The 58,478-nt window shown below is 30.3% G+C and overlaps 3 protein-coding genes and 5 pseudogenes across 4 annotated transcripts; 4 read left to right on the top strand and 4 right to left on the bottom strand.

The window, feature by feature from the left end:
• Positions 1–8,297: 8,297 nt before the first annotated feature.
• On the top strand, positions 8,298–10,114 carry LOC114186616 (berberine bridge enzyme-like 21 pseudogene; annotated as a pseudogene).
• Positions 10,115–13,650: 3,536 nt separating this feature from the next.
• LOC114189122 (berberine bridge enzyme-like 21 pseudogene) lies at positions 13,651–15,475 on the top strand (annotated as a pseudogene).
• A 221-nt stretch (positions 15,476–15,696) lies between these two features.
• On the bottom strand, positions 15,697–17,307 carry LOC114188565 (berberine bridge enzyme-like 21 pseudogene; annotated as a pseudogene).
• A 791-nt stretch (positions 17,308–18,098) lies between these two features.
• On the bottom strand, positions 18,099–19,960 carry LOC114189005 (berberine bridge enzyme-like 21 pseudogene; annotated as a pseudogene).
• A 4,520-nt stretch (positions 19,961–24,480) lies between these two features.
• Positions 24,481–26,295, bottom strand: LOC114187936 (berberine bridge enzyme-like 21). The gene has a single exon (XM_028076364.2). The coding sequence runs from the start codon at positions 26,258–26,260 to the stop codon at positions 24,632–24,634; it is 1,629 nt and encodes a 542-aa protein (XP_027932165.1). The 5' UTR covers positions 26,261–26,295; the 3' UTR covers positions 24,481–24,631.
• A 9,286-nt stretch (positions 26,296–35,581) lies between these two features.
• On the top strand, positions 35,582–38,075 carry LOC146885896 (uncharacterized; annotated as a pseudogene).
• Positions 38,076–42,465: 4,390 nt separating this feature from the next.
• Positions 42,466–44,375, top strand: LOC114189164 (monolignol oxidoreductase AtBBE-like 13). The gene has a single exon (XM_028077870.2). It carries the CDS (start codon positions 42,551–42,553, stop codon positions 44,180–44,182), a length of 1,632 nt encoding a protein of 543 aa, XP_027933671.2. The 5' UTR covers positions 42,466–42,550; the 3' UTR covers positions 44,183–44,375.
• A 1,144-nt stretch (positions 44,376–45,519) lies between these two features.
• LOC114187828 (dihydroceramide fatty acyl 2-hydroxylase FAH1-like) lies at positions 45,520–52,202 on the bottom strand. 2 transcript variants are annotated; one of them, XM_028076206.2, is made up of 7 exons: positions 52,031–52,202; positions 51,005–51,062; positions 50,754–50,846; positions 47,056–47,252; positions 46,791–46,896; positions 45,963–46,109; positions 45,520–45,864 (listed from the first exon to the last, which is right to left on the bottom strand). In XM_028076206.2, the coding sequence occupies exons 2-7, from the start codon at positions 51,053–51,055 to the stop codon at positions 45,745–45,747; spliced, it is 714 nt and encodes a 237-aa protein (XP_027932007.2). In that variant the 5' UTR covers positions 51,056–51,062; positions 52,031–52,202; the 3' UTR covers positions 45,520–45,744. The 2 variants fall into 2 exon arrangements, with proteins under 2 accessions (XP_027932007.2, XP_027932006.2); XM_028076205.2 differs by lacking the exon at positions 52,031–52,202 and adding an exon at positions 51,217–51,237.
• Positions 52,203–58,478: the final 6,276 nt, after the last annotated feature.

Here is a 58,478-nt window from a genome sequence, read left to right on the forward strand (position 1 = left end):
TATTAATATATTATCAAACAATAATACTCATTTATTAGCGCAATTGACTAAGGAAAAATAAATATCCAAAAGATTTTAGCAATACAGTGAACTTGTAATTGTTGGTATATAATTACATATATATTCAACATTGATGCACTACTTCTCTTGTCACCATTTGAATTTGAATCATTTAATTCCTCATCTCCGTCTAAAAACTGATCATTTCCACTTTATTCATCATCATTGATATGAAAATTGATCAACAATTGTAATTTTCATTGACTCAGGGCATTTGTACTAACATAAATGTTTCATCTTTCGGAGTGACACATGGTTCCAAAAATTAATTCTAAAACTTTTGTTCTAAAAATCATGTTTCAAAATTTCTGAAAACAAGGTTCCAAAATTATTGCACAGGTAATCCATGAGCTTTTTTATGAAAGGTAAAATGGCTATTATAAAATTAAGGAGGTGAAGCTAGAAATTATGGGGTGCAGGAATAAAAAGGCTGTTTTGCTTTATTTGGGGAGCATTGCAGAGCCTCTGGGTGAAGTTGAATTATTGTAGTGGGCCTTTGTTGTATGATATGGGCCTTTTGTTTATTAATTAGGAATGTGGTAAATTAAATTTAGGTATAGTGAGATCCGTAAGACATAAATGTGAGGTAGGGAGAATTTTTGAGTAGATTCCTAAAAAATGCAGAAATATAAAAAAAGATGAATGAGAGAAAGGTGAGTGAATAAGGCATATGCGAGGAAGATCCTTTACTCCACTTTGCCTATGACCTACAAAACCCACTAACATCTTTACCTCACTTCACCTTTTTGCTACCATTCTTCTCTTCCACTTCAACATGAATCCCAAGTTTCCATGGCATCAACGGAACAAAAGGAACAAGGATGTTCTTCATGTTCATTAGTTCTTCTAAGCCTTCACCTTCAAGGGCAACCAACGATCCTTTGGCAATGTTTTCTGTTTTTTTTCTCTTATGTTGTTTATTGCTCTGTACATGTTTCTCAGTAACATGTTTTCACTGCTAATGCTCAAAACTTCTTCCTCTTAAACTCTGCCGTTGCTGTCTAGTCCTTTTACTTTTATAATTGCTTGTTTAGTCTGACTATGCAAAAGTTCTAACTTCATGGATTCCTGGCTAAATACTTTACGGATTAAGTAATTAGTGTTCACTGAGAAATTGTTTTAGTTTAAACCATTCATTATTTTAATCCTAATTTTTCTAAGTATTTTGAATTTTAAATCAATTATCATAAATGGACTGCATAACCCGCACTTACTTTTTAAGTGCGAAGAACTAATCCTATGAATTATGATAAAACTCAACACAATATCACATAATTTAATAATTCAGAGAAAGAAAGGATTTAATCTTCACGTGCTACAAAGCTCTTCCTTCAGCGGAGAGGAAAATTAAATTAACCAATAATTAACAATTTTAATTTATCACAAAAGCTACACAGTTATCCATTACAATCAAAATTTATGATGATAATGATGACGTCAATTTGATTATAAATATTGCAATTCAATGCAGTCGACTAATTAATAAATGTATTTGTATTTATATTAAATGTAAAAACTTTTATTATTTTACTCAAACTAGGATGATAAAATATTCGAACGGTGAATATTTTGCTTTTAAAATACATAGATAATTATTGATTTTAAAATTTTAAAATATATTAGAAATATCTTTAAAATATTAAAGTAATATATTTTTAATACTTAATCTAGGACGGTACAAAAAATTCAACGGAGAAGAAACTCGGGAGTATTTAACTAATTTTTCAACTATGGTATGAGTTTTCTTACTCGCATATTAAAGAACGAATATCATTGTACACGCGCATGTATGGGTTATTCACACAAATTATGTTAATATTTTATATTAAAATAACTATCATTTTTAATTAAAAATTTATATCAATAAAATATTTTGAATGAACTCACTTTCTCTTTTAAGGTTTTCAAAATTAAAAGAAGAATATTAAATTTTTAAAAAGGAAAATATTACTATTTTTTATTTTTGTTTTAATTGATGTAGTTCACTTGTTTGTTTTTTTATTATGTTTTAAATAGAAAAAATTAGTCAGGTTTATGTTATTTAAATTAAATGAGCTAATTTATATTTTATTATATGTTGATTAAAATGATTCTTGTGGTTCTTTTAATACTCATACATGTATGTGAATATCAACAATTTTTTTTTTAATTTTTAAGTGTCAAAGAAAATATGATTATAAATAGAAAAATTATATTTTAATAAAATTTTAATAATGTTCACGTGGCGGCATCTCTGGATAAAAGAAAAGTTTTGTGTAACTTAAAAAAAATAAAAATTTAATATGAATTGAAAAAAAGAGTTTGTCAAATAAAAAAAATTGTCAAATTATCATTATTCAATTATAAGGATGTGTTTTATACAAACAATTCATAAGAGCATCTATGTCTCACACAAGTCACTTAACTTAAGTAATAATAGATGGAAAATTGGAGAGTAATAAAAAAATGTATTAAAATGTAAAACATACAATAGAATAAGAAAATAAAATAAATTTCAAATTAAAAATTAGTTTAAATAGTTTGTAACATATAAGCTAAAACTTTTTTAAAATAAGTTTTTTTTAAAGTATCTTACTAAACCTTTTTGTATTGATGAAGTCCGAATAAGCTAGTTAAATAAGTATTTAATTATTTTATTACTCTTATCAAAGACATTATAAGTTTGATAACATGGTACAAATTTTACTAAGATATTTTATAGATTTTTTTGTATTAAGGGATTATTTATACAATAAAATTTAATTTAAAATGTAAAAAATTATAAAAGTAAGATTTTTAAAGAGAAATGAAGGCCCATTTTTATTAGTGTACGTGTCAAACATATTTTCTTGATCCCCCGAACTGTTTATAAATTTAAAATTACAAACAACTATCAGTAATTTAATTCGGAATTAATTCTTTTTTTATAAACAATTTATAATCAATACTTTTTTATAAATAAACGATATCATTTAAACTTTGATTAACACATATTTCTTAATCTAATATACTAATTAATTAAATATTAGTTAACTACGTTAGTTGTATTCATTTTTTTCATTTTAATTCTATTGTTTTTAACCTCCTTAATTGTATTCATTTTTGCTTTTAAAGAACTATCCTTACATTTAATTATATTGTATTTAATTGCCTTAATTGTATCGGTTTTTGCTTTTAAGTTATTATTTTTACGCTAACGGACTTTTTTTAAATAATAATATAATTCTTATTATATTTATCTAAATAAATATAAAAATTATTTATTTAACCATTAAAAATAATATAAATTATTAAGTTTTTTAAAATTTAAAATTTAAAATTTATTTAACAAAAATATTTAGTAAAATAACATTTTTATAATTAAAAAAATACTTATAATAATAACACCACAATCAATAATAATCTAGAACTATATATAAAGACGATTCTCTCTTTTGTCCACATTTTATAATTCCAATTTTACTCTTTATAATATAATTATTTGTTAAATTTTTAAAAATTATCACATGTTTTCTATAAAACAATCTATCTTCTTTTCTTTTTTTATTTTATTCACCAACAATTATTTTCTCATAGTTTCTCCATTTATTTTACATTATTTTTAATAATTATAAATTTATTTTGTATACTAACTTAATAACATTACAATATTATCACATACTAATATAATATTATGTAGATTTAAAAAATGAGTACACACATGCGTGCGATAGTGCCAATATATCACATAGTATTAATGTCAATGTTAATTCTAATGCTAATATTAACAATAATAATCTATAACTATATATAAATATATACATCGACAATAAAACAAATAAAAATGCAAGTAATTGAAATAAGATCTTGTAGTAAATAAAAATTAAATATGTGTCTAACTATTATAATAATAATAATAATAATAATAATAATAATAATACCACTATAATAATAATATCCTATAGTGATAAAAATAGTAATAACAATAATACAACAATTACGTGTATAAAGTTATATGCATTTTTTGTGTTCTCTTTTCTTTTTATAATTTTATCCTCTTAATTATTATTTTTAAATTTAAGTAATTATTCAAAATAAAAAATTATTTTTTAGTTTTATTATTTTACTAATTTTAGTAAATACTTTTTTGAATTTAAATAATTATTCAAATGTAAAGACAAATCAATAACAAAACAAATAAAAAAGTAATTGAAACATGATGATATGTAGTAAGTACAGTAGACATTCACTTAAGTTCGAACTCATTTAAGTCGGCATCCCGCATAAATCCACATTTGAAAAGGGAAAATTTTCACATTAATAATTTTGTGACTTTATTTAAAAAAAATCACATTAAATCATTTGACGACTATTTTTGATTTATTCACTTGATTGACCATTTTGTAAAATTAGATGAAGGGTAAAGAACTCACCCTTAACTTGATTTAATTGATGATAAATAATAGAAATATTTCAACTTATTACTCATGCTGACACCAAGGTTGATAACACTTTCTAATTATTTGAAGGTAACATTGCCTTAGTCAATTTCAACTTTGTGTAGACCAATTACTTATATTTTATATTCTATTACATTTTGTTGTATATAATGAGAGTATATAAATAAAATAAAATAATAAGTTCTTCCTATAATATATCTCTTATATCTCTTATATCTTTCATATTTTCACAATCTCTAAAAACTTCAAACACCCATAATATTTCATATTGTACTTATGTGACCTGTAATATTTCATATTATAATATGACTCTTCAAATTTCATACGTCCGCATCCCAATTAAGTCCACATCAAACTCTCAAGATCAAAATGCGAACTTAAGTAAATGTTTACTGTGAAAGTAAAATATGTATCTAACCATAATAATAATAATAATAATAATAATACAACTACAATAATATTCTGTAATGATAATAATAATAATAATAATAATAATAATAATACAACTACATATATAGAGAAACACAACATTGGTCTCCTCTTACAATTTTATCCTCTTGATTATTATTTTTTAAATTTAAATAATTATTCACAATAAAAAAATATTTTTCAGTTTTCTTATTTTACTAATTTCAGTACATAAAAATTAAAAAAATTAGTCATGTGTAAAGATAAATCAACAAAAAAAAAGACAAGTAATTGAAATATGATCTCCTAGTAAATAAAATTAAAATATGTGTCTAAATATAATAATAATAATAATAATAATAATAATAATAATAATAATAATAATAATAATAATAATAATAATAATACAACGACTACATATATAAAGATATACACAACTTTGGTATCCTCTTTTGTTTTTACATCCTCGTTTGTTTTTACAATTTCATCCTCTTAATTATTATATTTTAAATTTAAATAATTATTCATAATGAAAAATATAATTTTTCACTTTTATCATTTTACTAAGTTTAGTAACTATTTTCTTTTTTATTTCAAGTAATTACCGATATATATATATATATATATATATATATATATATATATATATATATATATATATATATATATATATATATATATATATATATATATATATATAAAAGATAAATCAACAACAAAACTAATAAAAAGTACAAATAATTAAAATATGCTATCGAATTAAATAGAAGTGAAATGCGTGTTTAACTACTATAATAATAATAATAACAACACTATAATGATATAATAATATTAATTATAAATACAATAAATTATTAATAATGTTAATAATATTAGTAATAATAATAATACTAATAATATAATAATAGTAATACTGCTAATAATTTTATTAATACTAATAAAAATTATTAAAATATTATCTCATAATAAATAAAAATAAAATGAAGTTACGAAAATAAAATTAAATAATAATAAAAATAATTAAAACGTTACAATAATAATAATTGTAGTTGTTAATAATTATTATTATTATTATAATTGATAATAATAATAAGGCTTAAATACCTTTTTGGTACTCATTTTCGTAGTATTTGTTGCGGATGGTCCTCATTTGAACAGAATGTTTAAAATGGTCATCATGTTTACCGAATGTTTAAAATAGTCCTCATTTTTGCAATTTGTGTTTTATTTGATCCTTGTCTGTAATGCCGTTTAAATCATTAACGAAGCATTGTACAAGTGGCACGGTTTGTATTAGAGTGTGTTGCCTAATTAACGTTAATTTCTCAATTTAGGGGAAATTTCTTCATCTTCGTCTTTCTTGAGCTCGGATTTGCATAGGAAGCAGCTAATACTGCAACTGCAATCCAATGATGAAATGGCAAGTATTAGCTGCTTCCTCTGCAAATCCGAGCTCAAGAAAGATGAAGATGAAGAAATTTCCCTAATTGCAAAATTTTCCCTAAATTAAAAAAATTAACGTTAATTAGCCATATGTATAGTACACGTAACACACTCTAATAATGCTCCGTTAATGAATTGAACACGGCGTTACAGAAAAGGACCAAATAAAACGAATTGCGAAAATGAGGACCATTTTAAACATTGGATAAAAATGTGGACCATTTTAAACATTCGATCAAAATGTGGACCATTTTAAACGTTATGTCAAAATGAGGACCATCCGCAAGAAACACTACGAAAATGAGGATTAAAAAGGTATTTAAGCCTAATAATAATAATAATGACAGTGAATAGTAATAGTTATTATTATAATCAACTATTATTATAATAATAATCTATAACAATATATAAAAGGGATTCCTCTTTTGGTATCTACTTTTCATTTTCCAATTTTACCCTTAATTATTATTTTAAAAATTAATTATTTTATAATTATTTTTTTAACCATTTTTTAAATCTTTTTTATTTTGACCGTTATTTTAAAAACCTTTTTTAAACAGTTATTTTATTTAAGAATTATTTTAATATTTATTATATATTTTTTAAAAATAAATATTATTGTTCTTATAAAAATTAAAATGCGGATACACAAACGCTATCGTCTGTGTTCGCTAATAATAATAATAATAATAATAATAATAATAATAATAATAATAATAATAATATATTGCTATCGCCCGTGTGTTCGCTAATAATAATAATAATAATAATGATAATAATATATTAAAAGTAGTTATAATAATAATAAATTCATAAAAATAATTATAGTTGATAATAATAATAATAATTATTATTATAATTATAATTAGTAATACAATAAAAAAATTATAATTAATAATAATTATAGTTAATAATAATGATAATAATAATTATTATTATAGTTAATAATAATTGATAATGATGTAATTATAGTTTATAATAATAGAAGTTGATAATAACAGTAATCGTTATAGTTACAATAATTATATAGTTCTTAATAATTATAATTATAATAATTATAGTGGTTAATAGTATAATATTTTTGAAACGATAATTTTATAAATTAAATATGATAGTAGAAATATTTTACAAGTGGCATTTTTGTAAATTAATAAAGTTGATAGGCAAAATGATAGAAAAACTAATAGAATAGACATGTATCAATCGAATTAGATGAGCAATTTTGATATTTCAAGTTTTTTTAAAATATGTTTGTATGAAAAATCCTTTTAGAAACATAAAATAAAATCTTATATTATATATTTTTCATAATCAGTTTTTTATCATAACTTATTTACGGTGAATTTCATTTTTTGATAATAACGTTTCAGTTATAATTCAATTAATAAGTTCAAAAATTTTAACTATTGATGTACATTTTTATATTCACAAATTAGTTTTTTCTTTAAATATGTTTGATATTTTGTATAGTTATAATTACATTAAATTAATGTATTTATTTTATTACATTAATAACAATAATATATATATATATATATATATATATATATATATATATTATGTTACTTTTTCAAAATTATTCCTTAAGCATGTCATTGATAATATGAAAAACATGTTGATTATTTTGTAAGAAAATAATAAAAATTATTAAAGGAAAAGAAAAAAAAGAAAAGAAAAACCGTTCAACAATCTTTGTTTAAAGGAAAGTATAAAACTATAATTTTTCTTTTATTACCTTTGTTAACTTCCTTAAGCATTTTCCTTATTTATAAATTTATATATCTTTGACCTTGTAGGGAAATTGACCAGAATATTTATTATTTTTTTAATTGTATGACATGTGATACAGAATATTTATAATAATATGTCTCATATTATTATAATAGTTGAAAAAATTATTTGACACACTTTTATAGTTATTTGAAAGAGATAATTTTCAGTTCTTGTACTATATAAATTAAACTCTCCGTCGTCACGAAATCACAAACCCTAACAATGGCGAAAACTTGTTTGGTTTATCTGAGTGCTGCTTTTCTTCTCCTAACGCTATCCACTTCGTTGGCAGCACCATCGTCAAACCCCTCACTCTATGACAATTTCCTTCGCTGCCTCACACAACAAACAAAATCCTCAACTTCACTCTCCAACATAGTCTTCGCCCAAAACAACCCAGCCTTCCCCACCGTCCTCCAAAACTACATCCGAAACGCACGTTTCAACAACTCCCAAACACTAAAGCCGTTACTCATCGTCACTCCCCTCCAAGAATCGCACGTCCAGGGCGCTGTAATATGCGCCAAAGCCGCAAACGTTCAACTCAAAATCAGGAGTGGAGGCCATGATTACGAGGGTATCTCCTATATCTCCGACAAACCCTTTATCATTCTCGACATGTTCAATCTTCGTGCAATTAAGGTGGACATAGCAAACCAGGTCGCTGTGGTCCAAGTTGGCGCCACGTTGGGAGAACTTTATTATGGGATCTGGAAGAATAGTAAAGTCCATGGCTTCCCTGCGGGGGTGTGTCCCACAGTTGGTGTCGGCGGCACTGTCAGTGGAGGAGGGTACGGTAACATGTTGAGAAAATATGGCTTATCTGTCGACAATATTATTGACGCTCAAATTGTGGATGTCAAAGGGAATCTTCTGAACAGAAAATCCATGGGGGAGGATCTGTTTTGGGCGATTAGAGGGGGTGGAGGAGCGAGTTTTGGTGTGGTGGTGTCGTATACGGCTAAGCTAGTTCCTGTGCCGGAAACTGTTACCGTTTTCCGCGTTGCGAAGACTTTGGAAACGAATGTGACTTCCACAGACCTTGTGGTGCAGTGGCAGCAGGTGGCTCCAACCACTGATGACCGGCTTTTCATGAGGCTCTTATTGCAGCCAGTGAGTTCCGATGTGGTGAAGGGAGCAAAGACGGTTAGAGCGACGGTTGTGGCTTTGTTCCTGGGAGGCGCGGAGGAGGTTGTGTCGATTTTGGGGAAGGAGTTTCCGCTTCTTGAACTGAAGAAGGAGGATTGTATGGAGGTGAGATGGATTGATTCTGTTCTGTGGTGGGACGATGATGAGAGTTTGAAAAACGGTGAGAAACCTGAAGCCCTACTGAATCGGGATGTGAACTCTGCTAGTTTTCTGAAAAGAAAATCTGACTATGTTGAGAAAGCGATTTCAAGAGAGGGGTTGGTGTCGATATTCAAGAAGATGATTGAGTTGGGAAAGGTGGGGCTTGTCTTCAACCCTTACGGAGGGAAAATGGGTGAGATTCCGTCTGATGCGACACCGTTTCCCAACCGTAAAGGGAACCTGTTCAAGATTCAGTATTCTGTGAGCTGGAAGGATCCTTCGGCCGGTGCGGCTGAGAATTTCACGAAACAGGCTAAGATGCTTTACAGTTACATGACCCCTTTTGTGTCTACGAATCCCCGAAGGGCTTATCTGAATTATAGAGACCTTGATATTGGAGTGAACCACTTTGGTAAGAATAGCTTTGAAGAAGGAGAGGTTTATGGGAGGAAGTTCTTCAATCAAAATTTTGATAGGCTGGTGAACATTAAGACCAAAGTGGATCCTGAAAACTTTTTCGGGAATGAACAGAGTATTCCGGTACATTCAACCAAACCATAGAAATCACAATCTGAAGAATATTGCTTTACTTAGGGCATCTCTTCAGAATGTCATATATGTATTTTTTTTTTTTTTTTTTTATAGACAACAGAACAGAAGCTTATGATATTTTGTTCAAAATAAAGACAAGAGGTGTTGTGTTTATTACACACATATTTTGTTCGCTGTATTATGTCATTTTTGTATTTTCAGCTATAAAGAATTGCTTTTCTTCAAGTCTTAAATCTCTCATTTCTTTTTTTTTTTGGAAAAAATCCGCAATGTATCTCGTTCTTCTATATTTTCTTATTCATCTTTTAACTTAAATTTAACATATTTTACTCTAAAATAATAAATATATGGTGTATAATTTTAATTAAATAAACAGTTTAAACATTTCATCAGATTTTAATTACATTATAATAATTATAAAATTCAATTCTGACATGTAAACGAATGTTATATTCATTTTCTTTCATGTAAAGTTTATCGACGAATTTGGATTTGCTGAGTTTTTTTGTGTTATTTTTGTGTTATGTCTTCATAATACACTGATTATCAATAGAAGACCGCACAAAAAAAAACATTAGAAAATTTGGACTCTTTTATCGACTTTCTTTATCTCATAAAATCATATTCTTATATATGTTTAAGAAAAATAATTAAGGTATCAAATAAATATTTTGATTATGATAACTAAGGAAAAGAGATACTTAGTGCATTTATATTTTAAAAAAGATAGAAATTAAGGTGGGTTGAAATCCATAAGTCAATTGAGTCAATCATAGTTGAATTTGGATAAATAAATTAAAAAATTTCTTATTAACTTAAAAGAAAAATCACTTTTTAATAAATTTTTGTTGACAAACTTTTTATAATGCACACCTGACCGCATCTTAGTAAATGAAAGAAAGATGTGATGTTACTTGAATAAAGAAGGAAACAATTTAATATGTTGAAAAACAAATTTTGTCAAATTTTATAAAAAAATAAAAGTTTATCAAAGAATTATAGTCTATAAAAAGATGTGATGATCCCATAATTAAAAAAATAAAATTAAATATGAGTGGCAAGTTTATTAAATATTAGGATCATGATATTTTTGTTATTACGGCTACTCCATATCCGAGTGTGAAGTTCGAAATGTTTGACATGTTATTCAAAGATTGACCTATTATTATAAAGAGGAAAAATTAATGTTTATCTTAAAAGAAAAATGTATAAATTATTTGAAGAATATGTTAAAATAAATTTAGAATCATCAAATATAGTATTTTGAATTATCAAATTTATATCAATTAATATATATATATATATATATTATAGCACATATGTTCTTGTCAGTATATATATATTAATATGATAATATTTTCGTCATGTTTACTTCGATAATTTAAAAATTAAGTATGTTGATGAAAAAAACTAAAAAATTTTATTTTTCTTTAAATTATGTGAATCGACCCATTTAATTCATCTATACATATAATCCATCAATTCATAGTATCTTTTAAAAAGATTACTAGTTTTCAAATAAAAAAAAGAAAACTATAGATTACATTTTCTTTAAATTAAATGCAACTTACTCATATTGGATTGATTAAGATTTAATTTTTGAAAACTCACTAGTAATTAAGTCAGAATAGTAATTAAGTAAGAATAGATTAGCCTGCTAAATAACCAATGAACCACGTCAGACTACACTAATAACTCGTTTTGAAAATCCAATAAATAGTGGACAATTTGTAGTATGCTGACAAAGAATGTAAACAATTTTAGAAATATAAAAGTAATTTTTTGCATTGACAATTACAAAAACAATGTTTTTGTAGATATGAAATGTTAACTGTGATTGTATTTGATATTATAAAAAAAATTATCAATTATATAAATTTCTTGCAATTATGGTAGCTCTTTCTTATTATCTCAATTTTATAACAATTTTTTTATAAACTTGTACGATAATAACAATAATAAATTTTATATAATTTTAAATAGTAATATGTCAATAGTAAAAATATAACATAATTTAGATAATTTTCATTTATCTCAACTCTCATAGTTAATGGTGAGTTTCTTTGCAAGTTGAAAATTTTAAACTTTTTTTGCCATTAGGTAATTGTTATCCAATAAACATTTTTTTTGTCTGTCTTGTTTTTTGATATTCATATTTTTATATATGTATATTACACAAAAGGAATTTTGAACCTATTGTGTTATGGGATTTTTCTCAATTCTCAAATTTAATATCCTCGGTTTGAGGAGGTATATTGAATTTTAATTGAAATTTAAATTTGTCGTTCCTAACTACCTTGATGTGACATTATACATTCATAATTTATTTTAACCGATATTTAAATCTATTTGCATCACTTATGATCCGTCTATTTCAATATTCACAAATATTATCATAACGAAAAGGTATATTAAAATTCCAACACATTAATTAGAGATGAAATAATTTTATGATATATAAGTGCAAAACAACCTTATCTTGCTAGATCAAAACTTCAAAACTATAATATAAAATTCATATATTCATGTATGTATATAAAATAAAAGTAATTTTAAACGTATTGTTATATGTTATTGGATTTTATCTCAAACTGAATGTTCTCAATGTGAAAAAGGTATATTGAATTTTAATCAAAATTTGGATCATGTCGGACTACCTTCATAATTTATAATTTATTTTAATCAAAATTTGAATGTAAATTGATTTAAAAATATAGAAAAATGAAAAAATAGAAAATGAGAAAAATCACCTAAAAATGACAAAATTCCAGTCTGTTATAAAATTCAGTTTTTAAAAAATTATTTTCCTTATAAATATTATCATTAGGGTATGAGAAATTCCACACATAATTAAAACTAACATCAATGATATATAAGTGCAAACAAACTTTTTCTTACTAAGTCAAAACTTAATACTTAATGAGTGTAATATGTTAAAATTTTCAAAAACTATAAAATAATTTTATTTGTATTTAACTTATATATTAAGGTGAAGCTCCTTATTTTTATTGAATAATTGATAAGTGAGAGAAAATAAATCTAGAAAAGATCAGCATTATTGATGACTAGCGTAACACAGGCGCTATCGCGTCTGTGTGTATGTATTTTTTAAATATGCGTGATATTATATTAGTAGGTGATAATATTATAATGTTATTAAGTTAATATATATATATTAAAATTATATTTATTAAAAATAAAGTGAAATATATCAGAACAAATAAAAAAATAACTATTAATAAATAAAGAAGAAGAGAAGAAGTAGAGACAAGCGTTTCGTGACGGCCGTGACAAAAATTTAATAAATTGTTATATTTAAAGGATAAAATTGATATTTTGAAAAGTGAACACAAAAAGAGGAATCTCCTTTATATATTGCCATAGATGATTGATCTTGCTTACATAGGAACTTTGCACCGCAGGTTCTAAGTCCGAACTTTTTTAAGATTCCATATGCGGAGAAGGATAAAAGTCAAGCAAAGGTGAAGAAATGGTCAATTATATAGTTTACTTTTTATGGCTTACGAGGTTCCCTGCAAAGTTTCTACAAAACGTTACATAATTAGTTAAGGTTCAGATAAGCATAGTAAAATCTTTGTTCTAACTGTGAGGCTGATAGAGAGCTCATACATTTCCACCAATTCTCCTTCTATTTTTATTATTTTCTATCTTCTATTATTCTGTGTTTCTATACATACCTGGTTTGTGTAGGCATATGTCCATGACAATAAAGACAACAATGACAATGACAGTGGGAAATTGTTTTGGTAGTTATGTTCTTCTTCTAACTGTCATCACTTTGTCGGTGATAGAAGCAGCAGATCCTGCAGTTCACGACACTTTCCTCAAATGCCTCACAGAGAACACAAAAACCGCTTCAGGGGAACTCTCCAAGATAGTCTTCGCCCAAAACAACCCCTCCTTCACCACCGTCCTCCAAAAGTTCGCTCGAAACAAGCGTTTCGTGACGGCCATGACGCCAAAGCCAGTACTCATCTTCACTCCCCTCGAAGAATCACACGTGCAGGGCGCCGTAATCTGCGCCAAAACCGCCAAACTTGAAATAAGAATCCGAAGCGGTGGCCATGATTACGCGGGTATTTCCTACGTCTCCAAGCAAACCTTCATGGTCCTCGACATGTCCAAGCTTAACGCGATCACCATCGACGTTAAAAATGAGGTTGCAGTGGTCCAACCCGGAGCCACCACGGGAGAACTTTATTATAGGATCTGGGAGAAGAGTAAAGTTCATGGCTTCTCCTCGGCGGTGTGTCCCACTGTTGGGCTCGGTGGGCATATCAGCGGAGGAGGGTACGGTAACATGTTGAGAAGTTTTGGTTTAACAGTGGACAATGTGATTGACGCGAAAATTGTTGATGTGAAAGGAAATCTTCTTGATAAAAAAGGCATGGGAGAAGATCTGTTCTGGGCGATTAGAGGAGGCGGAGGAGCGAGTTTTGGAGTGGTAGTGTCGTTTACCATTAAGCTTCTTCCTGTGCCTGAAAAGGTTACAATTTTTCGCAGTGAGAGGAGTTGGGATAGTAAGACCGCTGACTTTGTGTTGGGGTGGCAGAAGGTTGCATCAGTGACCGACAAGAGACTTTTCATGAGGTTAATGTTGCTGCCAGAACAGAAAACCTTAAAAGCGACGATTGTGGCTTTGTTTCTGGGAGGGGCTGATGAGGTTGTGTCGCTTTTGGGGAAGGAGTTTCCCCTTCTGGAGTTGAAGAAGGAGAATTGCAGTGAGGTGAGTTGGATAGAATCTGTTATGTGGTGGAACGATCCCAAGAGTTTAGAAAATGGTGACAAACCTGAGACCCTATTGGATCGGAAACCGAACACCGGTATTTTCCTGAAAAGAAAATCTGATTATGTTGAGAAGGGTATTTCAAAAGAGGGTTGGGAAACGATATTCAAGAGCGTAGTTGAGTTAGGGGAAACGGGGATTCATTTCAACCCTTACGGAGGGAAAATGGACGAGATTGCTCCTGATGCGACGCCGTTTCCTCACCGTAAGGGGAACATGTTCAAGCTTCAGTACAATGTGAACTGGGTTGATCCTTCGATTGACGCTGATAAGAATTACACGAAACAGGCTAAGAAGCTGTTCAATGTGATGACACCCTATGTTTCAAAGAATCCCAGACGAGCCTTCTTCTGCTACAGGGACATTAATACAGGAGTGAACACCTTTGGTCAAAATAGTTACAAGGAAGGAGAGGTTTATGGGACCAAGTACTTCGGTTCTAATTTTGAGAGGCTCGTTAAGGTTAAGACTGCGGTTGATCCTCAAAACTTCTTCAGGAATGAACAGAGCATCCCTGTGCTTAATGCCAATGTATCCATGCACTCCTTGTATATATCTTATCACGTATAAAGTTTTTATTTATTTTTCATTTTTTTGTACTTAATATCCCACTTTCTTTTTTGTATTTTATTAAATCTCAATACAGAATGTGAAAATTCATTTTCATTTTCACATATATTAATTGTAAACGATTGTAACTAATTCGACCAATTATTTTACTACATATATATGCACTAACATCTAAATTAATGATACACTTTAACTTTCTCATACCAAATTTTGTTATTTTAAATTCTTAACGAAATTCTTTATTAATAGCAATTCTTGTGAAACCATCTATCAACATAAAACATTTTCTATTCCACATCAACTCGATTACTGCTACCAACAAACATCTGGAAAACTATAAGGTGAATGCATATTTCATCCATCTGGTTCTTCGCATCATAATTTAGGGATACTCTGTTCATTTCTGAAATAGTTTTCGGGGTCAATCTCAGTTTTAATCTTTACCAATCTATAGAAGTTGTTATGGAAATACTTAATACCATAAACCTCTCCTTCGCGGTAACTATTGTTATCATGATGATTGATACCGATGTCAAGGTCCCTGTAGTTCAGAAAAGCTCTCCTTGGATTTTTGGACACAAAGGGGGTCATATAACTGTGTAACCTTCTAATCTGTGTTGTGAAGTTCTTGTCTGAAGCGTATCCCGGTTCATTCCAATTAACAGAATATTCAATTTTGAACAGATTTCCTGCACGGTGAGGAAATGCTGTAGCATCTGCTGAAATCTCATTCATTCTTCCACCATATGGGTTGAAAACTATACTTGTTTCTCCCAATTCAATCATCCTTTTCCATACCCATTCTAACTCATCTTTGGAAATTGGAGTCGTCACATAATCAGATTTTCTTCTGAGGAACTTTGCTGAGTTGAGCTTTCTGTTAAGTAGAGCATTTGGGTGGGTGCCATTTCGAAAACTAGCCCACCAAAGTGCAGACTCAATCCAACTCATTTCGATGCAATTCTCTCTGTTTAGACCCAAACTTGAAAATTCCTTGTCCAAAAGCGACACAAGCTCATCTGCTCCTCCTAGAAACAAAGTCACAACCTGAGCTCTAATAGTTCTGTGCCTCCCTCCAACGTTGGAATTCACAGGCTGCAACTCCAGTCTCATGAAAAGCCTTTCGTCCGTGTGTGGTGCAACCTGTTGCCACTGGACAACAAGATCAGTGGCATTTTGGTCCAAAGTTTTCTCAACTCGAAAAACAGTAACAACTTCTGGCACAGGAACCAATTTAATAGTGTATGATAATATGACTCCAAAACTTGCTCCTCCACCTCCTCTAATGGCCCAGAATAGTTCTTCCCCCATAGACTCCTTGTTGAGAATCCTACCTTTGACATCAACAATCTGAGCATCGATGATGTGATCGATAGATAACCCATATTTTCTCATCATGTTGCCATACCCTCCTCCACTAAAATGACCACCAACACCAACCGTGGGACAAACACCTGCAGGAAAGCCATGAACATCACTCTCCTCCCATATCCTATAATAAACTTCTCCAAGCGTGGCACCGGCTTGGACCACAGCAACACCTTTTTCCACATCCACTGTGATGTTGCGGAAGTTGAACATGTCAAGCATGATGAAAGGTTCGTCGGAGATGTATGAGAGACCCTCAAAGTCATGGCCACCGCTTCTTGTCTTGAGTTGAATATCGATGCTTTTGGCACAAATCACTGCTGTTTGGACATGGTATTCTTGCAATGGTGTGACAATGATTAAGGGTTTTGGTGTAGAGCTGGTGTTCAACCGGGCGTTACGAATGTATGCACGGAGAAGGGAAGTATATGATGCGTTGGTTTGAGCAAACACTATACCAGAGATGTTGGTAGAGTGAATATTGTTTCTTAGACAATCAACAAAAGCTCCATATACTGAGTCTGTCAGGGAAGCACACGAGGCGTGTGAAAGCAAAAGAACAATAACAAAAGGAAGCATGGAAGCCATGGAAATAGCCAAAGGACTTGGCTTTTCCATGGTGGTGTTTCATACGTTTCTGAAGTGTAGGTGAAATGAAATAGTACAGGCTAAGTATGGCTGTATCGAAAGGGACACAAAGTTAGGATTTGGAAGGCATTAGAACAAGTTATTAAATGTTTGAATAGTTTTTCTGGCATCACTGTTTCATAATTTTTGACGATGAAATTTGGTGACCATACATTTCTGGAGGGACACTAGCGAGTGATGAAGATTCTTCTTTAAGCTTTGCCGTTTTGTTCAGCCGGCGCATACAGAACAAGCTGGTTAAAATATTCCTTAGCTGAAGTTTAACAACAACTAAAAAACACAGGGAACCTGAACGTTTATATACTGCAATCTAATACATTTTATTGGGAGCTATTGAAGTCGTTTTCTCGTATATATATATATATAACAATTTCATGCACCAAGTACACAGAACTGTCGGAATTGCTGCCAAATTCTACAAGAATATATAATAGAATGCCGAAGGAAAATATTTGAAATAGCTAGAAAATGTCCAAGTTATATTGTTGCTTACACCACTTAATAAACCTCTGCCAAATGTGCAATGTACAACAAGTTCTTGTTTATGTTATATTCTATTCATTTTACAAAATCTTTAAAAAGCAAGATTTTATTATTAATTAAGAAATGATTTGGACTTAATCAGAATAATTAGTCAGTAACACTCAATCACTTATATAGGATGTTATATTTGATTCAGGGAGAATGACATTTTCCTTTTTTAAAATAAATGAACTAAAAATAAGTAAAGAAGGCAATAGGAATTAGGCAAGGAGGCGAGATATGAAAGATTGATAATCCTCAACCAGGAAACTTTATATACATCTGAGGAATTTATTAGATATTGAAGAAAAGATAGTGTAAGGAAAAAAAGATTGTAAAAATTGTGGTTAAAATCTAAGAAAGTTGAAAGATTATAGGAAGAAGAGCGGTGGGGCATTAGAATCTAACAATGAGACTATGATTCCCTTATTCTCCGGAGGGACGTACTGGAATACTCTGCTCATTCCTGAAAAAGTTATCAGGATCAACCTTGGTCTTGATATTCACCAGCCTATCAAAATTCTTGCCGAAGAACTTGGTCCCGTAAGACTTCCCTTCTTCAAAGCTATTCTGACCAAAGTTGTTGATCCCGATATCAAAGTCTCTATAATTCAAATAAGCACCTCTGGGATTACTAGACACATAAGGGGTCATCACACTGTGCAGCTGCTTAGCAGCACCAGTGAATTCCTGAGCCGCAGTAGGCGAAGGATCGTCCCAGCTCACAGAATACTGAATCTTGAAGAGGGTCCCCTTACGCCGAGGAAAAGGCGTTGCATCTGGAGAAATCTCATCCATTTTCCCTCCATAAGGGTTGAAAACAAGCCCTATGCTCTTCAACTCAATCATCGTCTTGAATATCGTCTCCAACCCTTCTTTTGAAATTGCTTTCTCCACATAATCGGATTTTCTTTTCATAAAACTCGAAGCGTTCAGATTCCGATTCAGTAGGATCTCAGGCTTGTCACCGTTTTCCAAACTCTTACCATTGTTCCACCACAGAACAGATTGAATCCAACTCACCTCACTGCAATTCTCCTTCGTCAATCCAAGAAGCGGGAATTCCTTCCCCATAAGAGACACAACCTCATCAGCCCCTCCCAGAAACAAGGCCACGATCGAGGCTTGGCCAGTCAGCTTTCCCTTCTGAACCTCTGAATTCGCTAGCTGCAATAACACCCTCATGAAAAGCCTGTTGTCAGTGGTCGGCGCCACCTTCTGCCACTGCACCAGAAGGTCAGCGGCACTCACTTTCGTTTCCAGAGTCTTCTCAACGCGGAAAACGGTAACCTTTTCAGGCACGGGAACTAGCTTTATCGTAAACGACACTATAACACAAAAACTCCCTCCTCCACCTCCTCTGATTGCCCAGAAGAGATCCTCCCCCATGCCTTTTTTATCCAGAAGATTTCCTTTCGCATCAACAATTTTCGCGTCAACCAAATTGTCAATGGTTAAACCGTATTTTCTCACCATGCTACCATATCCTGCTCCGCTTATATGTCCGCCGGCACCAACTGTGGGACACACCCCCGCGGGGAAGCCATGAACTTTACTCTTCTCCCAGATCCTGTAATAAACCTCTCCCAACGTGGCACCGGCTTGGACCACTGCAACCTCATTTTTTACGTCCACGGTGACTTCTCTAAGGTTGAACATGTCGAGGAGGATAAAGGATTCCTTGGAGGCATAGGAGACACCCTCGTAATCATGGCCACCGCTTCGCGTTCTGATATGAACATTGGCGGTTTTGGCGCAGAGTACAGCGCCCTGAATGTGCGATTCTTTGAGAGGAGTGACTATGAGTACCGGCTTCGACGTCAGTGGGGTCCTGTAACGCTTGTTCCGGGCTAAGTTATAGAGGACGGTGGCGAAAGAGGGGTTGTTTTGGGCGAAGACTATCTTCGTGAGTTCCGCTGAAGCGATTTTTGTGTTCTCTGCGAAGCATTTAAGGAAAGTGTCGTGGATTGCAGAATCTGCGGCTTCTGCCACCGACAAAGTGAGGACAACTAGAAGAAGAACGGCAAAAGAAAGATAACCCAAACAAGGTTTCGCCATTGTCATTGTTATGTTTTTAGTATCATGAATACAGAGCAATGCAAACCCATATATCTATAGAAACACAGAGCAATAGAAAATAGAAAGCAACAAAAATAGAAAGAGAATTGGTGGAAATTATAATGTTGCTATTAGCCTCACAACTAGAACCAAAGCTTTTACATGCTTCTCTAATCCTTAACTGATTCTGTACCTCTGTGTTAAAAGACAAATAATAGAAACTATACAAAGGGAACACATAGCATCTTATCTAAACTATAATTAACCATCTCTTCACCTTTCCTTTACCTGAACCTGGCAGTGCAAAGGTATAAGCTACATTATCACCAATAATGCTGATCCTTTTTTAGATTTATGTTATCTCACTACAACATTTTAGGAAGATCTTTCATTATGCATTGTAATATTATATTGTTACTTTGTTAAACACTCATTCATTGTTTTAAAAAATATTCTGTAACCTTAGTTTTTTTTTTAAGAAAATACATAAAGTTATTTAATTATAAAATAACGTAATAAATTATGTGTTTATAATTGTATATACGAGAGAGAAATGATATTAAAATTTTTATTACTTTTTACTTTTATCCTTTAATTAGTTAGTGTAAATGATTGATTAATGTATTATTATTTTTTTTTTTAAAAAATAATGATTCACAAACAAATAAAAAAAGTTATCAAATGAAAATTATAGTATAATTTTTCATATATGAAATATAACAATGATTACATTTCAGTTGCATAATAATAAAAAAAGGCAAAATGATATTATTTTTATATTTTACGAATTTTATAAAAATTATGGCCAATGGTTTTTAAAGTATAAAATATATTTAATAGTTTTATTGTATTTATCTTTCCAGAGAAAATCACTAGTATTTAAAATTTAAATTCCATTACATTCAATAAAGTTAATAATTTAATATAAAATATGTTAAATTTGAATTATAAGTGTCCAATTTGTTGGTGTCTAAGTAGAAACGACACCAAAAACTATAGCTGATACTAAACTTAAAAAACAAATATGAACATGGTAAATTATATATAATTACTTATTTTATAAAATAGTAAATAATTTTAATGAAATAACTACCTAAAAATAATCTAAATAAGTTTTATTAGATTGATTATTTTAATTATTTATTTTATAAATACTAAATATATTACTTAAAGAAATATACACATAAAAGTTATCTAGATGCTTTAATATTTCACATTTTTTTGTTAAATCAATTACAATTAATAATAAGTACTATAAATATTGCCAAAATATCAAAGATTTACAAATAAAAAAAATAAAATAAGTCGGAATAATATTTTTAACATTTATAACATATTTAAGCAAATACATATATTGATTTTAAATTGGTGGACTAACTAACTTGATTATAATAACATTTGTTATTTTACTATTTTTATAATTTTATATAATCTTTCAACGTAAGTACATAAATAGTTTCAAACATATATTAAAAAAATATTATCTTACAAAATGAAGTTGAACTTAAAATATTCTAAATAAAAATATTATACACATAAAATAAGTAATTCAAAATCAAGATTAGAATAAATTGAAGTTGAGGTTAAAACTTTTTAGACAAAAGTATACGTAAATATAGACAACTTAGACAGTATATATTAAAAAATATTGGCATAAGGAATCAGAAAGCAACAAATAAAACGTTGACATATCATAAAACTTAATCCACATATCAAATCAAAATAATATTATGTAGATGTTAAAAAACTTTTCAACTTGCACTTAAAATTGTAAAACACATTAAATACTAACTTAATCATATTCATAAACCTTAAATAAACTCAAAACAAAATGAAAAAGTAACATGCAAAAAAAAAATCAGCTTAAAATAGGGGTGGACATGAAGTTTTAAAGATCAAATATAAATCTAAATAACTAGATTAGGTTTTGAATCTAGATCTATTTTTACTACAAAATTAATTTAATTTTTTTAAAATATAGATTCAAATATTTGGATAAAGTTTAAAATCTATAATCTATTTTTTTATAAAAGTAATTTAAATTAAATTGTGTCATCCGTCCAACCCAATTTGTCTCGATTCTTGGTTCGAGTCGGTCCATCTTAACCCTCAATCTAGACCAGATTGTCTCATTCTTCAACCCGTATCAGTTCGTCCCCACTTGTAGCCCAACTCATCTCGATCTCATGCCTATGTCAGCTACTTTCGACCTTATCTTTGACCCATACCAACATTTCAAACTTCAATCAATGTTGACTCGTTTTAACTTTCTTCATGGGTTAACCTATCTTGACAATGGGGGTTGGCCCATATCAACCCTTGACTTAGGTTAGTTACTCTCGATTTCATCTTGAGCATATCTGTCTCGACATTAGGGACAAATCGGATTATCGCGACATTTGTCTCGAACCAACACGTCCTGACTTTAAGCTTTGTCTCGACCTTAAGTCAAGGTTGGTTTGTCCCAACCTTTGGTCTTGTTAGTTTTTGACAAAATTGTACCCACTTATCACTCTCATATGTTTTCTTTTTGCTTTTGAATAAAAAACGAAGTTAGACACAAACTCATTATTTTTATTCTTATTTGTCATTTGTTCTCTTCTTTTATTGAAAAAAGAAAGGTAACCCTCTCATGTCTCACATGATAATATAATATTAGTTTAATAGTTATTATCATTATTTTTTATCTCATGAGTCTTTATATATTCATATATTCATTTTTTATAAATTTAGAAGAAAAAATTAATGTATTATGTACTTTTTTCATAATCTATTTTAATTGTGACTTGACTATAATATATTTTTCTTTTAACAATTACGTCTCCTAATTTTTTATTAAATTATAATAATTTTTTTAATATTATTTAAAAAAATAAGTATATCGATGAAGAATAAAATAATAGATTATTTTTTAAAGTGATAGAAGATAAGTTATTGGTGAAGATGAAAACAAGATAGATCTTACTTCTTCACATATTTCAAAACATTATATTAATGCTCCAATCTAATGATTTAATTCTTCATTTAGAAGAGTCATTTTTTGAAGCATTATACTAAGGGTCTTGTTAACCAGTGTTTTAAGGATATTAGTTAAGGATAATTAATATGTATTGAATTCTTGTACATAGTTAAATGTGATATTAAATAATATCTGATTTAATAACAATTAATGCAATTTTATTTTATTTGAAGGACAAAAATGTTCATAAGTATTGTATATGTTTGTTTAATATTTTATTTAATGCTCACCAATAAAAGTTTAAAAACAATTAAATAATAAAATAACTATATTTTAAGGTTGTTAAAAATTAAATATAATTAAACATAAAAAAGTTTAAATTAACAGACAAATTATTAAAAAAATAATGTCAAACATCTAAAAAATTTACAGAAAAAAAAATAAAGTATCAATTTTAGTAAAAATTTTAAAAATTTTAAAGTCTTTGTTATGTACCAGAAAGTTATTATCTAAAAATTAAAAAAGATATTCTTGTCTTTATAAAATCTATTATATATTTATATTATTTTAATTAATGTACTTAATTATTTTGGTTTTCAAAGTAAAAATGATAAACTCATTCACATTAATTATTCATTAACTGGTGAAAGGAGAAATATTTAAATTATCATTAAACTTGAGTTGAGTGATGTTAAGATTATTGCGGTGAAAGGAGAAATATTTAAATTATCATTAAACTTGAGTTGAGTGATGTTAAGATTATTGGATGTACAGAAGAACTATATATGTATTGAAGTATGAGTTATAATTATCTTGATACAAGTTCAGTCAAACCTAACCATCCAACTTAAACAAACGCGTTCTAATACGTAAAACTTGACGTTCGTGCTTTTACAAGATTTCGAAGTTTGACTTACTTCATTTGACAAACAGCGATTATAAATTGTCCGAGGGTCATATTAGAATTCAAAGGTGTAGTTGTCTAACATACATATGGTAAAATTTTAAAACAATAGAGTGTAACGCGTCTCTCATAATGACAATTTTGTTTGTTAAAAAACCATTTTTGTTTTTTTATCGTCTATATACACACCAGTTGGTAGATTCTTAGAGTTTGAGTTTGTGGTTGACGTTGTTGGAGGCTTGGTTGGCGCTGTACTACTCGCTTAAGGAATATAAATATCATTATTAATATTTGTATTAACTAAATTAATTAATTTTCCATTTCATAAAAACATTCCAAGGAAATGTCTTCATAATTTGGTATGTCTGGATTAAACTAAAAGAGGAGGAATTATAAAAATAAAATAAAAAATGGAGAAGTTAAAATTCTATTAGAGAACATCACGCATTAAAAGAAAGAGGGGACAAAAGTCACGAGAAATTTAAAGACAAAATCGACTAAGACCAAATAACCACTCAAAATGTGGTCAGCATCAAAAGGAAGAGATCCACCAGTCACGCAAAGAGTTTAGTTGGGAAAATTGAGCCAATACCAACTTCTTTACATTCACAGTGGGATATAACGGATTTTTCTAAGCTCCGACACAAGCATGTGATGCATATTAGCAAGTAGAAATGGAAAGAAGAAAGAACACAAGAAATAACGTAAATGAAAGCTCTGAAATTCAATGATGTATAATCGAATCAATTACAGGCAATATATGAGGGGCCTACATGCCAACCATTAGAATAGAACTACAGGAACAAAAATTAAAACTAAAATGTTATCGATACTCTTCACTGTATGATTCCCTATGCTCTGCTCATAAGTACAGGAACACTCTGTTCATTCCTGAAAAAGTTTTCAGGATCCACTTTGGTCTTAATGTTCACCAGCCTCTCCAAATTCTGATTGAAGTACTTGCTCCCATAAACCTGCCCTTCTTGAAAGCTATTCTCACCGAAGTTGTTCACTCCAATATCAAGGTCTCTATAATTCAAAAAAGCCCTTCTGGGATTCTTAGACACAAAAGGGGTCATGTAACTGTAAAGCCTCTTAGCCTGATTCGTGAAATTCTGAGCCGCACCAGTTGAAGGATCGTCCCAGTTCACAGAATACTGAATCTTGAAGAGATTCCCCTTGCGGTGAGGAAATGGTGTCGCATCAGAAGCAATCTCTCCCATTTTCCCTCCGTAAGGGTTGAAAACAAACCCCGTTTTTCCCAACTCGATCATCCTCTTGAATATCCATTCCAACCCGTCTCTTGAAATGGCGTTCTCAACATAATCGGATTTTCTTTTCAGAAAACCAGCAGAGTTCAGATTCCGGTCCAGTAGGGTCTTAGGTTTGTCACCGTTTTTCAAACTTTCATCATCGTTCCACCACAGAACAGAGTCAATCCAACTCACCTCGGTACAATTCTCCTTCTTCAACCCAAGAAGCGGAAACTCCTTCTCCAAAATCGACACAACCTCATCAGCCCCTCCCAGAAACAAGGCCACAACCGAGGCTCTCACAGTTCTGGTCCCCTTCACAACCTTGGAACTCACTGGCTGCAATAAGAGCCTCAGGAAAAGCCTGTCGTCGGTATTTGGCGCCACCTGCTGCCACTGCAGCACTAGGTCAGTTGCAGACACATTCGTTTCCAAAGTCTTCTCAACACGGAAAACGGTAACCGTTTGAGGCACCGGAACTAGTTTGATAGTAAAGGATAATATGACACCAAAACTCCCTCCCCCACCTCCTCTAATAGCCCAGAAAAGATCCTCCCCCATGGATTTTCTATCAAGAACATTTCCTTTCACATCAACAATCTGAGCGTCAATCACATTATCCACAGATAACCCATATTTTCTCATCATGTTACCGTACCCTCCTCCACTGAAATGGCCACCGACACCAACAGTGGGACACACCCCTGCAGGGAAGCCATGAACTTTACTCTTCTCCCAGATCCTATAGTAAACCTCTCCCAGCGTGGCACCAGCTTGGACAACTGCAACCTCGTTTTTTATGTCCACCGTGATTGCGCGAAGGCTGAACATGTCGAGGATGATAAAGGGCTCATCGGAGATGTAGGAGATACCCTCGTAATCATGACCTCCACTCCTGATTTTGAGTTGAACTTTGACGCTTTTGGCGCATATTACAGCGCCCTGGACGTGCGATTCCCGGAGGGGAGTGACGATGAGTAACGGCTTTCGCGTTTGGGAAGTGTTGAAACGCGCGTTTCGGATGTAGTTTTGGAGGACGGTGGGGAAGGAAGGGTTGGTTTGGGCGAAGACTATGTTGGAGAGTTGGGTTGAGGAATTGGTGCGTTGTGTGAGGCAGCGAAGGAAAGTGTCGTAGATTGAGGAATCGGGGGTTTGTGCCGACGACAAAGTGAAGACAAGTAGAAGAAGAAAAGCGGCAGAGAAATATGCCAAACAAGGTTTTGCCATTGTCGGTTGTGGATGTTTGAGTTAGTGACTTTGGGGAGGGTGAGTGCGGTTTTTATATACACCACAAGTGGGGAGTGTTTGGGACGTGTTGGCCTTGGTCCACCTTTGCGCCTAAGACAACGTGAGAATTTTCAAAAGCACGGGTTTTTCTTTTTTTATGGAATCTTCTTGTGATTTTCCTGTTCTCATGCATCATTTCTCCACGCTCCTTTGCATACACAAAAGTTGAAAAAAATAAATCTTTTGGGATCAGGGGTTTTCAATTATGAATCATGAACCAATCAATGCTTAATATTATTGATAAACGCCAAATTGGGGATTAATTTATCCCATAAAAATATCAAACAGAGAGCTAATTTTGTTTGGTAACTGTTGACGTCTCATAGAAATAAGTAATTTTAAATCCTTCTATTTGTAACTATTTGGTCAACAATCCTATTTTATTTGTATGTTTATATTTTTAAAATAATAAATACATTTAGTTTATATTCAATATTTTATTTATAAAATAAAAAATATATATAAGAGAACCGGTAAGAGTGTCTTACGTTACTCATTAGGACTGTATGATTGGTATGTGATCCTGCAAGAATTGTGACTTATCTTCGTTGACAAATTGCGCTTTTACACAGAAAAAGTAAAAGACGTTGGTTTTTTCTGGTACAATAGTACCAAGTTTCAACAAATAAAATAATGTCAAGGTAATATATCTATTCTTGAATAATAAAATTGTTGACTTTGTAAAAGTCTTTAAACGCAAAGTATAAGTAGCTCTCTGTTTGATATTTTTGTGGGATGACTTAATATGCCCAATTTGACGTTTATCAATAATATTAAAGCATAGTGTATCCGAAACTTCTTGCCTTAGTTTTCTCTCAATCAAGGGGCTGTGTAAAATGGTAATCCTTTAAAAAATAGTTATTATAATTAAGTTTTTTTTTTGTATATTATTCTTTATTTAAAAGCCTCCTATTCTTTATTTTAGTTTAAAAAATATTGGAATTTAAAAGTGAATTTAAAATATAAAATACTTTAAACAAATTAAAATATAAAGTCATGGTAAAAAGTTTAATGAAATGTAAAGAATTTCATAAAATATAAGTTTAAAGTGTTTTTTACTTCTTAGTCCGATAAAAGGCTTAAGATGTTCTTCACGGGAAGAAAAAATAATTTCTTTATTATTTTCAACAAATTATTTGGAGTTTTTCACCCCAGGAGTGGTTTAAAATAGTTTAATTGCCTTAGTATTAATTTAAAAAAATGAAGAGTTTCATAGAAAATAAATAAACGAATTTAACCGTAATGTTAAAAATTATAAACTAAATTCCAAAAGAAAAAAAAAAACTATTAGTAAACCTCAAATTAACGAAAACATATGGAAATATGTATGATTAAAATTCTTAAAATCCACCAAAAAGAAAGTCATAACTTTTATGATGATGTCAAATAATTATCTATACTTAATGTAATTGTTTGTTTTGTATTTGTTTGATTTGGTTTGATTTTTGTTTTAATGTTTAATTTATAAACAATGTTATGTTATTTTTTTTATAAAAATAATTAAACTTTTAGAATTTTTTAATATTAAGTTCGTAGTGTTATATATGTGACTTAATTGATAATAAGAACTCCATTCAAATATATATATATATATATATATATATATTAAATATAACAAATTTTAATTTTTTAATAAAAACTAAATTAAAAATATTTAAATTTATAAGAAATTTAAAATCAAATTACACTATCTTTATTTTTCATATAAAAAAATAAAACCAGGTATAGTTGATTGAGAAATCAAAGAAAAGAAAATGATTAAAAATATAATCAATAAAAGTATTCAATAGAAAACAAATCATAATAAAAAAAAGTCAATTAAAATATCTAAACTTATTAAAAAGTTAATGATTAATTAAAAATATTTAAATTTATCAACAGCTTTAACTTAATTAAACTTTTAAGTCTTATCTTATTATATATAGATGAGTTTAAAAACTTATACATATGTATGTATAATTAACTCTTGAATTATTTTTATTATTTTAATAATTATTACGTTAAATTTAATAAAAACATTATGACCTTTTTCAAATAAGTTTATGTTGTGTTTTTAACATATCAACCAGACTAGTACATTAAAGTCCATTAATCATTTATTATTGTATAAACTTTTATTAAATTAAAAAAAAATGAATATAAAGTATGGGAGGTAAAAGTTACATTTCAAATAACATAAATAAATTATATCTATTATTAAAAAAATTAAATAAATAAACGAAGGACCTTTTAAAATACATATTCTATTTTTATTGTAATGAAAGGGTTTCCAAAAGTAAAAGGAATATTTTATTTTCAATGTTTTTATTTTAATACAATAATATACGGATTATTAACACAAGTAAATATTCTATTATTTCTTAACCATACGTAATTTTCTTTGATTTTGAAAGAATTCATGATTGGTAATAATAAGAATCAATCATTTTGTTCAATAGAAAATGAAATTTGAGAAATTAATTAGCAAGTTATTCGGATAAATGATAATCTATTAGGAAATCTAGGAATAACTCATCATTAATGGCTATAAATGATTAATTAGTCCTGTAAATTCTTATAAACGCTACTAGTGATTAATATTATTATCCTTTAGTCATTGAAGCTATTGAGGTTTTTGCTTTGAGAGAATTAATCTTTCATTTTATATCCAGTGGGTCATATGCAGATTAAATTTTAATTTGTAAAAGTAATATATATATATATATATATATATATATATATATATATATATATATAATTTTATGGGGAGAACACTCGTATCATAAGCTGACTTCTTTTTTGTATTTTAAATTAAAGGGAGTTATTAAACCAATTGGGCTTGGTATAAGTCCAAAGTACTATGTTTGTGAGAAAAAAAAAAAACAGTCTTTTACCCCAAGTTATATTTGAATGTCCTTTACTATTTGTACTCCGTTAAATCTATTACTGGTTCTCGGCCTCAAAAAGCAACTTCTAACTTTTAAGAGTTAATGCAATGTTTAATAGTTAAAACCAGTTAACAAACATTTAAAAAAATTAACTCGTGGCCTACAACAACAAATATAGTGATTATGAAACTATTTTATTTTTCTCTTAAAAACGATAGATCGATCAGAAATCAAGAATAATTAATTTAATATTAAAAAAATATATAACTCTTCCCAAAAAGTTTTGCAAATCTTTATAATACATGGTTTTGAGCATATGATTATATGAAGCAACGTTAAGAAACATAAGAAGTAAGCTTGTCTAACAAGATCTCACAAAAATCAACGTATAAGCCAAGTTTTGTATATACATATATATATATATATATATATATATATATATATATATATATATATATATATATATATATATATATATATATATATATATATATATATTTTAAATTGATCTTATTTTTTAGGATATATTTTAAATTGATCTTATTTTTTAGGTGATGCTGATATTTTCAAATCTACCCTATAAAATATATCCACTTGACAACTCAATATAATAATATTGTGTGTGTGAGAGAGAGATAGAGACAATAACCAATCTGGTTGGAGTTTTTTTTTTTTTTAAAAAAAAAAAATCTGGTGGGAGTTTTAGTTGAGTTAGTGATTTCATGCATTTCTATGGAATTAAAAAGGTATTTATTTGGATAAGATAATTTAATGTATAACATATCTAAAATAAATTATAGTTAAAATAATAAAATTTAACATTAAATATTAGGTGACTATAGATATTTAAAAGGGAACATATAAGTGAAACAAATAACTAGTAAATTATCTCCATTTTCACGAATTTATCTCATATCAAAATCTTTAAATTCTAGACTCCATTTTTATTTACATCTCATTTTTATTTCTGACTGATAATTTTGACAAAAATAAAAAATAAAAAGAATGAAAGGTACCTAACATAGTTCCTAAGACAGAGAAGAAGTGGACTTCACATTCTTCCAATTAGATGGAAGTTCCTATGAAAGTGTACATATTCGGTTGATAGGGTCGGTGTTAGAACATAATCCACTACCGAATTGAATGGCACGTTATGATCCACTCAAAATTCAAAATTTCTAAGAATATTTTGGTTCTTCTTTGGTGGCCATGTTACAGCCCAGATAATTAATTTGCCATAGTGGTTTACTTGAAGTTGGTGCTCCATTTCCATTATGAACCAGAAGTTTTCAAAGATTGACCACTTATTAGTGGATTCTTAAGTGGTGCATCAACACATGAATGGGTGCATCTCAACTTGTCAAACAATGTTTGCCTCCCAGGTTCTGCTTTTTAATCTAAGTGTAATGTTTATGAATTTCACAGAACTTTAAAGATGATTAGTAGAATATGTGTAATTAGATTCATCAGTCACAAGTACTGTATCAAAATTGTTCAACCTCACTGTATAACAATATCAACCATATAATATAATAAGGAAAAGATAGAGAAAAGAGAGGAATCATTTTTTTTATTTTTAATAAGTCAATGATTTATTTATATGGTGAATTATGATAATAAAGATAGATGTTAAATAGTTAAAACATGTTTGAGGGTATTGTGTAATGAGCAAGATGATAGAAGCTTGGAAGCTAATATACCAGTATCTCAAAGTAAGCTAAGACAATACTTTCTTGCTTATTAAGTACTATATCGCTAATGGAAAGACAAAACTTCAATCCTAAGAATAAATTGATCTCAAAACTATTATTAAAATTAATCTTCATAACATTATAATATATATATATATAAAAAACTAATAAAATCCTTATCTTAAAATTTGAGAGTTAGAGTTTATATCAAACTTTTTAAATAAATTGACTTATTGCTTGTCATTAGATTCAAACCTTCCTCATTATTTGGTACGTTGAAAAAGTCAGAGTCATCCAACTCTTAATTCCATGTTGCAACAAATAGGTTGGGTCATATAATCACAAAAACTTTATTGTTTAATTTTAGTTTCAGAATTTCCATCTTTTCCTTGTTTCAATTTTTAAGAAAAATATATATTCGGATAAGAAAGTAACTAAAAACAGTACTATTGAAAGCTTTGAGCACGTTTAATTCATGTAAAATTAGCAAATTTTAATTTTTATTAAAAATATTTTTGTTTTAAATCTTTATAAAATATGAAATAACTATTTTTTTAGTTTACACAAAACATATATATATATATATATATATATATTATAATCATTTCTTAATTTGAAGTAACTATTGTTAGTTCCTAATATTCATTTTAAAATAGAAAAGAATATATTTTCCTTTTATATCTCTTAAGTGTTTTCCTGAAATGTTACATCATATCAAAATATTAGTTATTTGAAACTGTCGGTTTTTTTATAAGGAAAATTATTTGTTTACAAAATTTTTTTACAAACTTAAGAAATTTTTTATAAACAAAATTAAATAGATTAATTTTTTTATTTTTTAATCAAAATGAAACAATAAAATAGTACCTTTTTATCTAAAAAGATAATGTGTCCAATTTTGTTAAAATTTTGTTTTTCAAAATATCATTACTCTTTTAATAAATATGTAGTTTACAAGGAATAGAAAAACTCAATCTGTTTTTTAAATGTTTAATTACTCTTTTAATCCATTTTTTCGTTTAAAAATGTCAAATTGGTTTTCGAGTATTTTTTTTTAATTTTGTCCAAACTTTTAAAAAATTGATACAATTTTATACTTTTCATTAAATTTTTTGAAATGAGTCAAAAATATTTTATCAAAATTAAAGGTTATAATAAGAATGGTTTGATTTGTTGGTTTAATGTAAGATCATTACTTCACTACCAAAAATTTATCAAAAAAACACTAAATTACATCAATTTTTTCAAAAAAATCATGACCAAATTAAAGTTCAAACTAAAAAAAATTGTAAAACTAACTTGACATTTTTAAATAAAAATAGTGATAACAAAAAATAATTAAACATGAAAACAAATTACATATAAAGTAAATACTTTACATTGAGAAAAAAAAAAACTCAAAAGTAGGTCTATAGACATTTAATTAATTTGTACATTAAGGTAATTAGGATCGGCCAAAAACACAGGTATATTTAAACAGCGAGATTATTAGCATTTTGATATCATTTTAACCCATCCTGACTAGATCTGCGGGTTACTAACTAACCTGTTCACCAAATAAGAAGGGGACTAATAATGTATTCTAGCTAATGGTAATGTATTTTATGTATAGTAGACTGTTATTTACTATGTCTGGTTAAAGTATGAAATGATAAGTAGTTAAAATAAAAATAATATTGTAATTTTTCACACAAATTATATTTATTTACTAATATATTATAAAAATAAAATAGTAAAACATATAAACTTTTTTTCAAGCACTATTAACATCATGGTAGAAATAGACAATAAAATGTTTGAGCCTAAGATGTTTATTTAATTCATTAGTTTTCTTTATGTGGAAGCGCACTAAAATGTTCGACCTAATGTTAACCTAGGAAGGAAGAAAACCACTGTTGAACCAAGGTGTTTGGAGGTCTCGAGCGAAGTAGTACTGGACAAAACAATCAAAAGAGGACTGACGTTGAAAGAATTTAGTGGGAGTCGAAGACGTTAACAAGCGTGGATGAGACCGAAGTTCTCTTACTTCTTAGGGTTAGAAAGAATTAGAGAAGATTCTTCTTCTTTGATTCGTTCCTTCTTTTATTCGTAGTGGGCAAATTTGATACCCAATGTGCACAAAGTAGTCATTCATAAAGATAGATTTTACGGTAAGACGCTCTGAGGTAGTTTATACCTTTCTTTTCTTGAATCTACGGCTAATTGATTTTGCACGTTTCTCAATCAATTTCTATTCTGCAAATTTTCGTTTTTTTATGAATCTTGTATTTTGTTACTTCGTTTATGAAGTTCCTTTGTTGTTCTTGTGACTTTCTTATTCTTAATTTTTTCTTTTTTTTACAATTTACATTCTCGACGATCTTTATGAATTTCTAAAATTGGTTTTGATTAACTTTGATACAGTTAGTCTTCTACCAACAAGACAAAACAAAAACAATATAGAACGGGGGAAGAATGAGAGATTGGATAGCATTGAGTTCAATATTATAAGAAATGAGAGTTCAAGGAAGGGAGTGCAAAGTAACCTCTACCCAAGGGTTACGTTACCGTGTAGAGAAGCGGACCATTGTAAACATCAAAGAATGCAAAGTCACTTTGAGTGTTTTATAGTAACCTTTTATTATACAATATAATTCAATTCAGCTTTTTCTTTTCATTCTTGTTTAATTCTTGGGAATCTTTCTGCTTTCTTTCTTATTTTGTCGTCTAAATCTGTTTTAAATTTTCAATTACTCTTGTTTACAATTCTACATACTTTAATTCCCTACATTGTTTTCGTTTCCCTTGAATTTCTATAGCATGTGTATCGTGCCTTTTAGGTTCTGCTCATGCTACGTGTTCTTTTCATTTAGATTCTGAAGTCCTAATTTAATTGGAGTGTTGAATGTTAAAAGCTGCACTGTTTGGTTTTTGTTGAGACCTATAAGACCCCAAAGTGAGCTTGGATGTTGCAAGATGTCTTCTTCAGACAGTTTTTGACTCAATATGCCAATAAAAACAAGCTTTTTTTTTTTTTTTGAATTCTGGATTATGAGTTGTTTAGTTGCATTGTACCTTTAAACATACATTCCATTTTGCTATGTTTTCTTTAATGTTTGTGAGTTTGTCACTGAACTTTAGTTTGGATCAGTTTTCTGTGTAGCATTTGTTAGCATTCCATGTTTGCCAATTCTGAATTTTCCTTTGGTTGTTTCAATTCATTGTTAAATGCATTCATTGTTACGTTAATTCCTACCACAGATATGTTAAATATTGATTCAGAATTCTTCATATAGAATCTGCTTTATTACATTCTTCTTACATGTAAGGAGTTTAATTTTCGGAAAAGTGGTTCTTAAAAGTTAATAGGTCTGAAGAATTTTTACGATAATTTTTTTTTTCTATAATTTAGTGCGATTACTCAGTTTTGTGAGTATATAGTTCTCGACCAGTTTTGTAGGTGTTTATTATGTTAGCCACGCACTTTTGTTCATTTTTTTTTCATGACATTCTCTGTGTCGCCCTTTTTAATCAATAAATTATATTCTGTTTTCTATCTGAATTTTATTCAATCAAACAATTACCATTATCATTATTAAAAAACAATTGACATTTTCTCTTATCTTCTTCTTCTATTGTTTTTTTTTTTATTATTTCATGTTACCAAAATGGACAAAAGTGTTGATAAGGAGGTTTCCCTATTAAATTATTATTTGTAAAAAAAAATAACTTCATAGTTAATTTCAATTTTGAATTCTATATTTTTTAAAATCTTGGTTTTTTATTTATATAATTTATATCTTTTGGCCTTACTCAGTAATTTCTTTTTGTGTAAACTTTTATTCCTTTACCTTTGTTTTTGTTTAGATTGTTGTCTTTGTAATAAAAGATCATTAATCTTGATAGTTGTCTTAAAAAGATTGTGTGCGATGATGATATATTCCCATGATCAAGAATCAAAAAGTTAAAAGTAAAATTATAAAAGGTAAATTATAACAAAAAATTGTAAAAGTATAATACATAAAGAAAAAAGATAAAACAATTATAAGAATTAGGGTTAATTATGTTTTTCGTCCCCCAACTATTAGTGGTTTTTGGTTTTAGTCCCCCATCTAATGATTGATCTATTTCAGTCCCTGACCTTTTAAATTGTATGGAATTGGTCCCTGATTTTAAACTCCGTTAGGTAGAATTGACACCTGGCTAACGGATGGCCACGTAAGGATCCCGTTTAAGGCTTTCTCTTCAATTACAATATTATGCACGTTTTGGTTAGACTGTAATAATGCTTTCAGCTCATGTGTTAATTAATTAAAGAAGTGTTGTTATAGTAGTAATGTTTTCAGTCACGTGTTAATTAATTAAAGAAGTATGGTTAAGTTAGTAATGTTTTCAGCTAACATTTTGGGAAAGTAAGCATTAGATTTGAAATTAGAAAGGGGTTTTTGCTAAAAACCCTAAACTTGAGGTGGTGAACGACGAAGTCGAAGTGGGTTGCACTCATCGAAGGATACAGAAACTTCATTGACAAAGCGAAATCGAAGTGGTTTTGTGGTGATATTTGAACGACGAAATCAACATTGGTGAACTGAGGTAAGTTAAGTTGTATTGTTTACAAATTTTGTTTCGTTCATTGTTCGATTTACTCTGGTTTTGCTGTTATTAAAGTTCGATTGTTGTTGTTTTAGTTGGGTTTGTGCTTTATTTGAAATGTAGGGTTGCAAATGGGGTTTGCGGTGGCATTTCATCATATGGGTAGGTTTGAAAGGAATAGGGGATTGAAATATGTTGGCGGTGAAATCCACGTTGTCAAAGGGATCGATCCAGATTTTTGGTCTTTCTTTGAAGCATTAGGCATCGTGAAGGATTTTAAATACGCTGGCGATGTTAAACTATGGTGGAAGGGTTCCAAAGAGAAGCTGTTAAACAATCTAAGATTGTTGAGTGATGATAAGGAGGCATTAGCTTTGGCTAAGTATGCAGAGGAAAGGAACGAAGAGGTGGATATATATGTTCAACACATTCCTTGTCAGGCCGAAGTGGTGCATTTTATTACTGGTGCTGAATTGGATGAAGAATTCGGTCAGCCAAAAGTAGGGGGTGAACAAGATGTGGTTCCTGATGCAGCTATAGTGGATGAGGCATCTGAAGTGGTTGAGGTTGATGTTGATGGTGAGGCTGGTTTGGTGAGTGAGGCAGCTGTAGGGGTTCAGGCAGAAGTGATGGGTGAGGCAGAAGTGATGGGTCAGGGTGATGTGGTAACTGAGGTCCAAATGGAGGATGAGGCTCATGTGGATCCTGAGGCAGAATTGGGAGGGGTGGCAAAACGGGTGGTTGAGGCAGAAGTTAGGGGTGAGGAGGATGTTATATGTGAAGAGGTTGAGTCTGAAAATGATGAAGGGGCTGGTGCAGACAAACTGGATGATAGTGAAGAAGAAAGGGTGGCAGATGATGATGATGGATTTGGTGTAGATATTCAGCCACCCGTGAGAAAAGTTGGACCTGTTTTGGATAGGTGGAAAGCAATGAAACGCAATCCAAGCATAGTGAGGACTAAAAAGGATGTTGGAGAAGGTTCATTTGTCACTAATGCTGAAATTGGAGTACATGACATAAGTGAGGAGTATGATATTGATGAGTTGGAGTCTGATGTTGATAGTGAGAATGGTATGGTTCGTGATGGGCCTAAATTTTCGAAGTACAGAGCAGAAGATATGACTAAAGACTTCAAGTTCAAATTAGGAATGGAATTTCGTTCTTTGAAGGAGTTTAAACAAGCATTGATGGAGCATAGTGATTTGAATGGGAAAGAAGTACAATTTGTGAAGAATGATCAGAGGAGAGTCAGGGCTGTATGTAAAAAAAATGTGGTTTTTTAATCATGGTGAGTAAGGTTGGAGGTAGGGAAACATTTCAAGTTAAGACATTGGTTGGGCGTCACAGGTGTGGGAGGGTGTTTGGAAATAAAAATGCAAATAAGGACTGGATTGCACAGGTTCTAATAGATAGATACATGAACGTAGGTGTCATGACAGTGAGTCAAATAATTGATGAAATCAAGAAGACATATAGTGTAGGCATTACTCCATGGAGGGTTGGAAAGGCAAAACAAATTGTAATGGACTGTTTGGTGGGGGATGGACAACGTCAATATGGTAGATTACATGATTATATTGCTGAATTGGTCAGAGTCAAGGCTGGAACTGTCAAGATCAAGATCAATCAACCCCAACCAAGTCTGCCACCAAGATTTGGCTGTTTTTACATGTGCTTAGCAGGCTGTAAGACTGGTTTCTTGGCTGGGTGTAGGCCCTTCATAGGTGTTGATGGTTGCCACTTGAAAACAACATATGGTGGTCAACTTTTGGTTGCAGTTGGCAGGGACCCCAACGACCAATACTATCCATTAGCGTTTGCTGCAGTTGAGAATGAATGTAAAGAGACATGGAGATGGTTCCTAACACTATTGCTGGAGGATATTGGAGATGTTGCAGATCATCGTTGGGTATTCATCTCATACCAACAGAAGGTAATGTAGATTACATAAAATTTTCCTTTAGACAGATACAGATCATCGTAGGTATTCCTTGTAGACATGTTGTGGCTGCTATTAACTATAAGATAGAAAATCCTGAGGCATACGTGCATCCATGCTATAAAAGACAAGCTTATCATGCTTGCTATAGCCCAGAAATCACCCCTATAAATGGACAACAACTATGGCCCAGAAGCAATGAACCTGAATTGTTCCCACCATATACAAAACACCACCTGGCAGGCCAAAAAAACTTAGAAGAAGGGAAGCAGATGAAAATGTGAGTCATTCAAAACTTTCAAAGAAGAATCTGATCATGAAGTGCAGTAGATGCAAGCAAATAGGTCATAATATCAGAAGTTGTAGAAGGGGGATGAGATTCAGAAAGGTAATTGAGTCATGTTCTTTACTTCTTATTGATTTCTGTTTTGGAAATTATAGATCTGAAATTTAAAAACATACTAAATGGACAGGGTAACACACAACGCACTCCAACTGCCACTGCAGCTACCAACGTTGCTGGACCATCAAACCAAAGCTGCAGTAGAAGGACATCCACACCCATAGTTGCTGCAAACGTGAATGAAGGTGAAAGAGCACCAAGAACACAGCCAAGGAGCAGGGCAGCACAAGCATTAGGGTCTCAAGCTAGTAGTAGTACAACTTGTGCACAACCCACGTGAAAATGAATGAAGATTCCAACTTTTTCTTGCTTTTTTAAACGCATTTGTAATTCATCAAGACAGCTATAACATTGGGCATAGTGATAGTGGACCAGTATTTTGTTTTGGAGAAGTGCTATTTGAATATTGTAGTTAAAGTTATGGACCACATGCCTGCTTTGGACCACTTTTTGTATTATTGTATTCAATGAAATCAAACACTGTCCTTGTTGTTTTGGACCACTTGTCTGCCATTATTGATCAATGAAACGCGTAGGATTACTATTTATTCATTCCAAATTTATTTGTCATACTATGAGAATTGGTAAAACACGAAGTTGAAGAAAATTGGGGACACCGTTTCATACTTTCATATTCTTTTAATCAGGAAAACAGGAAAATTGAGCACTAAGCTTGGAGGAAAATTGGCTAAGGTTGCAACTTTTATTCTTTTAATCAGGAAAACAGTAAAACAGGAAAATTGTATTCATAGTGTCAAATAACATCACGCATGACAAATTGGAGTAATATTCTGATATTGTAACCACCAAGCTTAATACATTCCAAGTTTAATACACCAAACATACCTAACACAACATTAACCACCAACTTTAATAAATTCCTAATCATTGCTACAAATACCTAATAGATTCCTAATTACAATTAACCTTCAACAACACCATAATAACCACAACAACAGTTGCAACCCACGACAAAACGAATAAAAGTTGAAGAAATTTTCCAATGTTCTTCTCTTGTTGCAATTTCTTCTTCAGCTTGTCATTTTTCTTTATCAACTCCATTATCACTTTGTCCTTTTCCTCCTTTTCTAAGCAACAAACTTTGTCTTCTTCAACAGTTTTTCCTCCGCTCGATTCAAGTTCAGAGTCTTTCCCTTCAAATGTTGATTCCGACTCATTAACCCATTCAAAATAATTACAATTGGAACTCGACTGCACAAAAAAGGAAACGATTACAAAGAAAACCAAATGAAGCTCGAAGATAACTTAAGGAATTTCTCACTTACAGCCCAATTCCTACACCTCCAAAATAATTTGCCTTTGTTCTTCACAGTACTTGCCTTTAGAAGCAACAATTTCTCCCCACACCCACACACTTTCGATGCAATTTCTGAAGAGGACGCACAACTTCGCCATATTTTCGAACCACTACTCCTCTGCGTACAATCCAATCCTTTGGTTCCACTATTCATCACTGTTTTAGGGTGCAATCCGCTATTCTCCCCACACCCACACACGTTCGATGCGATTTCCAATCCTTTGCGTGCAATCCGCAATTTCTCAAATTTATCCAGTTTTAGGGTTTCATAAGATACCCCCAAACGTGCATAATATTGTAATTGAAGAGAAAGCCTTAAACGGGATTCTTACGTGGCCATCCGTTAGCCAGGTGTCAATTCAACCTAACGGAGTTTAAAATCGGAGACCAATTCCATGCAATTTAAAAGGTCAAAGACTGAAATGGATCAATCGTTAGATGGGGAACTAAAACCAAAAACCACTAATAGTTGGGGGGACGAAAAACATAATTAACCCTAAGAATTATTACATTTCTCGTAGTCACTATAACTAAGTATTTTATTTCGAAATAATAGTATATAAAATTTGAATTATGCATTAATACTCTAAGTTTAAATTAGTACCTAATGATAATATACCATATAAATTAATTTTAATTACATATGAAATAATTAAGAAATAATAATTGTAATGACTTCTTTTATTAGAGATCATTTATCATCATTTTTAATTACATCTTTCATTATGGATTAATTAGGAACTACCAATTTAATTCTTTGAACAAAATTACAAACAATCAATTTTATCATTCAATACATAAAAAAGCATAACCTTTCATCTCAAAGATAAAACTAATTGTGGTGGTACCGTAAGAATAAATAAATTAGACAATATAAGAATATGTAGAAAATGTCCACATATATATATATATATATATATATATATATATATATATATATATATATATATAGAAATTAGCTTCCGGGCCAATATGTAGAAATTAAGTGATATTTATGAAGATCAGAAAAAAAAAAGTTCATTTAATGATCAGAAAGTTTATTGAAGCAATTGGTTTACATTTTGGTCCAATTGGGAGAAAAAGAAAATTGAAAGTGACATTCTATACTTTAAATATGTTAAGTCTGGAAGCCAACGTAATTATAATTAAAATTTACTAAAAACTATACAATTATAATTGATTAGGTATCATAATTTTTGTTATTTTTAGAAGCATTAAGAAAATTATATAAAATGTTAACGTTACGCGTTTGATGAAATTGGCAATTTCTTATGCAGAATTAATGTGTTACGCATGCTACACGGATTCGTAAAGGAAGATGAACCTCTCACTTTCCCTTTCTTTGAGCCTTTATTTCTTCTTTTTCTCACCTCACTATCAAAATGGAAAAACTGCTTTTCATATATAAATATTTACCTTGTCAACATTCCACTATAATAATACTTTCCATTAACAACTAACCAAACAAATATTCCCCCACTCCAATTCAAGAAATGCATTCTAACCAAAAACATTCTTATGCCTCCAAAATTGGAATATTGCACATTTTTATAAAACACTTTTTTTTCCAACCTAATTAACTTCTCATCTACCTTCCAAATAATCTAGACAATAAATATAAACAAATATATATCACTGTAAGGTTCTTTTTTTAGTTCTCCATACATTTAGAAATTACGCTCATCGGAAAGTTTATACATAATTACAAAGATTCTTCAACTTGAAAACTATTATTATTAAATTTGACGATGATAATTGCTATTTTATTTTTTATTATCTTTATCTTTTATTTTATTATTATTTTTCTAGATACTTTAAGCTTTATTTAATAAAATCAAAAAAGATAAGTATTTATTTTACATATTTAATATTTTACCAAATAGTTATAATATAAAAGAAATTTTAAAAAAAATATCAACAAAATCAGATATGATAAAATTGGTTATTCCAATATAAAATCAAATACAAAAGTACAGTCTAGTTCAATTCGAGTCACTCGCATAACAAAAATCTATAAATAAGGAGTTTGACAAAGCTCAAAGACAACAACCCTTAGAAATAAGAGAGGAAAAATTAATTCTTTTGGAAAGAATAATACTTGACGTAGAAACACATTCTGAAGGTTTGAGACATTCATCTTCTGAAAGTTGGGGGCATTCATCCTATGTTCTATTTTTGGTTTAACTGCATATTCTAAATTGATCGCAGATGTGGGAGTACCTATTGATTGAGCGATAGTTTAAGAAACCTGATTATGCTAAAACAACTAATAGATTTCACATGCTAGATATAGTATTAAAATATTTAGTCATTCATAATATCAAAATCTTCATCATTAATACAAAATTATTAGGCATAAGATTTTTATTATTAGTTTAAATTTGTCGATAAGACATTACAACTTGTTAGAATAGTTGTGAATCCTAGAAAAGGAATTAGAAGTACATTATTTGGTGTTTTTGCTCTGAATTGAATCATAACCCATTCTCACTAAAGTCTTTATCATATATTGTTGCACATCATATGTGTGATAAAAATACAAAAGAAGTTTTATTGTTGTTTGTGTGAAATTTTGTCTAATTTGTGAATTGCAAAAATTGTCAAATGTTGTAGAAGTCTCTTAGGAAATTATACTTGAACTTTTTACTTTATTACTTGTGCGATTTGGTACACTTGTTCAACGCTTGTTTGACGCATTCATAAACATTCATAAACAGAGTTCAACTAATCTAGAAGATAAATTGTTCCCTTGTTATAATAGTTTCACATTATTTATGAGTTGAGATCAATGATAAGGATAATCTTCTGTTTTCAATTATCCTTCTTCCTTCAACCCTTCTATATGTCTTTTAAGAACAAAACGGTGACAAAATTCTAAATTTCAAAAGTGGATCATATGTTCATCTTAATGATATTATGTTGTGGATCTACTGCCTATGTATGTCTCCAATGCAAAAGCCATAAAATGAATAGAGAGTATTATGAAATATGCAGAATCTAATTAAAAAATTATGTAGAATTTTCTTTAGTTGTTGCATGATCATAAAATGCTGCAAGAATGCAGACAAAGTTATCTATAGTTATTAAAAAATATTTTGAAAGTAGTGGGGCCATCGAAGACTGTTGCTTTGCTTATACCATTCTTTTTAGGAACTATGAAGCATAGGGATGTCCTTTCAGATTATCTTAAATGTGGAAGTGGTCGATGTTCTTGCAATCAAAGATATATCAGAAAGCTCATGTTCCACACTTTCATAATTAAGAATAGAACATTAACTGCAAGATAATGCCTACACTCTTCATCTGTATTGTGACGTTTTTCTTAGCTCAATTATACGTAAACTATAGTATAACACATTGTTGGTCTTATAAATATAACATGCGATGACCTCCTTAAGCACAAAATATAGAAACACAAACCTCAGACACACAAAACCATGCTGTCACCAAGCTCACACTTAGCAATTTTAATCCTCCTATTATCAGTTTCCTTAGCAGCGTCAGCTTCATACGATGAAAACTTTGTCCAATGTCTCAGCTTCTATTCAGACAAAGCAGCTCCATTTTATGCCTTAATTTACACTCCAAAAAATGTTTCATTTTCCAACATCCTCGAATCCTCTGCACAGAACCTAAGGTATTTGGTGCCTTCAGCGCCAAAACCAGAGTTTATATTCACACCCTTGTCTGATTCACATGTCCAAGTGGCGGTGACTTGCTCAAAGAAACTTGGTATTCATCTGAGAATTCGTAGCGGTGGCCATGACTATGAAGGACTCTCGTATGTTTCTGAAGTCGAGGCCCCTTTCATGATTCTTGATCTGTCCAAGCTTCGCGCCATTGATGTTGATATAAAAGACAACAGCGCTTGGATTCAAGCTGGTGCCACTATTGGAGAAGTATATTACAGAATATATGAGAAAAGTTCAGTTCATGGTTTCCCTGCAGGCCTTTGCACAAGCCTTGGTGTTGGAGGGCACATCACAGGAGGTGCATATGGATCCATGATGAGAAAGTATGGTCTTGGAGCTGATAATGTTGTTGATGCAAAACTGGTTGATGCAAATGGCCAAATCCTTGATAGGGAAGCCATGGGGGAGGACCTATTTTGGGCAATTAGAGGAGGTGGAGGAGCAAGCTTTGGTATCCTTCTCTGGTGGAAGATAAAGCTGGTTCCTGTGCCAGAAACTGTGACAGTTTTTACAGTTACAAGGAGCCTAGAGCAAGATGCAACAAAGATTCTCCATAGATGGCAGGAAGTGGCACCCGCTATTGATGAGGATCTCTTCATCAGAGTCATCATTCAACCAGCCACTGTTGGGAACAAAACTGGGAGAACCATCACAACATCTTACAATGCTCAATTTCTTGGTGGGGCTGAGAGACTCCTCCAAGTGATGAAGGAAAGCTTTCCTGAATTGGGTTTGACAAGAAAAGATTTACTTGAAACTAGTTGGATCAAGTCTGTGCTGTATATTGCTGGTTATCCAAATGGCACTCCTCCTGAAGTTCTGCTTCAAGGAAAGTCAACATTCAAGAACTACTTCAAAGCCAAGTCAGATTTTGTGAGAGAAGCAATACCAGAAACTGGGCTTGAGGGACTCTGGCAAAGATTGCTAGAAGAGGATAGTCCCTTGATGATTTGGAACCCATATGGTGGAATGATGAGCAAATTTTCAGAGTCTGATATTCCCTTTCCTCACAGGAATGGAACACTTTACAAAATCCAGTATTTGTCTCTTTGGCAAGATGGAGATAAGAATGCCACAAAGCATATAGACTGGATTAGGAAGCTTTACAACTACATGACTCCTTATGTTTCTAAGTTCCCAAGGGAGGCATATGTGAACTACAGAGATCTTGATTTGGGAATGAACAAAAAGAACAGCACAAGTTACATACAGGCAACTTCTTGGGGCAATATGTATTTCAAGGATAATTTCAACAGGTTGGTGAAAGTAAAGACCAAAGTGGATCCTGATAATGTGTTCAGGCATGAGCAGAGTATCCCACCACTTCCAGTTTCAGGTATGAAGCTACAAGACATGAAAAGCAAGACTTTGGAATGAGGCACTGTCTTGTAAATTTGTTGTGGGTTTGATCAGCAAATTTAGATGAATAAAGGATATGTTTGGATTTTGTTGTGTTTTTGGCCATTTTAATGTTATAAAACACTGTTGAAGTGCTTAATCATTGTTATCCATGTGGTTGTGCCTGTGACAATATTGCAAGTAACAAGTGTTGTATCACTGCTGGCGAGAATCCTGTAGCTTGTAAGAATCCATCCACTCTCTTGAATATGGCACCCAAGTGACAAATGGAATGCACATTTTTTAGCGCAAAAACAACCGAGAAAAGTAATGTGACTTTGTGTTATCAAAATAAGTTTTATTCAATATTAAGAAAGATTGTTAAAATATAATCCATTGATCATCTATTTTTAAGTGTAAAGTCATGTGACTTCTCTCGTTTTAAAGTTACTGAATCCCTTTCCAAGAACAATCTCACCAAGCTAGTGCTATTTTACTTCCAAAATACACGAAGAATCTTTTACCAAATATTTAGGGAAAAAATAAAAGAAAAATAAAATAATGTATTTTTAAGATAAAATTAACTATACATAAAGTCATTTTTAAAAACTGTCATTTTTTTAAATCATATTTCTACTTACATACAAATTAGTTTTAGTCTTTTTTCTTATTTTTATCTTTCAAAAAAAAAATTGAACATGTTTTAATATTTATAATATAATACATTTTTACTTGAATATACTGGGATTGAATAAATTGAAGTGTACTTGTCATCTTTATTTTGAGATGATAAGTGGGATTTCTTAATAAAATAACTACAATGTTATTTTATAAATTGAGATAAAAAAAAAAAAAAAAAAACTTCTAACTCAAGATTTTTTTATTTTATATTTTGAAATGCACGATTCAACATACTCAAAATATAAAATTGCACGTTTCAGAATGTAAATTTTTCATTCTAAATCATGCATTTCGAAATAGTAAATAAAAAATAGATTCTAGACTGCTATATTTGAAATGTATTTTTAAGAAGAAGGTGAAGATTGAAGGTAACGGAGTGTTAGTCAACAAAGAAGGTGACGAGTGAGGAAGAGAGGGGTACCGGTAGAAGAAAAAAAAGGTGATGAATAGGGGAGAAGGATGCACTGGTAGAGGACGAAGGAGTGAGAGAAGTGCGGTGATAAAAGAGAAAGAAGATAAAAGTACCGTAAGATATCTGTGCTGTAAAAGTAAAAGGTGATGAATAGGGGAGAAGGGTGCACTGGTAGAGGATGAAGGAGTGAGAGAAGTGCGGTGATAAAAGAGAAAGAAGATTAAAGTACCGTAAGATATCTGTGCTGTAAAAGTACCAGAAACTACAACAACAGAAAGGAACATGCACAAAGTGAGCTTTCCATCATAAATCAATCTGATACAACAAATCAATTTATACAAAATGTTTACTTCTAGAACTTTGGCACCACAAAAATTGACAAACGATGGCACGCTAACACCCAATAAACATCAATTTTGGGGGTCAAATAAATTAAGATAAATAAAAGCAAGACTTCATGAATTTGCTATTATTTTCACCAACGAATTATGCTATCCTTGACAATAATTTACATACTTTTGGCATCTATTTTCGACGGAGGAAGTGTTCCAAAAACTTTATCCCATAGCGATGAAGTGATACCAAAGCCTTTATCCTGGATCCGAAAGTGATGATTCAAGTGGTATTTCTGCGAAAACAACGAAAAAAAAGATTATTTTGTTTGGCAACAAATATCAAAGCAATGCATCATAATGCAATCGCGACCCACAGTTGAAGGATTTTAACCTTGAGATTTCGGGGCACTTCGGTCTGCGGCTGACCATGGTGCAAGTAATAATGGGTGCAATCATACATTACATAACCCAATAAACCGCCACCAAATAAAGCAGGAGCTGTTGAAGGGGTTGCCATGAGCTTCACTAAGTTCCAAAACTGGACACAGCATACAAAGACAAACATCACTTCAGGAAACCTCCAACCTATGTTTATCAATATTGATACATCTGTGTTGCAGACTAATCGGACAATTTTATTAATCGTCAAAAGTCTTTTCTGACCATTTTCAAAAGGTAGCTACAGATTGTAGTATACATATGTCGTGATTTCAGAGAGCCAATCAAGAAGCAATAATTTCTTTTTAACATTTTCTTAAATTACTATCACAAAATAAGGGTATAAACATCACTGAACGATTAAAACATCTATTCAAACATAATGAAAATCCAATCAACATCTCTTGTATTTCCCTTTCGTACCTGAAACTGTTTCACTTAATCCAATGTTTGTCCTATTGGTTCCGTCAAAACTATTGCATTTGATATGTTATACCGCGTAACAATAGAGATATACCGTCGCCTAAAACTAATTCATCAATAGTATTTGACCAGTTGATAAAAGAAAAAATCGATGTGACACACTTAACTATTTAAAAGAGAGATCTAGATAGCATAGGAAACAAGAAAAACAAAATTAGAAATTTACTCTCTCGGTCTGTCCAATAATAGGAAGCAAGCATGTGAAAAGTAAAACCGGTGAAAATTTAAATCCCACAATTCCCTCCCAACCAAATAAGTATGGGAAAATGTTTTAAATAGTAACTCAGAGAAGAGATACCGGCATCAATAATATAGCAGTTGCAGCAGGGGGGAAAACGAGTCTCAAGCCATCCATTGGGTGCTTATGGTGGCAGCCATGGAGTAGATAATGCAAGGTATTTCCCCTAAAGCAGCATTCAATACCCACAAAATAAAAAGCAAATAAACATTTAGTGTTATTCTAACAAAAAAAATAAAAATGAATGTAGTTAAACACAATTACAAGCAAAAATAAGAATATTATTTCACACTATGGAAAGGAAAGGGAAAGAAAAAGATCTAACCAGTAGGTTTTTGTTTTGATGTGAAAAAGAAATCGGTGCAATGAGTATTCAAGTAATGTCCAAACAAAAATGCCAACAACCACCAGTAGAGCCAAATGAGGACAACTGAGGCCCATAAGTACAGAGCTATACACAAAGTAGCATACAACTGGCAGCCAAATGACTGGTATTGCCCACCAGACTGTGCGCGTCAGGAACTGTTTCATGTAATAAGTCAAGATCACATCAAATTCTCAATATATTTCCAGAACATAAATTTTAAATTCTTATCCGTAAAAGAATTGAACATGACATTATAATCATAATTATATAATTAGTAGATCGTCTAATAAAAATATATGATTTATTCTCATATTATATCTTATTATTAGAGAATATTAAATCATTTTATGTATTATTTTGATTCCGTTTTTTTCAATATAAATTAAGCATTCATGTTGTCTCACAGGCACACAGTTTTAGGTCAATGTCCCTTCCTTTCCTATAATTTAACAAAGAATCAAGAACTGGGTTGGGTTCAAAATCGCGTTGATTCGGTAGAGCCATTGTCTCATGAGGATATTTTGTATTTTGCAAACCATTCTCTAAGGCTTCACGTGCAGTGTTCTACCGATGCCTTCAGCGAGTTTTCCAACAAGTTTTAGGCGGCAACCATTTGCTCCAATCGACACAGGGTTGGGATCGCGTAGTGCCAATTTATCCAATGGTCAAAACACCAACGCAAAACCACCCATCCACGACCATCTTCTCTACTGTTGCAACTGACGCCTGACGGAACGTGCGTCAACACCTAATGGCCTTATGTCCAGGATGCCCCTGCATGTACACCACCAAAGTTTGTTTGGTGGTTGGATCAACTTTTCTCTCTCCTAGGATTATTTTATTAATTTTTTCCCATACTTCAACGAAAAAGAAATGTCTTCCGGCGCCCCCATCAATATCCAGAACAAACTCTCCTATTTTTTCTAACCTTAATATTAGTATTGATAAGATGAACACGTATAACTATTGAATATGGTTAAGTGGGTTTTGGATTACGAATCTCATCCCACTAGAATGTTAAATCCGTTCCTACACAACATGGAAAATGTATAAAGATTAATGCTCAGTTATGTAATGTTATTAAATCCAGTATTCGCACCTCACTCAAATCTATTCTTCGTCCCCATGAGTCTTGTACAGCAGTTCGGAGTGAGGTTCGTGCACTTTATGCCAATGACATCCAGTATCTGTATGGCATGGCTCGTATCAAAACCTCAACACTTCTAACTCCACATCGATTTGAGGGCCCTATGTGTGCTTATCTTGGGCGGCTTCACATTCCTTACATGATTTTTAATGAACTTCTTGTGTACCATCTGTAAATGCAAAGAAGGAACTCAAGAACAATCATACGTTTTTATGACCTTGAACTTGTTCGGTTTGCCACAAGTATGTTGCGATCAAATTTTAGGATCACCAATAAACCCTACTATGAATTCCACATCATCTGTGTTCATTCGTATACTTTGGCAAATAAACACGGAGACACATGTACTTCATCCGCAGGAGAAAATATTGCCTTTGTATCATAAAAGCGTGTATTCTAGGCAATTTCACATAATTCTAAAAATCGTCCAAAATGTGAACACTGGCACTGCATTGTGCATATAATTGAAGTGTTTGGAAGTTGTATGAGAAATCCTATCATTCACCCAATATTGCCCATACATCTACTCTTGAGTCACTCGTTGCTTCGACACTGTTAGCTAATTTACCTCATATATCTCAGATCGAAAAAACTTGCAGAAAATGGTGTTGGGTTTAAAGCATGTGATTAGTTTAAGGTGTGAATCATGTCAGTTAGAAAAACATATTCATCACTTTTTTCCTAATAGCCTTAGTAATCAAGTTTTATCTCTGTTTTTTAGTTCACCCTAATATTTGGGGTTGTTCCCGTAGTACTCTTACTTCTTCTGTTTTAAATATTTTATTACTTTTATTGATAATTAATATACATGTTCTAGAATTTAGTTAACGAAGAATCTATCAGAAGAATGCCTATAATTCAAAAGAATTTACTGAAATCAAAACACAATTTTGTATATCTTTCATAGTGACAATGTCCAAGATTATCTATCTCAACAATTTCGGCCGTTCATGCCATCTAACGGTATCATTTATTAAACTTTGTGTATTCATACTCTTCAACAAAATGGAGTAGTTGAACACAAAAACAGACATCTGATTGATTACATGAACACTTCTTCATAGTCATCTTCCTCACTGTTTATGGTGGGATGTTGTCATTACTATATACTATCTCATTAACTGAATGTCATCATCTTTCCTTAATGATCAAGTATCTCACTCTATCCTTTTCCTCATTCCCGTCTATATTGCCTTCCGCCACTTGTTTTGGTACCACATGTTTTGTACATAACCTCACACCTAGTCAAGACAAACTTCCTAATTGGTTGTTCAAATTTGCCTTCATGAAACATCATCGTTCTCAAAAGAAGGTATTGATGTTTCTCTCAAAAAGGTATTGATGTTTCTCTCCTTATCTTGACCGATATTTTGTGTCTATCGGCTTCTCTTTCTTTGAGTCTGTTATGTAATACACATATAATGTTGACATATGTACTTACTTTCTCACACTACCAATCTTCCTTCATCACTACCACATGACTTTGTCACAACTCGAGATGCTCTTTTGACCGCTCTTCATGTGTATGGGACCGACCTATCTTCGATGGATAATGATATAGAGGTCATGTTTGATCCTATCTCAACACTATCTAACATATTGGATCTAGTCTCCTCTAAAAATGAAGGCAACTGCTATTTGAAAAAGTAAATAATCTACTTGTACCGTAATCCTTCTCTCCAGTATACTAAGCTTAGTTATCATCAACTTTCCACCATACATCATACTTGTTTGTCCTTGTTATCTTTTGTTCCTATTCATAAGTCTCCAAGTGTAGTTTAAACCCACCTAGAGTGGTGACAAGCTATGATCGATGAAATATGTGCCCTTCAAAGTAGTGGTCTGAGAGTTAATTCGTCTTCCAATTGGCGCTCAATTGTAAGGTATTAGTAGTTATAGACTCTTAAAACAACAACTTACGGTAAAATGATTTGCTATAAAGCTCGATGCACACAAATCTATGACAAAGATTATAATGACACTATTGCATAACTTGGGCATGATACTAAATTGATCATATTACTAAACAATAACGGTTTCAGCATTATGTCTCTCGTTTCTATATTTTAACAATCAATGTCGAAAAACTATGAAAGCAGAAATTGTCTATGTTAGTAAATGTAGAGCATTGAGCATTAACAAAAGTAAAACATAACTCAAGTGATGGGAATGCTGAGGTGAACGAATGAGCTGAAAAGTAGACATAAAACAAATGAAAAATAAGATTATGAGTGAATAGTCACGGAGAAACTCAGATTAGCAACTACTCACCACAAGATGACTTAAACTCGCCTGATAAGGTTTATGTAGAAAATCAATCGAAGATTCGTGACACAAAGAAGATCAAGTGGAAGATGGTCAAATTAAAAAGGCAGAGTAGCTATGAGAAACCATTGAAAAGAACTTTGCTCTAAATTGTTTTACCACAACCTTGGTTTTAGATAAAGTCAATGGCATCAATTAGTCCAGGCTTGGATGTTGTAGTTTTGTCTGTAGTTAAAAGGCATACCTCCAGAATTTCATTTTCAAAGTACCGAGGGCCTTCCTTGCTAACAATTGGCTGGTGAACCCACTCTTCATAAGCTTCCCCAAGATGTCCCACCTTTAAAAACATTGAGAATTCAGTAATATTCAACAGGAGATCACTTGGTTACAAACTACCCACATAAACAGAAATTGGGCCTATATGAAAGTTGAAAACCAGTCGAAGATGGAGTATCGAGAACACGTTTTAAAAGACTATAAGGGTTTTGCCTTTACCTGGAAAACAAGGGCCTTGTTCAAATCAACTTCAAAGTTCTGCACAACCATCCTGGGACTGAGTTCAAAGACCGAAACAAAAATGTTAAGACCCAAATAGGAGTAGGTTCAATGATGAAAAACAACAACGTCGTGTATAAAAGCATATCATGCACCGCTCACTACAGGCCACATGGGGTCGGGGAAACTTCATAAGTATTGGTTTATTTTACCTTCCTGACGGCATTGATTTTAACCTTTATTGTAGGGAACAAGTTAGGAAGGCGAGTTGCCAAAAAAAACAAGGAAACAATTCGTTTTTAATAACCTTATTTGATCACAATGTTGTAGACTTATATTGCAAAAAGGTTCTAGTCATCATTGCTTAAGGCCAAAGCTTGCGTGGTCTTTTCTCTAAGGACTATTCCACGGTGCAAACTTGCAATACAATGATAAGCCGCACCTTCTTTTTATAAAATGAGAAGGAAACGTACAACACCCCTATAGCTACCAGAAACGACCAGCGTCGTTTTCATCCAACTAGAATCATGCAAAACAACGGAGCATCAACGTCAAAGAAAAAGTAAGCAATAATTTCACATGCACAAATACCGCCAAGATTTATATTCTACAAAGTAAAAGTAAAACTAATAAAAACAAGAAGTAAACAAAATAAAAAAAGTAATAAACATTTTCTATTCCTCAACAATCATAGTTTCCCGCAATATACTCGAATAGCTGTAGAACATAAGCAAATTTCCAAAACTGCCACGTCTGTACACTAAAAAGCGGAACTGAACTCTAATCAACAGACCATAACAATGCCAACAAATTCACATGTATCTACGAATGTACGGATCCAATTGAGTAGCAAATTCAAGCAAAAAAAAAAAACCTAAAAAATCATCATAAACAAAAGCCTTGGAATTCATATCTATCAAATAACACATGATAACTCTATAAACACGCATTTACTTCGCAATGCAGAAAAGAAATCGTTAAATCAACTCCAGATCCAGAAACTGCACGTGTATCAAGAAAACAAACCTGGTAGCAGAAGGCAATGCGGTGAGATCGGAATGGAACCTAACCGGAGAGGGACGCCGTATGCAAGCAGCACCGCACCGCACCCTACCCTTCTCCACGTCGAGCAACGGAAAGGGATAGTGAAGGAGGAGAAGGCGCGTTGTTGTACTACTGAGTTGTAAAGCGTGGGAGAGGGAATCTTAACCGTTCGTTTTCACGGCATCAACGAATATCTCTTCTAGCGTTGGATTCTAGCACGTGACAGCCTGTCACTGTGGCAGAATCACCTGTGGGGAGGCTCACTTGAGGGTTACACAGTTGTACTGTGTTTGGATAACGTGGCGATATGCTATTGGAGTCAACGAGTGGAGTTTGGGACTAAAGTGTTATTTGGATTTGAATATCCGCAGTTGTTCACTGAACTTCATGTGATGCAATTATAGATCTAACGGTGGATAAATTTTAACAGTCAAGTTTCATTTTTTATTTTAATATAAAATAAAAATTTAACATTTGTGCAGTTTAAACGTAGGTGTAAAATATCTTAGTCTGTTTCAGAGACGTTATTGGTCTTTTTGGTGGGACCAGACGAATCTCAACTCAACATATAAATGTAAATGTGATCTGAGATATTTTGAAGTTGCTTGCAATACTAGTTCGGAATAAACACTTTCCTAAATATTAAATGTAATAGTTTTTAAAAAATCAAAATCTTATTATACGTTCAACACGTTACATGTTTAAAGTGGTATAATAAAGAATAAATAAGAGTCAACAAAATAAGATGAATTTGCACTTAGTTTATTGTTTCATCCTAAAACCCCTCTCCAGGAGTAATATTAAACCAAGATAAATTTATCTTTCATCGTGAAAGCAATGAAACAAAAATCGAATTAGATCGTATCAAAGAAAATATTATTGAACTAATCAGTTTAAGATAAAGTATCAACAAGTACAAACAACACCGAATGAATGCAAATTATAACAACTTATTCTATAAGATTTAGTAATTTATGATCACTCAGTTCTAACAGAGAAGTTGTCTTAAATAAAATACCATGTTTCACATCCAATTGTTAACGAAAATTAAATATTATTTAAGAGAAAAGCTATTTTCAACTTATTTATGTAAAGATGAATAATGCTACTATATATTTCCAAGTAGTGCAGAAAGAAATACATGACTGCTTATAAATACATAATATTTTGATTATTTCTCATGGGTCCTGCACCAAAGATTTTTTTTACACTTTGAAAATTTTGTAAGATTCAAAAATACTCTTTAACTATTTGAACAAAGTCACAAAAATATTTCAAACATATTTCTGGAAGTCAACATCCAATAATAAATATTTCTCGAAGTCGACATCCGGTTAAAATTTAGAATTTTGGATGTAAAAAAAAATTATATATATATATATATATTTATATAATTAATGAGTATAATATTTTATATTTTATTTGAATTTTTAATTTTACTTAGAATTTGAATATTTAATTTTAATTATATTTTCTTAATATTTTAATAATACATTTTTAATATTTTTAAATTCAAATTTATTTTAATATAATTTATTAAATAGTCGACTTCCGAAAGTAAATTAGGATGCTATGTGTATATCTTTTCTCAAATGGTCAAAATGATAGTTTTGAATTTTAAATTTTTTTTGGAAATGCAAAAGAAATTTTGAAGGTGTAGTAAGAAATTATATGTTATGATTTAGTTCAGACCAAATGGGCTAGAGTTTCGTTAGCTGGGTTCTAAGCCCACGCCAATAGCTTTTGGCGTTCTGACCAAGGCTCATTCTTTCTATGCCCTAACTTATTCTTTCTCAACCTCTAAATTATTGATTTTCTCTCCATTGGTATACTTACTTGTGAGCTTTTTAATTTGATAAAAACTTATGTTTAAATTGAAGGTTTTCTAGGTGTTGAAACACATTAACTTTGCTAAATTATTTGAAGTGGTGTTTGTATATATTTATATTTATATACTGTAGATCGGTTTCATTTGCGGTACTTCCAACAATTTAACTATGTTTTGCTTTAATGTAATTAAAGTAAAATGTCTAAAAAAACATTAGCAACCTAACATGTTTATATAATATTTATTTAAAGATTAAATATATTTTTAATTTTTAATATTTGATGTGAAACTGAAATTCATTTATATTTAAAATTTTTTATTTTTTTGTTATAAAATTTTTAAAATAAATGAATATAAATCTTTTAACTTAATTACATTAAATTTTATTAACTTATCAAACGTTAAAAAAATTAATGTAATTAAATTAAAATAATTATATCTATCCATTTTAAAATTTAATAATAAAAATGTATTAAAATTTTGATTAAAATAAATTTTAATTTAGCGTTAAAATTTAACCACTAAAAACGTACTTTAACTCTTTATTTAATTGAATTCTCCTCATGTTATATTGGTGTACATGGTACATTATTTACCGTAGCATGGAGATCGGATATGGTCTAAGTACACTTCATATGCGAACTATTGTTCTTTTGGTACTGGGTTTAAGTCATGGGTTCATTTATCATTGGAATCTATATGTTGTGGCTGCTTTGAAAGAATTTTTGTACTAAGAAAGATTTAATGATATGGTTGGTTTTATTTTTGCACTACATTTTGTCCTCATTATTTAATTTATTTTTGTTGTGCTCCAGATTACAGATTTAGAAATGTTTTGAAATTTAAAATTTAAAATAAAAAAAGTTATATTTCAAAGTATATAATCCAATATTCAAAATAAAAAAATATAGTTTGAATGTAATATTTTTTATTTTAGATTTTACAATTCGTAATATATTTTGAATATAATATATTAGATTGTCGCTTATTCCTATAGATGTTCTTTTTTTTTAAATGCTTTATTAACCATTAATTTTGTACGAAAAAAAAAAAAGGATGGATCGAGAATGAAAATAGGTTAGAAAAATGTGGAAAAAACATTAGAGAATATGGATCCCGGTATCTTTAGTAGGCCGTAAAATATTGCAGTAGGTTGAATGGGTTGATTGAATGAATGAAGGGGCTGCAGAAGAAGATGGAGGTGGTGGGTGGAGGAAGAAGATGGGGAAAATGGGATGGAGGTGCAGGAAGAAAATAGAGTGAAAGTGAGAAAGAAGATGGAAGAACGGGCCTAGTGGAAGAGGAAGATGGAAGAAAACATGGAGGTGTCAAGGAGGAATGGAGAAGATGAGAATAAATTTGTCTTTTTACTTTGTTTATGGAGGTGTAGAAATAAATATGGAGGTGCACTAAGAATCACCCTCCATTTAATTCATCAAAAATAAAACCCATCCAATTTGGGTGAAGCTTAACTAATTCTAAAGGTTAAATTTGTTTAGCTTAAATACTTTTTTATTTCTATTTTTATTATTTTTAGCCAATTTGGTTCTCATTCTCGTTTATGTTCAATTATGTCATAATTTTTGTTATTTTTTTGTCAATTTAGTCCTTTTTCTAACGACGTTTAAATAGTTAATATTAAGGATGTCAAAAAAATTTGTAGTCGCGAGTATTCGCGAATAAAACCCGCAACAGGCAATAGGTAGGAAATTAATATTGTAAATAGATACCGACAAGTAACATGTACAAGTATTTTTTATATCCGTATGTTAACGAGACGGGTCTGGGTGGTGGATAAATTAAAAAAAAAACATGACTAAAACATTAACACATCAATCTTGAATGAGTTATTTTAGAAAAAACTTTTTTTTTTTAAATTGTCATTCAACATTATTTAAATAGGTTATTTGCACTTTGTTTAAAATTTATGAATGCTATGCATTATATTTTTATTTGAATTTATAATTAAAATATGTTGTTTAATATTAAATTTTTCTTTTGTAAATACTCATGGATATTAAAAAAAATATGCGGGTATCAACATGGATATGAGTAGGAGTACAATGTGTGAAAAGTACATGTCATGTGTTAGTTTCCAGTATTTTATTTTATTTTTTAAAATATGTTATTATTTTTTAATTTAAAAAATAAATTGTTTATATAAATTTAATAGAATAATAAATTTATATAAACAATTTATTTTAGAATAATTTTGTTAAAATAGAATAATTTTGCCAACTCTAAACTGATAATAAATTTAATTTTTATATAAATGTTATATTAATATTTTTAATAAATTTAATATTTTTATTAATTATTTTCGAAATTCAATTATAAATAAAATATCATTTTTAGATTTAATTATTAAATAAAATATAATTATTAGAATATTATTAGAATATAATTATTTAATGTTTTGTTCTAGTAATTATATTCTAAATATTAACATTTATAAAACTGACATTTAAAAATATTATAACTATTATAAATTTTAAATATATTAAATTTATGTTTTAGTTAACGTTTAAAATTATTAAAAATATTAAATTTATGTTTTACTTGACATTCTTGTTAAAATAGAATAATTTTGCCAACTCTAAATTGATAATAAATTTAATTTTTATATAAATGTTATATTAATATTTTTAATAAATTTAATATTTTTATTAATTATTTTCGAAATTCAATTATAAATAAAATATCATTTTTAGATTTAATTATTAAATAAAATATAATTATTAGAATATTATTAGAATATAATTATTTAATGTTTTGTTCTAGTAATTATATTCTAAATATTAACATTTATAAAACTGATTTAAAAGTATTATAACTATTATAAATTTTAAATATATTAAATTTATGTTTTAGTTAACGTTTAAAATTATTAAAAATATTAAATTTATGTTTTACTTGACATTTGAGAATATTAAAAATACTATAAATATTTTAGAAATATTAAATTTGTGTTGTTATAATACTTATATTTTATTTAATAATTGAATCTAAGAATTATATTGAAATTATAATTAAATTCAATAATTTATAATTGAATTTTGAAAAAATAATAAAAATATCAATTATAATAAAAATATTAATATAATATTTTAAGCCAAAATTAAATTTGACTTAAATTCTGAATTGATAAAATTATTCTATTTTAGAACTGACATGTGATACTCATATTGACATGGGAGATACTAACTTGATATATGAAGAATTTTTTTGATTTTAAAAAGTTATAAATTTTAAAAAACTTTAAAAAAAATAAAAAGTTATCAAAAATTGACACGTGATATGTACTGTTCACAGACTTTAATGATTTAAATGTTATTAGCAAAAATAACCAAATTAAAAAAAATGATAAAAATTATAACCAAAATGAATATGAATCAAGATGACGATCAAATTAAAAACAATGACAAAAATAGGGACTAAAAACATTTTAAGCTAATATATTTGTAGTTCTTGAACTTTGATACAAAATTGAAATACGTCTATATTTCAAACATATATTTTTGTCCTTTTAAGAATTGACCATAATTTTAATATTTTTGTTTAAAATTGTATAACATTTAATGATAAAAAAAAGTTATATATGCCCTTTTATATTTATGTATTTTATTTGATTTTGTTACTTTGGATAAAATTCAACTTTTACAAATAATAAAAAAATGATAAAAGGTTTAGTAAAAACCTATGATGACCGATACTTCAATCTGAATCATGTATCCATGTCCGACACATATTCGCATATGACATTTTAGGATACTTTATCGATATTATCAATGAAATATTTAATTCATGAAGTTGTAATAAACTACAAGAATTTTTTTGAATAATAATTAATTTTAGTGACAAAAAATAATTAGTCACAGTAGTGACCAATTTAGGTACAAATTTATAAACCAAACATTATTGGTAACTAAAATAGTTCAAAAAATTATAATTGGTCTCTAAATTAATAACTAAAATATTTTATATTATAAATTGATTTTTAAAGAGGTCGCTAATATTAACTATAAATGATTTAATTTGGATTCATACAATGATAATAATATATTTATTATGTTTTTAACAATTGTTGTACACTTTTCAATATACATATATCATCTATCTATCACACATCATATTCTATTATTTTTAAAATAAACGTATCGACGTATCAGATACATGTCGTATACGTATCGTATCTGTACATTACAGGTAAAAACGTTAATATCTAAAAACAAATCTATAATCAAAATTAAAAAAAATTGTATTTTTCAAAAAATTATAAATGTTATTTATATTTAAAAAGTTGATCACATGTGTGTTAACTTTTCAACTACTTTTGTTAATAAAACGTTATCTACATGTGAGAAAGTTATTATGAGAATAGGGATAGTAGAAGGCAGAAGATAAGTAGGGTAGTATTGGGTAAATGGTATGCTTAGAATTGGAAATGGCAAAGAGTTTGAGAAAAGTATGCAAATTGTCCCACCAACAATGCACTTCACTTATTGGAGGCCTTATGCCTTATCCTCTCCATTAAATATACCCAACTCAAGAGGTAATTCACTCATCTTCACGAGAATCACCTACTCCCAAACTTCCCCTTTT

This window comes from Vigna unguiculata, chromosome 6, assembly GCF_037176805.1.
Source record: "Vigna unguiculata cultivar grain cowpea cultivar isolate G323 ecotype 2 chromosome 6, ASM3717680v1, whole genome shotgun sequence".
Taxonomy (NCBI): Eukaryota; Viridiplantae; Streptophyta; class Magnoliopsida; order Fabales; family Fabaceae; genus Vigna; species Vigna unguiculata.

What these genes read in the sequence shown, in the direction of transcription:
- LOC114187936 (XM_028076364.2), bottom strand. Translation starts at nt 26,260, where the DNA reads ATGGCAAAACCTTGTTTGGCATATTTCTCTGCCGCTTTTCTTCTTCTA.
- LOC114189164 (XM_028077870.2), top strand. Translation starts at nt 42,551, where the DNA reads ATGCTGTCACCAAGCTCACACTTAGCAATTTTAATCCTCCTATTATCA.
- LOC114187828 (XM_028076205.2), bottom strand. An exon ending in ACAAGGCCCTTGTTTTCCAG is followed by an intron (nt 50,847 to 51,004) that starts GTAAAGGCAAAA and finishes ATGTTTTTAAAG; the next exon opens with GTGGGACATCTTGGGGAAGC. An exon ending in TTGAAAATGAAATTCTGGAG is followed by an intron (nt 47,253 to 50,753) that starts GTATGCCTTTTA and finishes TACATGAAACAG; the next exon opens with TTCCTGACGCGCACAGTCTG.